Genomic DNA, 60,069 nt, shown 5'->3' on the forward strand with positions numbered 1-60,069 from the left:
CAGAGAGGTGCTTATAGAAGTTAAAAAAAAATCTCTGCAAGTGTTACCTTCTTGACGTTTTACCTGCCAATTTAGATGGGAGTTCCCAGTGTCCTTCAGATTTCTAGCCCCAAATCTCTTAGACTTGCACATTTGACTGCCTGTCCATCCTCTCTGCTTGGATGCCCCATAGGCATCTCAAACTGGATACCTCCAGGGCACCTGGGTGGCTCAATGGCTGAGCGTCTGCCTTTGGCTCAGGATGTGATCCTGGGGTTCCAGGATCAAGTCCCACATTGGGCTCCCCTCAGGAATCCTGCTTCTCCCTCTGCCTATGTCTCTACCTCTCTCTGTGTGTCTCTCATGAATGAATAAATAAATAAAATCTTTAAAAAAAACTGGACACATCCAAACCTGAATTCTTGATCTTTCCTCCTCAATCGGCTTCATCTCTACTCTTTCCCATTCCAGTAAATTCACATACGCTGTACCCATGTCGGAAACCTGTTGCAAACACTCTTCTCTTGCGCATACTCTCCTCACCTCCAGCCAATCTACCAGCATCAAGGCCTGTTGAGTCGACCATCCAAAATATATCACAATGCCATTGTTTTCTACCTCTCCTTGTCTCCCTCACCTAAACCACCACCATGAGCCAGAGCAGCACTCCTTGCTTCCTCTCAGTCCTCCCCAGTCTCTTTGTCACCTGTGGTTGTGGTCTTTTCCTGCTGGACTCATCATGGAGCTAATAATTATCCTTAAAATAAAAGACCTCCAAAGTCTTGCATGAAACCCCCTTGCCCACCTCCCTGATGTCATCTGACCCTGCTCTCCCCATTGTTTTCTCCACTCCAGTCACAGTGGTGTCCTTCAGTCCCCAGAACTTTCCAGCTCCTTCTAGACATTGTTTTCTCTGCTTAAAAGCTCTTCTTCCCACTCTCTCTGGCTGTCACTTTAGCTTCAGTGTCACTTTCCCACACAGAACCCGTTTGATTCCCTAATCTAAATGAGCTCTTCTCGTGGTATTCTCTCCTAGTTTCCTGTACTTTTCTAGCACAGCATCATAATTTTAAGATAAACAATACTTTTGCCACTACTTGTAATGCTTGCCTCTCTCATTAGAATGAAAGCTCCATATAAGCAGGAACCTTGGACTGTCTCAATGACTAGTGTATGCCCAGTAGCTAGGATGAATCTATCACAGAACTGGTTAAACAACACTTAAGTGAGTGAATTGTATTTGATACAACACAATTCTGGAAGAATTTGGCAAGTCACTAGAGTTTGTTCTAATTTAATCTAATTTGTATTTTTTAACTTGGCTCAGACAGGTACTAACTGTGCAATCAAATTATATGTGGCATCATTTAGAGCATATAATCCTGCTTTTGATTGTTTTATTCAAAACTATTTTGCACTGATCAAATTGTGTTCTCAGGTCTGGTTGCTGAAAGAATTGGAAAACAGTGCATGGAAAGATAGACTCTCAGAACCACTGATCAGATTAAAAATGATTTATTTTGGAATAAATAAGAGTTTTGCAAGGGTGACAGGATACAAGTTGAATAAAGATGAATCAAAAGCATTCCTATATCCTAACAATAGCCAGATAAAGAATGTAAAGAAAGAAAGGTATTGGTAATAGCAATAAAAGCTGTTAGGACAAGTAGGAATAAGTTTTATCTAAAGACGTGTAAAAACTTTATGGAGAAAATTGCAAGATATCACTAGGGATCAAAGGAAAAAGTGAGAAAAGTTTACAACCATTCATCTACATGAACGTGAGCGCTTAATATCATAAAGATAAATTAATCTATTACAAATTAATATATAACATTAAGTGCTGCTGCTATAAAACTCTAAAAGGTTTTTTCCCTCCCACTGAACTAGAAACACTTGTCCTAAAACTTTCATGAAAGCGCAGAGGAGCAAAGGACCAAGAAAGTCAAAACAATTCTGATTCAGAAACAATTCTGAAGAAAATGCGGGGAGACTCCCTCTGCCAGATATATTATTATTATTATTATTATTATTGTTATTACTACTACTACTACAAAACTTTAGTAATCAGTGTTCTATTTGTGCTACAGGAAACAAATATATCAATGGAACAGAACAGAGGGCCAGAAGCATATAGTGAAACTTAATATAGGGTTGAGGTTGAATTGCAATAGAGGATGAACTCTTCAAGGTTGGACAACCAGCTATCCCCATGGAAGAAAAAGAATTTAGGCATCAATTTCACACTATACACACAAAAAAATGTTTTAAGTGGATTCTAAAGACTTAAATGTAAGAAGCAAGGGTTTTAAACTTTCAGAAGAAAAAAGAATACCATCAAACCTTGGGATAGCATGTTTTCTTAAACAAGTTATAAAGGAATTTGGTACCCATAAATCCTATTTTGTTCAAATTAAAATGTAAAATTCACTTGAACAAGAGTGAAGACAGGCTCCAGCCTGGACAAGATATGTGCCCCAATTAAGTCTTAAGAAGGATTAATGTCCAGAATATATAAAGAGCTTCTACAAGTCAATAAGACAAAAGGCAAAAACTCAGTATGAACTGTCAGTTTTGAGGGATTTGAAAGGAAAATTAATATATGAAAAGATGTTCAGTTTCACCAGTAGTCACAGAAAAGTAAATTAAAACCACAATGAGATCCATTTCACACCTTTCATTAGGAGGGATGAAATTAGATTTGGAGGAGCCTGAAGCTTATGTAATTTGTAGAGCTCATTTTAAGAAAAAGAGTATGAGGGGTGCCTGGGTGTCTTAGTCAGTTAAGCATCCAACTCTTGATTTCGGCTCAGGTCACGATCTCAGGGTCATGGGATTGAGCACCTTGTTGGGCTCTGCGCCGTGCATGGAACTTGCTTAAGATTCTCTGTCTGGGATCCCTGGGTGGCGCAGTGCTTTGGCGCCTGCCTTTGGCCCAGGGCGCGATCCTGGAGACCCGGGATCGAATCCCACATCGGGCTCCCGGTGCATGGAGCCTGCTTCTCCCTCTGCCTATATCTCTGCCTCTCTCTCTCTCTGTGACTATCATAAATAAATAAAAAAAAAAAAAATTAAAAAAAAAAAAAAAAAAAAAGATTCTCTGTCTCCCTGTCCCCCTGCAACTCCCCAACAAAAAAAATTAAAAGAAAGAAAAAGAATATGAAATTACTATGGGGATTTGAAGGGTCCCAAACCAATGAAAGGGTTCTGAAATTTAAGCTTCATTTGTTTTGTGGTAAATCTCTTTTGCCTGAAGTGCCAAGGGCATAAGGAAGTGAGCAATTTTCTTAAATATATATCCTTAAGAAACGTTGACATGTGTTCAAAAATGTTCATAGCAGCAACGTTTGTAATGGTGGTGGTGGTGGTGGTGGGGATATCCTAAATGTCCATTTGCAAGAGGATGGATAAAGAAATTACTCTTAGTTCATAAAAGGGAATTCCATACAATGAAGAAAATGCATTAGAGCTGCACACAACATGAACTCATCTGATGATAAGCACAAAATCGAGCAAAAAAAAATGAAATAAGTATATTATGATTCTGTTTGTATAAAGTGTAAAAACATGCAAAATACATATGATTCATAGACAAAGAGCAAATGTAAAAAAAAACAAGCAATGGAGGGCCGTCTGGGTGGCTCAGTTGGTTAAGCGTCTGCCTTCGGCCCAGGTCATGATCTCAGGGTCCTGGATACGAGTCCCTCATTGGGCTTCCTGCTCGGTGGGGAGCCTGCTTCTCCCTCTCCCTCTGCTCCTCCCCCTGCTTGTGCTCTCTCTCTCTCCAATAAATAAATAAAATCTTTAAAAACAAAACAAACAAACAAAAACAAGCAATGGAACGATAAGAAATTAAGGGGCATGGTTACTTTTGTGGAAAGAGGGAGGGGGTTTACTGGGGAAGACTGTGAAGAGGCCTTCAACTACATCTGTAACATTTTTTTTTTATTCCTAAGGCAGATTTCTTTTGCTTTGAAAATTTGAGGCATGTATTAGTTTTCTAGGGCTATCATAAACTAAGAGGCTTAAAACCACAGACATTGATTCTCGCACAGTTTTGAGGCCGGAAATCCCAAAGCAAGGTGTCACAGGGCTCTGTCCTCTGGGAGACAGCGGTGGAATCCTTCCCTGCCTCTTCCTCCCTCCTGGTGGTGGCCGCTGACCTGGGTTCCTTGGCTTGCAGCCGCACCTCTCTGACCTCTGCCCCGGTGTCACTTGGCATGTCCACTGGGTGTCTTGCCCTCTTTTTATAAGCAGGCTAGGCATTTTGGATTAAGGGCCCATTGTCCTCCAGGATGACCTCATCTTCACTAATGACAATGACCCCATTGGCAAATAAGGTCATTCTGAAGTTGGATTTTCACATATCTTTGGGGGAGGCACCATTCAATCCACCGCAAGGGGTAATTTACATGCAGTGAAATATACAAATCTTAAAAATGTATATTTTGTGAGTTTTGACAAATGCATATTTGTGCCCATTTTCTATTGATCCCATAACAAATTACCACAAACTTAGTAGCTTCAAACAACATAAACGTATTATGTTACAGTTCTGTAGGTCGGAAGTCTGACGTGGGTCTCACTAGACTAAAATCAACGTATTGATGGGGCCATGTTCCTTTCTGGGCGCTCTAGAGGAGAACCTGTTCACTTGCTTTTTCTAGCTTCTAGAAACCACCCACATTTCCTTGGATCCTAACCCCTTCCTGCAGCTCCAAAGCCAGCAATGTTATATTTCTCTGCCCTTTCTTCTGTGGGCCATTCTCTTCTTTCTGACCACAGCCAGGAAAGGTTCTTTGCTCCTGTGGTTGGGTTGGGCCCACCCAGGTAGTGTCCCCGTCCCAAAGGCCCTTTGGCCACATCCCCAAAGTCTGTTTGGCCATTTAAGGTAGAGTGTTCACAGGCGTGGAGCATTAGGGCACGGATGTCTTTAGGGGATGTTATTCTTCTTGCCACTCATGTAACACCCACCTCATTAAGGTGTAGAGTATTTTCAGCTCCCTCCAAAGTTTCCTCTTGCCTCTTCTCAATCTTAGCCCCTCCCCCCCAGAGGGTGTTTATATATATATATATATATATATATATATATATATATATATATATATAAAAGATAATAGTCCCTGTCTGTACATTCTTTTGTTGATAAACATGTGGGTTGTTTCCAGTCTGGGGTGATCATAAACTTTCTTGTACAAGTCTTGTTTGGACACGTGTTTTATTTTCTATAGAATAAAAACTTAGAAGCATTGCTGGGTCATGGGATAGAAATATAGTAACTTTATAAGGAACTGCCAAATTGTCTTCCCGAAGTGATTTTACCAATTTAGCTTCCCACCATCAATGTATGAGAATTCTAGTTACTCCTCCTCTTTGCCGACATTTAGTATTATTGATCTTTGCAGTTTTAGCCATTAGATGAGTGTTTGTTTTATTCCTTTAAAACAAAACAAAAAAAAGAAGCAAAATGTTTTTCCTCAAACAACATAAATAGGAAATCTTCTTCAAAAGGTTGGCTTGTTTCATGGGAGGAATAAAGCTTTGGTGGAATATATTAGCTAATTATTTTTAATGCCATTGTATAATTATTATTATAATAATTATTTTAATGCCATTGTATAATTGTAACTTTGAAGCACTCTTTAAAAAATTAACAGCTCTTGAACTTTAATATAACAAGTGTATTGATTTACATATATGGCCTGGGAAACAAATCTTCTCCTCTCTTGTTAAATTTTATCCTCTTATTGGACATCATGCCTTGAATTAAATACTTCTCTTAGATTTCCAACATTCTCCCACTTCCTGCACATGGGCTGTGTTTTATTTATTTATCTTTCTGTCCCTGGCACAGTGCTGGAAATATGACCAGTGCTTAAAAAGGCTGTTGAGTGAATAATACAAATAAATAAGGGTATTGATTTAAAGCATGCATATGAAAGACTAGAGTTACTATCTATCTTTTAATAGAAAACAGAGATTCAAATTTGCACTAAAATCATAATTTGACATCAGCCACAAGTTTGGGGTGAGATACAGTTTTTTTTTATTCCATTTTTCATTGATGGTGGAAGAAATTTAATTTAAGAAGAAAATGAGGGACACCTGGGTGACTCAGTGGTTGAGTGTCTGCCTTTGGCCCAGGGTGTGATCCTGGGGTCCTGGGATTGAGTCCCATGTTGGGTTCCCTGCATGGAGCCTGCTTCTCCCTCTGCCTGTGTCTCTGCCTCTCTCTGTGTGTCTCTCATGAGTGAATAAATGTGTCTCTCATGAGTAAATAAATAAAATCTTTAAAATAAAATCTTTTAAAAAAGGAAGAAAATGAGCACTTATAAAAAAGGAAAATCAAAGACTTTTGATGTTCCTGTTCTAAACCACAAAGTTTCTATCCATAGGGCTGTTTCAGATGTGGTATCACATGACTCATGACACTTTTGAGACGGGTGTTTTTATTTTAGAAGTCTGGTATCACTCTATCCCACAACATGGCATGGCCTACCAACTGTGCTGGGTTCTGTTAGAAGAGGCTCTGGATTAAATTTCCACAAATCAGACCCAATTTGAATGTAACAGAAGTGCCTATCTGGGTACTTGCAGGGATCTGCGGTTAGAATTCAGAAACGCTGTGAAAGCTCTGTACAAACATGTGTGAGCGTGCAAGGGTGGATTTTTCAGGGTCGCGAGTTTTCATCAGATTCTCAAAAGCCAGGAAATGCGAACAGTTATAGAGCAGAGCGAACAGATTTAATATAGTGGCTACATTGACTTATTAGTTATGTCAGCTTGGGCAGAGCACGTAGTGGACTCATTTAAATAGCTAACCTGATTTTTCTTCTTCTGAGTTGACCATTCAAGTGTGTGGCTGAGCAGAGGAGAACAAATTTCCTGGCAAAATGCAGGTGCATCCCAGAGCCATTGACAAAATGGGCAGAAATTATACCAGGAGACAAACGTCTCGGTCAGGAAGAGAACAAGAAAACTTTGCCTCCCCTAGATTAACTGTTAGGTCATGACTTCAAATTGCACTGATTTTTCTTTTATTCCTCCCAAGATTTTATTTATTTAGGTCTTGACTTCAAATTGCACTGATTTTTCTTTTATTCCTCCCAAGATTTTATTTATCTATTTGACAGAGAGAGAGAACAAGAGAGAGCATGAATGTTGGGGGGAGGGCGATGAGCAAAGGGAGAGGGAGAAGCTTCACCCCAGGACCTTGAGATTGTGAACTGAGCATAAGGCAGACGCTTAACCGACTGAGCCACCCAGGTGCTCTTCACATTGATTTTTTAAAAATTTTTTTATTTATTCATGAGAGACACAGAAAGAAGCAGAGACACAGGCAGAGGGAGAAGCAGGCTCCATGCAGGGAGCCTGATGTGGGACTCGATCCCAGGACCCCAGGATCACGACCTGAGACAAAGGCAGATGTTCAACCACTGAGCCACCCAAGGCGTCCGTCACACTGACTCTTTAAATAGACCCCAGGCTGTCTTTTTACAGGTTTAACTTGCCCATACAGAGCATCTTCCTCTGCTTCCTTCAGGATTTAGGAAATAAGACAGTTATTCCTTTGTGTATTCATAAAGACTGACTCCCCCCTCCCACACACACACAAGGATTCCAATCCACCAAAGAAAACAGTTCCCAGTTTAATATGAATCTCTAGTAATCCCTCTTAGTGTTGAGACCAGACACTAGACGGAAACTCAAATTTCCAAATGGATAAAAAAAGATTCCCACAAACTGATAATCACCAATCAGAAGCAAATTAAACCTTCTGGTGAGTTTTATTCTGGTCCCACTGGAGACTTGACTCAGGAGGGCGCACACAGGGAAAAGAAGAAACCATCCTGTAGCACACACTCCGGTGGAAGCTCTTCCTTTGGAAGAGTTTGGATTAGAGAGACCCTCCTGGGGGCAAACCCATCCTCAGAGGAACAGGGAGGTGGGCGGGGCAGGAAGTACATTTTGTACAAACCTGAGGACAGTCACCTGTGGCTCACGACTCTCATTCCAGGCCTAAGTCACATTTCCTTTACTGTTTATTGTTATTTCAATTTGCTTTATTGTATGTGTCATGTGATAAGACTTCTTATAGCAATACTGGAAAGAAGGATTACATTTTATGTGATGAAGATAACATCATAACCTTTTGCCCTCAGCACTGCAGGCCTCCCTCCCAGCCCCATCCTCATTTTGCAGGTGGGACTCCCAGTAAAATAATGAGTGTGCCGAGTCCACTGGGATGAAAAGGCCAAACTGGTTATGTTAAACTCCCTTCCACTTCATTGCCAACATTTTTAAACACTCGGGAATTAAGCCAACTTCATCTTTGGAGGATTTTAAAGGGCTGGCTGGGTTTCATACCAGCTTCGTCATGGTAAAATTTTCTTGTAAACAGTCACGCTTTCTAACAAGACACCTTAAGAGTCCACAAGAGTCCCAACATCTGGACACTCCTAAGACTCAGTGAATCCATTTTTATTTCTCTTCCAAAACAAAAGGCTAATTTTTGGCCATTCTTTTAGTTCCTGATGCCACATGTTACACTTCTTACTTCGTTTCTGGAACTCTCCTCCTTTGCTGTCTATAATCTTGAGTTCTCTAGATTCTTCTGTGCCTTGTATCAATCTCCTTATAGCTTGCTCTTCTTTCTGCCATCACCTCTGGTCCCCAGGGCTTCATACTGTTCTTCTGCTTTCCTGACTCTACGTTTACTCTTCTAGAGAACTTTATTCTCTTTACAGTCATGATTCCAAAATCAGCATCTATCTTTCTCTCCACTCATTCAAGTGCAGATCCTATACTCCCAGTTGCCTATAAGAATGCTCCCGTTCAAGCTACACTGCAACTTCCCAGACTAAGAATGTCTAAAAGCAGACAGCAACTTAAAACCAAAACACATAGTCACATTATTCATGGGTCAGGCTGGCAAGACAAAAAAGTCAGAAATTATTCGTTCTAATGAGAATGTGGAATATTGGGGCCCTTTGTGTTCTGTGAGTATAGGTGTTTATTAGTAATACTATTTTTTGGGTAATATTTATCAACAGTTAAAGGACATTTATTAGAATTTTAAAAATACATATTATTTGACCTAACTCTTCCACTTCTAAGAATTGGTCTTAGAGATACATGTTCATAAATATGTAAAAAAAATCAAATATAAGAATTTGCATTGTGGCAATGTTTTGTAAGTTGCAAACAATGATAGCAGCGACAATACCCTACAAAAACAATTCTGCTAAATAGAGCCAAAGTACTAATCAGAGCAGACTGTTTAAATGTAGCAGTATTCTTTTCTTCCCCCTATTTTTTGAAATTGTTTTTATTTAGATATTTGAAAATATAAATACATTAACATGGTACAGAAATTTAAAAATCATGTAAGAAGGTTGATAGTGAAAACTCTCTCTCCCACCCTTGATCTTCTCTCTCTAGTTTTTTTCTGGATAACTTCTGGTATTTGTTTATTCCATATCCCTCTAGTTTCTTTATGCACATTTAAGCAAATAAAGATATATGTACATTTAAAAAAATTCTGGTATAGGGATGCCTCGGTGGCTCAGTGGTTAAATGTATGCTTTTGGCTCAGGGCGTGATCCTGGGGTCCTGGGATCGAGTCCCACATCAGGCTCTCTGCATGGAGCCTGCTTCTCCCTCTGCCTGTGTCTCTGCCTCTCTGTGTGTGTGTCTCTCATGAATAAATAAATAAAATCTTTAAAAAAATTCTGGTATAATTAATGTATGGTGTTACATTAGTTTCAGGTGTATAATATAGTGATTCACCAATTCCATACATTATTCAGTGTTCATTACCCTGAATGTACTCTTAATCCTTTTCATCTATTTCACTCATCCTCCCACCTGCCTCCCCTCTGGTAACCATCAGTTTGTTCTCTGTAATTAAGTATGTGTAGCAACATTCATACCCTGAAATATGATATAGCTTTTAAGAAAAATAAGGCATATCTGGAAAACTCTATCTTAAAAATATGCTACTAAAGGCCATGTAAATAAGAGCTGGTAGTGTTTGATCATATTTATGTACAATAAAATTTCAAGGACGAACACATAAGAAGCAGTTATTAGTCACTGTGTTTTGAGAGTAGGATTGGAAAGTGGAGGAAGAGGCCTGCTTTTCAATGTATACCATATTGTCTTGCCTGATTTCTGAAAATACAATTTTATTGATAATGTTGAAAAATGCTACTTCTTTCTTACAAATTCATCTTCTGGTTTCCCTAGCTTTGTCCACATCAGTCACTTAGCAGCCTGCCTTGGGGATTTGAAATCAGTCTCAATTCCTCTTTCATTTTTTTTTTCTTTCTTTATTAGGTTTGAGCTCAATGTGGGGCTTGAACTCATGACCTTGAGATCAAGCGTTGTATGTTCTATTGACTGAGCCAGCCAGCCAGCCCTCCCCATTCATTTTAACGTTCTCCTAGAGTTACCAAATCCCCTTCCCATCTTCAGTGTCTCTCAGCTACATCCTTTCCTTCCCAGAAAGCTAATTCTGCCCTGGTCCTGATTCTTCAAACCTATTTCCTTGAGAATCTGGTCAAGCCACTTAATCACTCTTTCTAAAAATGTGGAATGGGAATAATAGTTCCTATCTTGGAAGGAAGAGGATATTTTACAATTAAAATAGGTAAGAAATGTAAGTCCTTGGCATATAGTATGTGCTCAGTAAATGCCATTTTCCATGTTCTCTCTAGAGATTTTGCCTATTACTACTGTAGCCTCTGATTCATATTATATACAGCTGCCAAGTTAATTGTCTGAAAATAGTATTTTCAACACTTTATCCCTTTGTTAACTTTCTAGTATGCTATGACCTTACCCTGGAATCACAGATGGGTCAAGTAGTCAGCATTATTACAGCTAGTGACCATTGAGGCTTTTGGAGAATTTCTTCTGGAAGGAAAAGGGGTTGCTATTACTGTCAGCTATGGGTCTATACTTGCAGAATTGGGGGTAGTCCTGGAACAAACTGTTCCCACAGGCAAACTCCTTTCCTTCCCATCCCTGAGAACTTACTGTAAATTCTCATTGATCTAATTTGAGTAAAAACCAGTGGGTAAGTAGATGAAGCCCCAAATTCACCACCCAATACTCAAGATCTTGTATCGAGATCTCACATCAAGATCTCACTCTATCATATCTATTTCATTTTCTTTTCCACTTTCCCTTAATTTGGCTCAAATAAATCCATTTCTATTCTGTCCTTCCCATGTTCACTTTCTACTTTTTATAAGTTACACATGCTCGTTGTAAAAGAGAGAGTGTGTGTTACATTGTATGGAAATATACAGAATAAAAATTAAAGTTCCCTTCCACCATTCCAATAGTACTTGTCAACAAAGCTAATCAAGATATTTAAGATAGAATTTTGAGTTATATCAATAGATTTAGATAAAAAGAGAAATTATAATCATCTTTTACCTTTTGCATCTGTTTCAATAGCCCTGACCTATGAAGATTTTTACTTTTATTTATAATTATTATTTTTTAAAGATTTATTCTATTTATTTACTCATGAGAGACACAGAGAGAGGCAGAGACACAGGCAGAGGGAGAAACAGGCTCCCTGCAAGGAGCCTGATGTGGGACTTGATCTCAGAACTCTGGGATCACCCCCTGAGCCAAAGGTAGATGCTCAACCTCAGAGGCACCCAGGCGTCCCCTATGAAGATTTTTAAAGGGTTTGGTGGCAAAAATTCTATTTTTCCTCTGGATATGCTCATAGGACAGGCAGACAGTGCTACTTCTACTGTTGAACAGAGGAAATAAGCAAATAAGCAGCTAAAATAAGCAAAGCATATAAGCCTTGTAAAGGAGGTTCCCAGAACCAGCCAAAGCTTGGGTAGAAGGAGACACCGTCTGGTGTAACCAGGTGCTCATGTCCTCAGCTTCTCTCTTCTTTCCTCATCTTACTCCTACCCCCAGTCTCAGGTATGAGGTGAAGCAGTGGGCTTACCTCTCCTCACTTGGCGTAGATCATTTCCCAGGAACCACTCTGTCTCCTGATCTCTGCACACGATCACGTCTAGGAGTGTTCAACAGTGCCCTCGGAGCCTCACTGAGGGCTTGACATCTTGCCATCCATAGGCCCTCTCAAATAAATATAATCCTTGTACTTTGGTTTTTGGACTGCTTTGGCCACTCATTTATTACACGTTAAAAAGCGTATTATTGTATAGTACATGGGCATATCATTTAGAATGGGTTAGATGTGAATGCTGTGGTCATTTCTAAAAATATGTGTACAGACAGATAGCATCAGGCAATGGGTTACAAACATAACCCTGCTGTTGTAACATTGTTCCTATAAGAAAATCAGATTTGATTCACTATCTTTTGATTTATTATACCTTTTAAAGGAATGTAACCCATTGTAATTTTAAGAACTGCATGCCCTAGTATTATTACTATTCATAGTCATTGGATATTTGTTAAATTCATTATGAAGAGATTGAATAGGTGAGTAGTGCCAGCTTAAATGTATTCTTTACCTTATAATCAGAATTGTAGAAAGAGAGAGGGAAAGAACATATTAATCATGGGCACTTGGGTATGAAAGGGAAGAAAAATTGACTCCCTTTATTGAAAAGGGAGGAGTTTTCTTGACCAAATTAATTAATGTTAATTAATAATTGACTTTTATGGTGAGTGCTGCTTTGTTCTATCTTAAAAAAAAAAAAAACAAAAAGAGGAGTCCCAGTGGCTTTTCTCTTTTGTTCCAGTAAACATTAAAAAATATTTCACTGTAACACTTTTGTGATCACAGCTAACCCAGCAAAGGAAAGGCAGCCAAGATCGGAGGACAGGCTATTGTGAATTCTACATACCTTAGCAACATAATCATTAGCTCAAAAATTCATTACCTTATCTTTAATTTAAATGAGTTATCAACCCTCAAATGTTATCTTCTGCTTTAAACATTTATAGAGCCTTGAAAAATCTTCAAATAGTGTCTGGTCCCATTGGCTTGTCTTTGCACTCTCCAAACAATGTTGTCATAAATAAAGTTTTGACTATGCAGTTCTTCTTCTTAATATTAAGATATTAAGTGAGACCAGATTCAGCAATTAAGGCTAAGACTTCTTGGTTAACCCTTTCCTATCTGCAGATATTCGGTTCTCTCCTGTTAATTTGAGATAATTCATTTTCTTATATTCAATTTCTTAGACATTCCCCACCCCCCATGTCTATAAAGGGAAAAGTTTGACATCCAAGAGTGTGAATGGGACATTCCCATGTCTATTGTGAGTTGCAGGGGGTACGAATTACGAAATCCCTGGTTCATAATATAGATCAGCATCTCACTCCATCCATCCATCCATCCATCCATCCATCCATCCATCCATCCGATTGATGACCTAAAATGTGCCTTTACCTCAACATTCCCAAATCCTATTATTCATGTTTTGTTTTATTTTATAGCTTTGGGGGAAAAAACATTGTTTAAAATTCAAATTAAATTGTATAAATGATTGCCCTCCACCTCCTCCCCTCCTTTCTCTTCCTCTTCTTCCCCTTCTCCTCTTTCTTCTTCATCTCCTTCTCCTTTCCTCTGGGAAAATCTAAAGGGTTAGTGATAGATAAATTTCCTTAATGAAAATTCATGGCCCTTTCAGGGCTGGGGAATGATCTTGCTTTTATTTTTCTTGCTGAGGATACTTCAGATGTGGTGGTGAGTTATTTTAGAACATGTAGATACAGGCATCCACTCTAGGAAAGTAAAATAAGGTGGGAGGAGCCAAGGGTTCTGATACCATAAAGACTCTGTGCCAGCCCCCAGGAGATTGCCTTTGTGTTGAGTGATACCATCTTCTGTTACAGTCTTATAGCTTGTCTAGGTAAAGAAGTTAGATTCATGAATCCATAGTTCTCAAGGCTGCTCAGAAAAAGCTTTCTATTGTTAGATTTTCAGCTAACAAGGAGATTATGTCACAATTAGTGTTAAAACTAGTGGTTATTCCCCACTGACCCCCATTTTCTTTGCAACAGTTTCAATTTTAAATAATCTGTTTCACTGTCCCTTTAGTGCAACATAAACTTGTAAAACCCTATATTCTCACTTTTTAGTTGGGAAAATACCATATAGTCACTGAAATAGATAGCTTTTGGCTGCAGACAGCTGAAACCCCAAATCAAATAGATTTTAACGTAAAGAAAAAGTATTGGCTCATGCTACTGAAAAGCTCAGAGGTAGGCTGTAGGTAAGGTTTGGCCTAGTGTCATCTCTGAGAATTTCTTGGCTCTGCGGTCCTTGGTAATTTCTATCATCAGGTTGGATTTTCTTCATGAGAATGGATGTAGAGAATACCCAATTCCAGTGGAGTTTCTAGCTGGATCCATGATGGTCCAGCTATCTTTCCAAGCATCCTTGCAGCTAGTGTGGCCACATGACCAGATCTGGGTGACCAGGTAAGAGCAGAAGGGATGGAAACAGTTTTTGAACCTTGTTCCACCCCTTTTTCCTTCCCCTTGGACAGATTTTAGATGTGGCATTGAGTCATCTTGAATCGTACAGACGAAGGCAACACTTTTTATTTTTTAAGGCAACACTTTTGAAGACAAACCATCTTGAATCCTTACAGATTAAGGTGGAATAAGAAGAAAGGATTCTGAATCCTTCTTGACCCTGTGGAACCACCATGCCAGCCTTGAACTGCTTATGCCTCAATTGTAAAATGGGAAGAAAATACTCCTATTTTGTTTAAACCAGTATTACTTTGGATCTGTAGAGCAGCCAAGAAGGACCCTTGGGGTCCCGACATCCTTTTAGTGGATCCCTGAGGGCAAGTGTATTTTTATAATAATACTATTCTAAGCTGAGTAATGGTCCCCCAAAGTTGTCCACATTCTAATTCTTTAAACCAATGAATATGTTACTTTAAAAGCAAAAGGGGTTTTACAAATGTGAATAAGGATCTTGAGATGGGTGTTTACTTTGGGGTATGTGGGTGGCCCAGTGTCCTCACAGGGGCCTTATGAGGAGGAGACAGGGCAGCAGAATCAGAGAAGCAACCCCGGTGATTCCACATTGCTGGTTTTGACTATAGAGGAGCAGCTTTGAGCTAAGGAATGTAAGGAGGCTGGCAAGGCCAGGGAAATGGAATCTACTAGAGCCTCAAGAAGGAATCATCCCTGCAGACCCTTGATTTCAGCCCAGTGAGACCGATCTTGGACTTCTGATCTGAGAAGCATAAGGTAAAATTTGTGTTGTTCTAAGCCACTAAATTTGAGTTAATTTGTTACAGCAGCAATAGAAAGCTAATACAAACACCTGGACATTATTTGCCTTCTTCACTTCCATTCTGTCCTGAGCATACAGTGGAGTTTTCCAGAGGTTAGATGATGTGTTTTCACAACAGATCGAACACCTCAGACACGAGAATTCCTGCTGTCTTTTATTAAGCTGGATATTAAAGAGGTTTGCAAAAATATAAAAAACAACGCCACTTCTCTCACTGATTTTTGTTTTGTTTTGGGAAATTTGGTTATTTTTTTCATTAAAAAAACATTATTTATATTAACCTATAAGCGGCAGTATTATTTTAAATGAGTTAACAGTTTTTAAATTCTCACTTTTAATTTCTAATACAGTAAATATTGATAAATGTAATCCACATAAATGAAAGCTCTTTGTGGTTGCTCAATAATTTTTAAGGATGTAAAATGATCCTCACATCAGAAAATCTGAGAACATCCTAAAGAATGTAGTACCAAAATTGGCTGCTGCGATTTTAGATCCCAAGTTCACTCGCTGTACTATACAAAGGAGAGAGAGAGAGAGCTTTCCTCCCCAAACATCAAATAGAAATGCCAGCTTTCCTTCTGGTGGAACCAATTTAGAATCTCTGCCCACTGCTGTACCAACCACTGTGACAAGGGGAGGGATTCCTTTGATGGATTCAGTAATCAGGGCCCACGCCGGGAGCTGGGAATGGGCTCAATCCCATTTAAGCTGTGCGGCTGGTACTTCCTGGGAGAAAGGGACAGATGGATGCTGGGGAGTCAGCCAACAATAGTTACTGTAGAAAATAAAAACGATGATAAAATAAAAACACACAGCATTTCTAGTCGGGCTCATCCTAAATCTTCAGTTAATTCTCACAGCACTCAATAAGAAAGGTATTATTATTTATTATGATAGGCGATATACCCTCTGCCATCACTTCAGCTAAGAAAGATGCTTGGGGAATGTTCAAATGGTTCACTTTCCTAAGATTTTGATCGAAGCTTTACCGTTAGCATAATGCTAGCAGTGGAATGCAAGGGTTTACAGCATGGGCTTTGGGATGGGACAGATGTGCTCACACCATGCTCAGATTTTGACTGAGAAAAATAAAGTGATTTTTTTTTCTATAACCTCTATGATAGTCTTTACAACTCCCCCCCGCCCCAGCCATCGTATTTGTTAGTGAGGGAAGGTTATATTTAGTCTAATTAAATAGTGTAATTCAAACCAACAGTTTTTTTTTAAAAGATTTTATTTATTCATTCATGAAAGACACAGAGAGAGGCAGAGACACAGGCAGAGGGAGAAGCAGGTTCCATGCAGGGAGCCCGATGTGGGATTCGATCCTGGGACCCTGGGGTCATGACCTGAGCCGAAGGTAGATGCTCAACCACTGAGCCGCCCAGGCTCCCTCAAACCAACAATTTAAATAGTTTTTTTGGACTTAAAATATTCTGTTTCTTTGGGGACAATTGCTCAAGTTTGTCAGATTTCTGGCCCCCTCTACCAGAAGGTGATAAGTGTTTTGGAGAATGAGTGGGAGGAGTGTGATGGGAGCCTCTGTGGTAGAGGATTGTGAGATCCTCAGGCCACATCCTGGACTGGCTATGCCTGAGGGTGGCTGGACCAGCCCCCAGGGTTTCTGTGGGTGTCTGTGGCTGAAGTAGGAGGGTGGTCTTCTCTCTTGGTTCGGTTAAGTCACCCTTCTCTTCACTAACACCTCAACCCTGCCTTGGTATTCCCTGGGCCCGATGACACCATGGACATGTATGCTGTTGGCAAATCCCTCAACCAAACTCTGAGCTCATGTCCAGATCACACAGCCCTAGTCCTCCTACCCCACATATCCATGTGGCAGCAGATGTCCTCAGGGGGCCTGCAGTGAGGCCCTCCTCCTGCCTAATCATGTTGCATTCTGAGCTTCCTTCAACATGGCTGTCTCCATGCTGGTGCAAACGGTGGTTTCCACTTTGAGAGGTGGTTCCTTCCCAGTCTTCAGCAGAAAGGAGAGCAGAAACCCCTCAAATTTAGGTTTTCCCTCCGCCTTATCTACCACTACTCTTTTCTCAAGGACATTAGGACAGAGAAGAAGGATCATGACACATTTCTCTCCCTGCCTCTCTGACTCTGTCCTTCTCTCCATAGGCCATTGAAAGGAGAAAGAGCAGGCTTAGACCTCTCCTCCCTGAACGTCTGTGATCCAGTCCTCCAGACACATTCCTTGATGTGGTAAAGGAGGACAGAAGAGAATTCAGAAAAACCCTTTTCTTGGGACGCCTGGGTGGCTCTGTGGTTGAGCGTCTGCCTTCGGCCCAGGTCGTGATCCCGGGGTCCTGGGATCGAGTCCTGCATCAGGGTCCCTGCAGGGAGCCTGCTTCTCTCTCTGCCTGTGTCTCTGCCTCCCTTTGTGTGTCTCTTGTGAATAAATAAATAAATAAAATATATATTTTTTAAATAAAAAAAAATATTTTTTAAAAAGCAAGAAAGCACAAAAAACCCTTTTCTCTACTGACAAAGCCTGACTTTCAAGCCTGTTGTCTTGCTAAGGAATTGAAAATCTGATTTTGGATGTTGGAAGCCGAATACTCTCCCTCTCCTTCTGTGTTCCTGTTATATAATCCAGAACTCCTACTCTCACTGCTCCCTGAAATGCCTTAGGCACCCCGGGTGGAAGGTTGCACACATGCGAGAGAAAAGTATACAATATGAAAATATGTCATGGTGGGCGCCTGGGTGGCTCAGTGGGCGAAGCATCTGCCTTCAGCTCAGGTCGTGGTCTCAGGGTCCTTGGATCGAGTCCCGCATCGGGCTCTCTGCTCAGCGGGGAGCCTGCTTCTCCCTCTCCCTCTCCTTTGGTTCTCTCTTTCTCAAATAAATTAAATCTTAAAAAATATATATGTATGTGGGGAATACAAAGGCACTACCATATGCTTAATAATATACCCCACGACGTAGACAAACCCAATGTGGATCCTAGCTTGGCTCCCTACCCACCAGTTGTGTGCCCCTGGGCAGGTGAACACCTCTTAAGTCTGGGCTTTTTCATCTGTTATACAGAGAAAGCAGTAGTATCTGCCCTGTAGATTCCTTGCAAAGGTGAAATGAGGTAAAAGACATAAAGCACTTAGCAGAGTTCCTGCCGCATAGTAGGTGCTGCGTAGATGTTAAGTACGTGATGAGCACCTGTCTTCTCCGGGCCTGCCAATCCCGTTTACATACCCACCTGGCGCAGCAGCCGCCCTGTGAACGTGCATATTCGAGGATCCCTACGTATTGTCCTTGAATTAACTGTGTCGTCTGTGCTCAGGATTAAGTTGATGCAAGTTGATACTGTGAGAAAACATTACTCAGTGACTTGTTGAACCGCTTTCTTGGCACTTGGCGCAAACAGAGATCTCTGAATCTACAGGGACATCTTTACCAGGTGCAAGGGGTCACTGCCCTTTTTGAGCTGTGGGGAAGCTAGACTGGAAAGGAAGGAAGAAAGGAAGGAAGGAAGGAAGAAAGGAAGGAAGGAAGGAAGGAAGGAAGGAAGGAAGGAAGGAAGGAAGGAAGGAAGGAAGGAAGGAAGGAAGGAGAAAGGGAGGGAGGGACAGAAGGGGAGTAGAAACAAAGGAAGCAGAAGAGGGAGTCCCAAACAGCTCTCACCCTGATAATCTTCCATGCTTTACCTGACCAGTATAATAAAGGTGTCATCCTTAGGTAGAACCATCCTTCTACGCACAATTGGAGGGCAGTCTGGTCACTGTGGGAGTCTTTAATGGACAATTCGGATTTCTACATAATTTTTTCAATGAGCAGATTTCCTAAGCTTTTATAAAACAGGCATGAAATTCTGTGACTAATATAGACCTGTTTCGTAGCCCTAAGAAAATGTTCTAGATGCACAACGTATACCTATAAGGAGGCGATATAGGTAAGCACCTGAACCGGGGTTTGGCACACCTGTTCTGTAAAAAGATGGATGGTAAATATTTTCGGCTTTGTGGGCAATACTGTCTCTACTGCAAATGCTCAGCCCTGCTGTTGTAGCTGAAAGCAGCCGTAGATCATATGCAAACGAATGAGCATGGCTGTGTCCCCAGAAAACTATTTATGAATACCAACATTTGAATTTCATATGATTTTCACTTGTCATGAAATACGATTCTTCTCTGATTTTTTTTTTGTCAACTATTTAAAAATGTGGACTGAACAAAAAGGCAATGGGCCAGAATTTAGCCCCTAGGGCCATAGTTTGCTGACCTCTGAGCTATACCACGCCATTTCAGAAATACCAAGGGATCTATCTACTTGCTTCTGCCAAAAACCTATCATTCCACAGTGGATATTTGAGTCCTTTAGCTTTGGGTTTTTTTGGTTTTGTTTTTATTTTAAGTAGATACACATTCCCTTCGGGGAGGCAACACTTCCACTTTTCATCAGCCTTTACAGTATGTTTTAACAAGTTCTGCTTTTCTGTGGATTTGACAGGCAGAAAACAGGAAGACAGTAAATGTTCAGCTGAGGCTGAGAGGGAGGAGAGAAGCTCTAGGAGTGTGGATAAGAGAAAAAGTGGGTAAATGGAATACTTCTAGTGGCATGAAAGCTCCTCCTTTTCAAAATTTGGCCTAGTGTTATGGAGCTTGAAAATTTGGCCTAGTGTCATGGAGCTTGTACTGATTGAGTGTGGATGCTCTGAAGGTGATGTCAATAATGATCATTCAAAGAGAAAATCTAGGCTATAAGCATCACCTTCCTCAAGAGCTTTGAGGAAGTCAGTCTAAAGACATCAGAAACGCCTGCCAACGCTAACTTCCCACCTGACTTTCACTATGTGGGCATTGTATTTTGATACAAGAAAACTTCATTTAAGAAGCCACGGGTGTAAAAGGTAAGTGCTATCTTCTTCAGTGGGTCAGATGAAGGGCTTGCACCCAGACTCAGTTCTCTCAAGAGCTTACCCCCACGTCCAGCGCGGGACCTGCTAGCCACGGGAGCCTATTGGGTGCTTAACATGTGGCTTGTCTAAATGGGTAAGTGCTGTCAGGTAGAAAAGATACCCTGGATTTTAAAGACTGAATATAAAACATATGTGCAAGATCTCACTGATAATTGTAAAATATGAATTTTTGTGTTGAAATAATTCTAGATACGTTAGGTTGAATAAAACATGTGAAAATCAATTTCACACCTGTTTCTTTATACTTTCTAAAATATGGTGATTAGAAAATAAAAGATTGGGGATCCCTGGGTGGCTCAGTGGTTTGGCGCCTGCCTTTGGCCCAGGGCACGATCCTGGAGTCCCGGGATCGAGTCCCGCATCAGGCTCCCTCCATGGAGCCTGCTTCTCCCTCCTCCTGTGTCTCTGCCTCTCTCTCTATGTCTATCATAAATAAATAAATAAATCTTAAAAAAAAAAGAAAATAAATGATTACACATGTGGCTTGCATTGTGTTTCTGTTGGACAGTGCTGAAGCCGACTCTGAGCTGACAGGCAGTCGAGTGCCATGAAAAAGTCTTGGACGGACAGTTGGAGGCCTGGGTCTTACTTTCACCTCTGTTACTCATTCTAGGACTTAGGGTAAGTCATCTTTTTTAATCTTCAAAACCTGAGCATGAACTAGATGATCTCTAAGGCTTCATCCAGATGGAAAAACAAAAAATTCTTCAAGGCTAAGAGTATTCTTTTGTTTTTTTTTTTTCCCCTAAGTAGGTTCCACGCCCAACATTGGAGCCCAACCCGGGGCTTGAACTCACAACCCTGAGATCAAGAGTCAGACGCTCAACCAACTGAGCCACCCAGGGATCCCAAAGGCTACAGGTTGTCTTATTATTTCTTTATTATATATATTATTTGTATTATTTCAGATAGTGAGAAGCTAACATTCTTCCTATACTTATTTCCAATGCAGTTATAGAACGCATCACTTACCATTCCAAAGAAAAGGCAAGAATATGCTGTTTGATAATTAAGGTGTCAGTGTAACCATAATAAGTTCTCCTGAGGCTCTCTGGACCTTGCTCCGTCTCATCCTGTCATCTCTCCTGTCTGCTGGCTCCTCCAACAGGCAGAGAGCTGGCTGAGAGGTTAGTATCAGCTTCATTGCCCTAGCTTTATCCAGCAATAGCTTCTAGCAAGTTCCAGATCTCCCTTCTACCACTGGTTTGAAATCTTCTCTGCTTTTCTTTCACCTGTGGAAATCCCAACATTCTCTGGATGCAGTGGATCACACACCTGGTGTCAGAACTAGGAGTCTTTGAAGAACTAGAGGTAAAGAGGAGAGATCCTTCCCTAGGGTCAGAACCAGAAACAGTTCATGAAGAGATTCTTTGGGTCCTAAACTCCCAAACAGGTTTTCTTGTTACTCTGATTCAATGATCTCCTAAATAGGTCTCTAACTGTAACTCATTATTTTTGTCTATTATGTTAATATTCCTATTTATCCTTGTATTACATATTTTTCTACCTATTCATTTTTGTTGGAGGCATGGTAGCTATAACCCTATGGAAAGTGCGTCTGAATCCAAACTTTCTTTTGTTTCCTTGGAAAGAGTGGACTTCATATGTATTATTCAAAGTAAGTTTTTTAATTTTCTTTTTTCTTTTCATTTTTTTTTATTTTCAAGCGGTTTCAGATTTACAGAAAAATTGCAAAGGTAGTACAGAGAGTTCCCATATACCTGAACCTGGTTTCCCCTAAGATTAACGTCTTAAATTAGTATGATATGTTTCTTTCAGTTAATAACCAGTATTAGGCTATTATTAAAGTTTATACTCTGGGATCCCTGTGTGGCGCAGCGGTTTAGCGCCTGCCTTTGGCCCAGGGCGCGATCCTGGAGACCCAGGATCAAATCCCACGTCAGGCTCCCGGTGTATGGAGCCTGCTTCTCCCTCTGCCTGTGTCTCTGCCTCTCTCTCTCTCACTGTTTGCCTATCATAAATAAATAAAAAAAAAATTAAAAAAAAAAGTTTATACTCTCTTCAGATTTTTAAAACATTTTTTAAATTAAAAATAAATTTTATTTATTTATTCATGAGACACACACAGAGACCTAGGCAGAGGGAGAAGCAGTCTCCCTGCATGGAGCCCGATATAGGACTCGATCCCAGGACCCTGGGATCATGCCCTGAGCCAAAGGCAGATGCTCAACCACTGAACCACCCAGCTGTCCCTCTCTTCAGATTTCTTTAGTTTTACCTAAATTACCTCATGTCCTTCTTCTGTTCTAGCATGTCATCCAGGATGCCACATTACATTTAGTTCTCATGTCTCCTTAGGTTCTTCTCTTGGATGTGGTGATTTCTCAGGCTTTCCATTTATTTATTTGTTTACTTATTGAATCTTTGGTGTTCTCTCTCTTTTTATTTTATTTTTATTATTTAAAAAAATATTTTATTTTTAAGTTTTCTCTCTATCTCAACGTGGAGCTCAATCTCACAACCCTGAGATCTAGAGTTGCACACTTCACCAACTGACCCACCAACTGAGCCACCAACTGAACCCCTCTCTCTGTCTTTTTAAATTGAACTATAATTAACATACAATGTTATATTGGTGACTGTGTGAGTTAGGGTACTCTAGGCAAACTGACCAATAGACCATACATACTACACACACACACACACATAAATACATACATTTATTTTAAGGAATTGGCTGATGTGATCATGGAGGCCAGCGAGTCCAAAGTCCAAAATCTGTACAGCTGGCTGGCAAGCTAAATACTCAGACAGGAGTTGGTGGTGCAGTCTTGAGGTAGAATTTCTTCTTTTCCAGGAAATCTCGTAGGGCCCTCAACTGACTGGATGAAGCCCTGCTCACCTTATAATCTCTTTATTTAAGAAGGGTCAACTGATTATAGATGTTGATCACATCTAGATACAGCAACACCCATATTACCGTTTGATTAAATAACTGGGTACCATATTAGCCAAACCGACACATAACACTTAGCATCGCAATGACCTTAGCAGTTATGGGGTGTCAGATATTTTGTACAATGTTCCTCAGTTGGGATTTGATTGATGATTTTTCAAAACATGTATTGTTTTTATGTATGTTTGGGTGAACTAGATTTTATGGATCAATGGACTAAAGGGTAACTGTGACTGGATTGTTTGGAAATAGGTTTCTTAGGAATAGAATCTTGGCCCAGGCTCTGGAATATATAATGTATTCCTGCTGTGGCCTCCTGTTTGTATTCTGCTGGAATGTTCAATTTGATCTTCTGACTATTATTATTATTTAAACTTAGAAAACCCCCACTATTATTAGCATTAGAAAGAGTTACAAAAATAGTACAGGAATTCCTGTAGACCCTTTACCCAGCTTCCTCTACGTTAACATTGTACAGGCCATAGTACAACCATCCCAACTAAGAAACTGACATTTGTACCATACTATTAACTAAACCATAAACGTGATTCAGATTTTACCAGCTTTTCCACTATTGTCCTTTTACTGTTGCATGATCCAGTTAGGATGACACACCTTTCATTATCATATCTCCTCAATTTTATTTCATCTGTGGCAGCTTCTTGATCTTTCCTTGTCTTTCATGACCTTGAGACTTTGGAAGAGTACTGGTTGATTATTTTGTAGAATGTTCCTTAGTTTGGCTTATCTGATACTTCCTGATGTTTCTGGGATATTATCCTTAGACTGAGATCATGTGTTATTGGAAACAATAACCATGGAAGTGATGTTCATTCTTAGTGTATCCTATCAGGCTAAGGATACAGTTCTGTCTTATTAATGGCGATGCTCCCCTTAATCTCTTGGTTCAGATGGTGTCTGCTAGGTTTCTCCACTGCACAGTGACTGTGCCTTTTTCAGTCAATAATTTCTGTTGCTAGGGAGAAGGTAATTTGAGGGGATGCGAATATCTTGATTTTCTTTTTAATCTTTCACCCACTGATTTTAGCATCCACTGGTGGATCTTACCTACAACAGTTATTACTCCAATGTTCAAATGATGATTTTCTTTTCTCCCTCATTCCTTCTACATTACTAAGTAGAATATTCTATAAGGAAGAGTTGGTTTTTCTCCTTCATTTATTTATTTATCCACTTGTTTTTTTATATCAGCATAGATTCACATGATTCTTTGGGTTATATGCTGTTTTTTTTTTTTTTTTAAAAACCAACTCTGCTACAATTTTGAAATGGAGGATTTTAATAAATCTTCAAGTAAGAAAATACTTTGATCTCCCTCATATGTTATTACATACCTTAAATTTCTTGAAAGAAGCCAAGGTAAAATCTAAATCTCAGAAATGTTAAATAAGGAGTACACAGTCTAGTGAAGTGGTTTTAAGAGCAAGGCTTCTGGAATCACACTGGCCAGGTATGTACTCTCTCTGCTTTACCTTCCTCATTATAAAATAAGGATGCAAGCAATATCTACCTAAGAGGAGGTAAGACAAGATAATACGTAGAATGTTTAGTGTAGTACCCAGGTATATAGTAAATGCTCAGCAAATGTTAGTGTGTATTAAGAATAAATAGCTGAAGGCAAGATTAACCCCATTTGTCAAGACTGAACAGAAATAGTGAATTAAGAGATTACTGGAAATCATACCTTTGATTGGTCCCACATCTTACATTTTGTTTTCTTCCTTTACATACTCAGTAAATACCAAAGTCAGAATTTGTCCTAAGAATTATTCTTTAGGGACACCTGGGTGGCTCAGTCAGTTAAGCATCCAACTCTTGATTTCGGCTCAGGTGATGATCTCAGGGTTGTGGGACTGAGCCCTGTGGTTGACTCCGCACTCAGTGGGGAGTCTGCTTTGGATCCTTTCTCCCGCTCCTTCAGCCCCTCCCCTACCCACTCTCTAAATAAATAAATAAATGAAATCTTTAACCCCCCGCCTCCCCCGCCAAAGAATTATTCTTTAACTTTTCTGAAGCAGATCTGACTTTGAGCAATTGGTAAAATTATGGAATTAGAAACAAGCAAGGATCATCTTCCATGTCCAACCCCTCTCTATTGCAGATCCACCCATTCTTATGGCTCCTTCAACCCCTTAAGCAATACAACCTGGGTGTATTTGTTAACAGAGCCAGCCATACTGCCGTCTCCTGTCACTCCATCTCCTGGCAATTTGGAGTATTAGGGTCTCATGCCTCTGGCCAGTCAACAAGTATTTATATGCACCAGCCTCCAGATTCAATCCTTTTATTTTCTTCTAGGATCACTCACATGTCATTTTCTGCTGTCATTGGTTCTCCACATAACTGGAAATCTGGGGTCTACAAAACAAAACGTTTGAAGAAGGTCCTTCTGCTTACTGTAAAACCCAGCTCTGCCCTGTGGCCCCAGCCCCATCTTACACTCGAGTCTCTTGAACTTCTTTCTGTTCCTTGAACTCACCAAGCTTTCTGCTGCCTTAAGGCCTGTGCCTACATTGTCCCATCTGCCTGGAAGAACTGTCCCCACAACTCTTCACTTACCAGTTATTCATCCTTCCAATCTCAGCTCACAACGTTGCCTCCGTGAAAGGCTTTTGCACATCTCCACACCTTCATTCTTTCTCATGGATCTTTGTTCTTATCCTTCCTAACCCTTATAACACTGTGTCATTATATATTTATTTATATGTGCCCTTTTGTTATGCTTGACTCCTTCCCAGTATGTATACTCCATGAAGGCAGAGTCACATTTATTTCGTGTTGTTACTCTACTTTTTGTCTGTAGTGTGGCATGTGGTGCATAATGATCAACAAATGCTTTGTTGGGTAAATAAATAGCCAACATCTGCAAGATGAGAGCGTTCAATTCCATGTATTCTCCAACCTTTCATTAAACATTTGTTGAACGCCTATTAGTGCTAAGCGCTGGGAATAAGAAATGACTAGACCACATCCCCTGCCATTTTGGAGGTCCCAGTCTATTGGGACAGTGTAGTAGGCTAAATATTGGCTCCCTGAATATCACACCAAAGTCCCTGGAGCCTGTAAATATTACCATTTTTGGGAAAAGGGTCTTTGCAGGTATGACTAAGGATCTTGAGTTGGGGAGACTATCATGGATTATCCAGGAGGGCCCTAATTGCCATTACATGTATCCTTATAAGAGGGAGGCAGAGGGGGATTGTAGCGTACACAAGGAGGGGAAGGTGATGTGAAGGTGGGGGCAGAGATTGGAGTGATGCGGCTGCAAACCAAGATATGCCAGCAGCCACCAGAAGCTGGAAGATGCAAGGAACACATCCTCCCCTAGAACCTCTGGCAGGAGTGTGGTCCTGCTGACACCCTGAGTTTTTACCCAATGATACTGACTTTGGAGTTCTAGCCCCCAGAACTGGGAGATGACACATTTCTGTTGTTCTAACCAGGCTGCAGTAATTTGTTGCAGTGGCCACAGGACACTAATACAAACGATGATACAAATAAAACAAATCCTTGGGAAACATCACACATGGAGGTGAGAACCAAGGTGGTGTATGCTTGCAGAGGAAAGTGCTGTCTGGGAAGTGTCTGGGAAGGTGTTGCAGAGACAGAGATGTTGAGCTAGGGTTTAAAAGATAAGCAACTGTTTTCAAGGGAGTGCTAGAGCTGGTGCATGAGGAGGTCATATTGGTGGAAGCAGTGGTGTGTGTAAAGGCATGAGGCCACACGGAGCATGGCATATTCCGGGAACCAGAAGATCTGCATTGAGCTTGAGTGTCACATAGATAGAGAAGAATGGTGGGAATTGGCAAGAAAGAGAACCAAACTGTGATCAGATCAGACTTTGAACTGCCTTCCATGTCATGTTAACATGCTTAACCTTTATTCTGTAACTGACAGGAAACTAATGAAAATATGGAGATGACTGATTTGTGGCAAATGAGATTCCATGGCAACATGAACAGTGGACTACAGCAAGGTGAGACTAGCTCAGTCCTGCTGGCAACTCTATCTAAAGATGAATAAAACATAGTTCTTGCCCTCGAGCAGCTCAGGGTCTACAAGGGAAAACAAGCAGGTGAGTAAATACATCCTCTATCCCAGATACTCGTAAGGCTGTGGCAATATCCTGTGAGAGATGAGACACTAAGGCAGGAAAAATAGGGACAGAAAAATGGGGATATTTGGGAGATAGCTCCTTGGTTTCTAAGCTAACAGACCCCAGAGATACCACTGACTGTGAATGTAGGAGAGGGAGGAGTGTATGGGGGATTTTAACTTGTGCAGCAGAGAAACATCATTCACAGAATTGAATGGGGAAAAAGCTAGGAATTTAGGTCTGGTTGAATTGAAGATGCCTGAGGGACAGCCAAGTAAAGACTTCAAGGGGATGGTTAGAAACATAGGTTGAATCTAGACACAGATCTGGAGGTCATCAACAAGGGGTGGGACTTGAAGGCATGAAAGGGAATGAACAGGCAGAGACAAGGGAATAGGATCGAAGTCAGAGCCCTGTACAGTACTAGCACTTGAATGGGAGAAGAAATACAAATTGTGTGATATACGAGAAGGGTTGTAAACAAAAATGAATATTTTGGAGTTTTGGAGGTGTTGATGACTTCTATAAATGCCTTTTTTTGAAGGACTTTTGAGTGTCTTAGAAACTCCAGTTGTCCCCAGGCTAACAAACTGGGAACTTGATTGGTAGCCCATATGTCTATGCCTGCTGGCTTCCTAGGATCTAGCCTAGGGATAAGGCTGTGTAATTTGGTTAACCCGAACACCCATTACAATAACCAGACATTTAAAAAAAAGATTTTATTTATTTATTCATGAGAGACAGAGAGAGAGAGGCAGAGACACAGGCAGAGGGAGAAGCAGGCTCCATGCCGGGAGCCCGATGTGGGACTGGATCCTAGTACCCCAGGATCACGCCCCAAGCCAAAGGCAGACGCACCTAACTGCTGAGCCACCCAGGTGTCCCAATAACCAGACTTTTGACCAAATCATTAAACAATTAATCCAGTGAGCACTTAATGATCTGATCCTAATTGGTCAATAGGCTGACCATAATGAAAATCAAAATTCTGTCGCACAATTGGACCAATTCATCATGTAGACATTTCTTGAGATAAGCATTTAGTTTTTCAGTTATTAACAAACTTCCGGGCATATTGGCAATTGCTCTTAAGCTATATAAGTCATGTTTAAATTAATGAGGTCAGGGCTCAGTAACCTCTTGCACCTTCATTGCCTTTTCTGAGTGTTACTGGCAGACCTGAAGCATGAGCAAGGGAGGGTCAAAGAAGGAGGGAAAATGAGTCAAGGAAAGAGGCTGGAGAAAAAGAGAAAAGCAGAGAGGAAAGCAAGGAGAACAGAGAAACTATAAAGGAAGACATTTATCTGAATTTGCTCATAAAGTTTAGGATGAAACATTTCTTATTTTAAGATTTACTTACTTTATTTTTATTTATTTATTTTAAAAAAGGATTTTATTTATTTATTCATGAGAGACACACACAGAGAGGCAGAGACACAGGCAGAGGGAGAACCAAGATCCTTGCGAGGAGCCCGATGCAGGACTCGATCCCAGAACCCTAGGGTCATGCCCTGAGCCAAAGGCAGACACTCAACACCTGAGCCACCCAGGCTCCCCAACATTGACTTATTTGAAAGAGAAAAAGAGAGAAAGAGAGAGAATCTCAAGTTGACTCCCCACTGAGCATGGAGCCCAACAGGGGCTCGACCCCATGACCCTGAGATCATGACCCAAGCTGAAACCAAGAGACTTAACCAACAGAGTCACCCAGGTGCCCCTAGGGACCTAGGGAAGAACTATTTAGTTTTAGGAAATTCTAGGAAGAACTATTTCTAGTGATTACAGGACCAAGGCAGCAGTGAGGTGTAGCAGGAAGCACACAGTTTAATGCCAGACAAACCTGGGCTCTGAGCCCTGGCTCTGCCATCCGTGTTGTGTGACCTTGAGCCAGGTAACTTCTCTGAGCTTTGTTTCCTTCATCCTAAGAGGTGGTGTGGCACAGAGTGAAAAGCTGCATTTCTCGAGCTGGGTTTATTTATTTTTTTTATTTTTTAAAAGATTTTTTATTTGTTCATGAGAGACACACACACACACACAGAGAGAGAGAGAGAGAGAGAGAGAGAGAGAAGCAGAGACACAGGCAGAGGGAGAAGCAGGCTCCATGCCGGGAGCCCGATGTGGGACTGGATCCTAGTACCCCAGGATCCTGTGAGAGATGAGACACTAAGGCAGGAAAAGTAGGGACAGAAAAATGGGGATATTTGGGAGATAGCTCCTTGGTTTCTAAGCTAACAGACCCCAGAGAGGTCTGGGGTCTGAGGGAGAAGCAGGCTCCATGCAGGGAGCCCGATGTGGGCCTCGATCCCAGGACCCCAGGATCACACCCTGGGCTGAAGGCAGGCTCTCAACCGCTGAGCCACCCAGGCGTCCCTCGAGCCAGGTTTAACTCCTGATTCTGCACTGTACCAGCTGCATGACCTTAGGCAAGTTACCTAATCTCTTAATGACTCAGTGTCCTCATGTTCTAAAGTGAGGATAATAACAGAATCTGATTTATCTAGTTGTTGTGATGCTTAAATGAGTTAATACTTGTAAAGCACGCAGAATGCAGAAGAGTGTGCATGATAATGTTAGCCATTAGCTATAAAGTCGTATCAGTTAGATTGTGAAGTATTAGTAAAAGCTCTACGGAGGCACTCAGAAACCACAATCATCTTATCTTCTGTTTCAATTCCTCCGATGTCCCAGATGGGGGAAGAATGGTGGTGGCTCAAATTCTCTTTCTCCATCAGGGCACATCCACACCCACTCGGACCAGGTTCTTTGGATCCCCTGTCCATATAGCCTGGTCTCACTTGGCCCTGGACCAAACAGATGGAGCACTGGTGGAAGGAGGGCTTTAATGGGTCATTTTTTTCCCCAAAGCAATCCAAAGAGTAGTTACAAACGGTCTAATATCTTCATAGTTAACTTTGCAACAGCTTCTAAAGCTTGAGACGTTTGGAATTTAGAGGCGGTCTGTGCATGGTGTGCTGAAGGGAACAATCACCCAGGAGAGAGGTCTCAGAGGACAGGACTCCAAGTCAATCCTGGTAAAGCCCAATGCCTGGAAGGTCACTGCAGTGTTCACACTTTTGAGTGTTATTTGAGTGCAGAACATGAAGTGCAAAGATCAAAGCAAGTATTTTTGCCCCATTCCTCCTAACTAATGGGGGGTATACGACACACACACACACACACACACACACACACACACTCTTCCATTTCACACAATTCATTAGCTGCATGAAACCAAACTTCATGGTCAAAAAACCAAAAAAGCTGTCCTTTTAATTTTAGCACAACTCTTGCAACCCCAAAGTCAAACAGTGGGCAGGCGTGAATCCTGAGTGGGGGAAGCATCCGCGAATGAATGTGGAGTGCTCTGCTCGGTGATTTCGTTCCTGCAGTGACGTTCCTGCAAAAGACGCCCCTTCCACTTCTTGCAGTCCCTGGATCACCTGTACCTTCCTGTGATTTCCCTCTTGCCTCTCTTGCCCTGTTCCGGGGACTATAAGAAGCCAAGACCGAGCCCCTGTGGTTCCAGCCAACGTAGATGGGCTCTGTAGATAGGTAAGCAGGGGGATGAGCACTCAGAGCTGGCATCCAGCTACCTGGGGTGGCCACATTCACACTTAGCAGGGGTATAAGTTGCACAAACTTGGGCAGCCTGGGTGGCTCAGCGGTTTAAGTGCCTGTCTTCCACCCAGGGCGTGATCCTGGAGTCCCAGGATCGAGTCCCACGTCAGACTCCCTGCATGGAGCCTGCTCCTCCCTCTGTCTCTGCCTCTCTCTGTGTGTGTCTATCATGAATAAACAAATAAAATCTTAAAAAAAAAAGTTGCACAAACTTCGTACCTCCTCCTTGCCTCATTTTTCTTATCTCTAAAATATTGATGGTGATAGAACCCCTGCTGCACGGGGCTGCCGTGGGGATGAAAGGAGATGATTAAATGAGATCAAGTGGTTAGCCCAGGCTCTGACCCAAGCTCAGCAGTCAATACCTACATAGTTGCTATTGTTTTCAATAGCTCAAGGTTCAGGAGAAAATTTTTTGTTCACCCTGGAGTGGATGGACACTTTTTCCAATACACAGGAGAAATCAAACTTGTCATAAATGCAGCACTGCGTTAATCACATTGCCTTCATCGGAATATGGCTGTCTTTTTTTAAGTGTTTGCTGTGCTAGGTTATCCTTGAATTGCTGTCAAGGTCACATGTCAGTTGACTTGGAATTACTGATTAAACGTTATCACTAAATATCTACCTCTTCCACCTTATAGGTGGAAGCCAGAGCTGCCCAAAGGGGTGTGAAGGGGTGTGAAGGTTCCTGACGAACATTTTCCAGAGATAATCCAGAGAGGAGGACTGCTAACACTTGCCAAGTCCAAACTTGGGTGTGGAGGTGGTGGGGTGTTATGCAGTCACTCCTATATTTTTACCATCCAGCTGGTCTTGTGGAGACGTTAGCCAGGGGAGCGTCTCTCTTCTCTCTTAAAGTTGCCTCTGCTTCTCCCCCGGTGATATCTTGAGGTCACCCAAGGAAGGTGGGCCAGGGGAGGGTGGGCAAGGATTGTCTCGTCTTTAGGGTTTGACCTCAGCAGGGCACGCTGGCTTCTCGGTGTATGTACTCCTGATACCACATCAAGAGTTAAGACACAATCAGAGGGAAAATAAAAGAAAAAGATTTGCTGGAGGTGTGGGGGAAGCAGAGAGGGGAAATCCAGGTGCAGGTATAGTGGCACCGGGTATAGACCACTACTTACCTGAAGCCAGCAGTGCATTTTTGGTTTGAACGGGGTTACGTTGGAATTGAACTAAGGATTCGACATCAACACACCCCTTGCACATCTCCCATATGTCCGTACCCTGTACTCCTTTTTGTTCTCATCAACTTCATGAGTCAGCATGGAAGCTCATCGAAGGGATCGATGTTGCCTTAAAAATTGAAGGTGACGGACTGTCTCCTAAGGGCCCCTGGGAGGAAGCTGGTTGTGATGGAGACTTGGGAAGGGGATGCTTTGGGGAGGATCGCCTGCCCCTTCTCTGCCCCCTGCGGTCACAATCTGTCTACTTGCCTGCCCCCTACCCCCCTGCCTTCAGTCTCCCTTATTCACAGGGGCATAGAAAGACCTCAATTAATTTTTGTTGAATGAATGAAAGGACTTGGGTTTTGAGGCTCTCTATATTAAAATTAAATTGTGTGTGTGTGTGTGTGTGCACGCTAGCCAGAAAGCCTAGATAGAGTAAGACTTACCACTAAAAATATATGACACCCCCCTCTCCCGCCGTCCTCGTAAGTAAAGTCTTTGAGGATCAGAGAAGTAATGCATTTTTTTCTTTATTTCCTTTTTTTTTTTTTTTTAAGAGAGAGAGAGAGCACAAGCAGGAGGGGCAGAGGAAGGGGCAGAGAGAGGGAGAGAGAATCTCAAGTAGACTCTGTGCTAAGTGTGGAGGCCAATGCAGAGCTGGATCTCACGACCCTGAGATCTGACCTGAGCCAGAATCAAGAGTCAGACGCTTAACCAACTGAGCCACCCAGATGCCCTTGCACTTTTTAAATTTTCCTAAACCTTTCTCTCAGGGAAGTCTTGGGAGATTTGGCTCTAACTAACCTGCAGAGGATTAATAAAGGGCAAAGCTACATATCACAGCCTCACATCAGGTACATTCCTTGGGAAGCACAGACTGAACTGGCCAAGAATGCAGCAAGCCCCGCCCTGAGCCAACAGCACAGAGACTCTGAGATTGTAAGAGATAGGCAGCGAGGCAGTCTGTGATTTTAAGCGCCCCTCCACCACCAAGAGCCATCACCAGAGTCCTTCCAGCATAAATCAACCACCAGCCGAGACTCAACCTTAGGAGTGGAAGGAACACACGTCCAGAAGGAGAGGAGAATGCTGACATGATGCAAAGGACAGGGATGGAGAAGCTAGTAAATAAATGTTAACCACTGTACCTTCCAGCCTATGAGGACAGTAGGGCTGGAGGCAGCACACCTATTGATCTAGCGATGACAAGCAGCGTTTGTTGAGGGGGCAGCGGGGGGTTTCCTCTCGCTAGGTGTCCTGCGAGTTGCTACTGTGCAGCAGGAAAATCCTGAATTGCAAACCTGAGGACATGACCCATCAGCAGCATGTGTATATAGCTAAATCGTATACCTCGTGTGGGTGAGGCGCTCACGGAGTACCGGGTACACATGTCGCTCACATGTTCAGGACATGTTACCATATCACAGAAGCCAATAAAGAAGTCTCCACAGCCTACAGCTATTGCTCCCTGGATCATTTTGAAGTCCGATTTAGGGCATGCCAAAGGGAACGTTGGCCCCGAAGCCATTAACCACCACGCCCACGCCTCGCTGAAATGTTTCCTGTCTTGGTTTAATCTGAAATTGTTCTTCCTGATGGAGGCAAAGGGCTTTCTAAAGTTGTCATTAAAAAGGTTGTTTTTTTTTTTTTTACACTGTTAATACCCATTAGTTCTGGTTAGTTTATTATTTTTCTGCACCTGAGTAGGACCCAGAGGGTAAGGAGAAGTGGGGGCGGAGGGATGCACCCACACTGCAGCTCGATGAGGGAGGCAGGGCAGTGCTGTGTCCATTCAACAGTTGAGGTGGTTGAGGTTCAGGGAGTTGAGTGATTTGCCTGACACCATAGCCTGAGTGAGTCCTGGAGCCCAGGACAATGGTCCTTCCATCAAGTTGCCTCCACCTGAGACTTGCTGGATTGGTGGCTGAGAACTTCAGAGAAATTCCAGGTGGGTGGAAGTTCAGGAGCTGCAAGTACCTAAGAAATATTCATTCGTCCCCTCTCATACCATGCAGCTGGCTCCTGAGCCCCAACCTCTCGACCTGTCGCATGCTAGTGACACCAGCTGAGAAAACAAACATGTTCTGTGCAGATCGGAAACGGGAAGCGGTAAGTTACATCAAGCTCTCCAATACGCATCCAACATGAATTTATTGATGATCTACTATGTTCCAGGCACTGTTCTAGATCCTGGGGGAATAACAGTAAGTAAAAGAGTAAAAAAACACATCTCTACTCCCCTTGAGCTCAAATCCCAGGGAAGAGAGCCACGCCCTGAACGACACACAGAAGTCACATAGTCAGTACGGCAGGTGAAGGCAAGTGCCAAGGAGAGAAGGGGAACGCAGGGTCCAGGGGTGGGAGGATGATGCATGTGTGGCTAAGTTGGGTGGTCGGGGATGAACCCATTGATATGGTGAACTTTGAGCCCAGTGTCCAGGGAGTAGGACTCCAGCAGGAGTAGGCCGTGAGGCCACGGGCGAGGAGCATCCCAGGCAGAGAGGGAATAGCGGGGAGACACTGACTCACGTGGGTTCAGAAAACCCTGAGTGAGAAATATTGTTTAGTGGTTCCTGTAGACATGGTGTTTGATTAATGGGGATAAATATTTAGTTAATTAATATATAAGCCTACAATTTAAACATTTGGCCCGTAATTACCAGAGCAGAAATCAATATTTGAATCTTGGACTATGGTTTCAGTAGGAAATTACCTTTTAAAATCACCTCCTCATTAGGAAAAGCTTTAACTTATTAATTAATAATTTACTGATTGTGAGAAGGTCTTGCCTAACGTATTGATCAAATCTGATCCCATTGTATTGCAGAGGTGTCCGTGTTCACACTTCGGATTGCGCGGGGCGAAGATATTGGGGTACACACCAAGCACCACCGTGTTCTGGTCACAATAGACGTGACTGGATCCCACCCAGACTCCATGGAACCCACCCCAGAAGTCTTTCACACAGAGAAGAAATGTGCTTGCCAGGACCCTGATTCACACAGCTGTGGTTTCAGTGTAGTTCACCATGTGTCCTCGCATGGCCGAGGGGCCTGGGAGCCTTCTGAGGTCCCTTATTTTTTAATTTTTAAAAATATTTTATTTTATTTATTCATGAGAGACACAGAGGCAGAGACACAGGCAGAGGGAGACACTGGCTCCATGCAGGGAGCCCGATGTGGGACTCGATCCTGGAACTCCAGGATCACACCCTGGGCCGAAGGCAGATGCTCAACCACTGAGCCACCCAGGGATCCCTGAGGTCCCTTTTCTTAGAGACTTTCCACCCTTGTGATCTAATCACCCTGCAAAGGCCCCACTTCCAATTACCATCAGGCTGGGGTTGAGATTTTAACATAAGAACTTTAGGGGTGCTCACTCCGGCTAGGAACTGTGTGTTGGGGATACAACAGGAAACAACAAATGAAGCCGGCTTTCAGGCTTTCATGTGATTTCCACCTCCAGGGAAATATAGGTGATAGACAAGTCAATCAAGAAACAAAAATCAAACATGAAAGATCAATGAAGCAAACCAACAGGGCATGGTGACAGCGTGACAGCTGGTGCTCAGTCCGGCTCCGGAGAATCAAGGAGAGCCTCTCCGAGGAGGTGATGTTTAAGCAGAGATCTGTAGCATTGGAAGGAGCCACTCAGGGAAGCAGCTGGGAGAGATCATCCCCAGCCAGGGAAGTGTGCCCGCAGAGGGGCGGTGGTGGGAAGGCCGCAGGGTCCGGGGTCGTGCGGGGCCAGCACGTGCGGGGCAAGTCTCCCAGGAGCAACACAACTGGCCGCCAGTCAACTCTTTCATGGGACACCAGCTCTCTCTCTCTCTCTCTCTCTCTCCTCTCTCATGAATAAATAAATAAAATCTTAAATAATAATAATAATAAAAGAAGGCCAGGCTAATTGGGATGTAATTTACATGCAATAAAATTCGTGTTTTAATATTCATTTTTATGAGCTTTGACAAGCACCTCCAGTCGTGCAGCCACCACCGCACTCACAATACGGAATGGTCCCATCATCCAGAAAATTTCCCTTTGTAGTTGTTCCCTCCTCTACCTGCCAGTTCCTGGCAACCGCTGATTCTGTTTTCTGTCCCTACAGTTTTTGTCTAAATGAAATCACACATCACATAGTACTTTCTGAGTCTGGCTTCGACGGCTTCTGTACCTTACTAATATTCCTTAGCGTGGATGTACCCCAGTTTGTACCATTCTCGAACAGGTTGGGCTGTTTCTGCACTTTGCAGTGACAAACAAAGCCAGTATCGATATTTACATCCAGGTTTTTGCTTTTTTTTTTTTTTTTTTACTGTTTTTTCTCTAGGGTAAATAGGAGAAAAAGGAGTGGGATCTCTGGGTCATATGACAGTACTGGATTAGCTTTATAAGATAGTGTCAAGCCGTTTTCCAAAGTGGCTGTATCATTTCCATTCTCAAGACAGTGTCCAAAAGTTCCAGTTAGTACTGGTGCAAGTCCAGTTAGCACAGATCTTTCCCATTGGTTTGGTCTTAAAGGTAGTCAAGGCTCCCTCTCTTTTCTAGCTGTCTTACTGAATTTGTCGTGTTCACTTCTAGTTTGGATTCTATGTTGTTTGGATGTGACATTGGAGAATGTCACATGTTTTGTGAATGACAGTAGAAGAAATTGTAAGTGGATCACAAATTGAGAGCAAACGGTAGGAGCCGATGGTCTCCTGCTCCTGCCTTGGGTCATCCTCAAATCCTGGCCTGGTGCGTACGCAGGTGTGGGTGCCAGCCTGACAGGTGACACCCTAGGGTGCTCCACCAGCAGGACTCAGGGTCAGAACAACTCAGACTCACAGCACAGCCCGAGGAGACTGGAAGTGACAGCAGGGATCCCGAGAAATCCCTGAAATTGGGGAGCAGATCCGGGCAGCTTCAGAGCTCAACTGTGTTGTTCAGGAGTCTAGAATGACATCACACGTCTGGGATGCTGTGCATCGGAATGTCCCTCCCTAGGTCCTAAATTGTGTGTCTGGAGTTGCCATCCAGTTTGAGGCACCCTAAATATCAAGTGACCAAGATTATAGCCCAACTTACCTATATCACTTAGTGCTGCATAGAGCAGGTTGTTTGAGCCGCTAGAAATTTGATGGATGCGATAGATATCAAATCACCATAACTAAGGGACTAAGTGACATGGTGGTATCTGGGCCACGTTTCCTGAATAACGAATAAGGAAAGATGATTCTAGAAATGGTTTTAGGGGGCTCTTGTGTATTTTTCTTGTAATATTTACTATTTGAAGAAAAGTTGGAATTTGGGGGGATATTTTGGTAACTTTTGAGGACAGTGAAACAGAATATTTAAATATTTAACGGGACAGCCCTGGAAAATCCATGATGCAAGCTTGCCCTGCAGACCAGGGCTAGAGCCGCTTGTCCTGCTACCCTCATAACAAAGTCGGGGCTTCAGAGTTACAGTCGTGTTATTACAGACTTGGAATCAAAGGAGCTTGGGTCCCAATCTGGTTCTGTCTCCTCTAAAGGGGTTATATTAGGTACATTTCTTCACCTTTTAAAGCCTATGTTTCTTCATAGGGGTTGATGTGGTCATTAAGTGAGACAGTGTTTTAGTGCTTAGTGCAGTATGTGATACAAGTAAGACCTCAGTTAATGATAGTGATGATTATGATTTTCTTCCTTTTGTAGAAAGAGAATGCGAAATTTAAGACTGGCTGACTTCTAAAAACTATTTATTTATTTATTCATGAGAGACACAGAGAGAGGCAGAGACACAGGCAGAGGGAGGAGCAGGCTCTTTGCGGAGCCCGATGTGGGACTTGATCTCAGGACCCCGGGATCATGCCCTGAGCCAAAGGCAGATGCTCAACCACTGAGCCACCCAGGTGCCACAAGTCTGGCTGATTTTGAAACCAAAGGTGCAGAGGAATTATTATTTTTTTAAAGATTTTTTTTATTTATTCATGATAGACACAGAGAAAGAGAGAGAGAGAGAGAGAGAGAGAGAGGCAGAGACACAGGCAGAGGGAGAAGCAGGCTCCATGCAAGGAGCCCAACGTGGGACTCAGTCCCAGGTCTCCAGGGTCAGGCCCTGGGCTGAAGGCGGCGCTAAACCGCTGAGCCACCCAGGGATCACCTATTTTTTTTTAATTAAATTTAATTGTATTTCAATTCAATTAATTAACATATATATAGTGTGTTATCAGTTTCAGAGGGAGAGTTCAGTGATTCATCAGTTGTATATAACAAGCAGTGCTCATCACCTCATGTGCCCTCCTTAATGTCCATCCCCCAGTTACCCCAACCCTCCCCACCACCCCCAGCAACCCTCAATTTGTTTCCTAAGTCTCTTGTTGTTTGTCTCCCTCTCCGATTTCATCTTGCTTTATTCCCCCCTACTTCCCTATGCTCCTCTGTTTTGTTTATTAAATTCCATTCCACACATGAATGAAATATGATAATTATCTTTCTCTGATTGACTTATTTTGCTTAACATAATACCTTCTAGTTCCATCCACACTGGTGCAAATGGCAAGATTTCCTGTTTCTGATGGCTGAGTAAGAGTCCATTGTATATATACACCACACCTTTATCCATTCATCCGTCGATGGACATCTGGGCTCTTTCCATAGTTTGGCTATTATGAACATTGTGGTGCAGAGGAATTCTTTGTACTATGACAGCTTCCATATTTTCTATTTGTTTCCCTAATTCAACAGCTAAAGATGTCTGGAAATTGATAACTATATTACCTTTCTATTTTTGCTGTGCAAATTATCCCCAATTTGGTGGCTTAAAACAACATAAATTTATTATCTTACAGTTCTGTAGGTCAAAAGTGCTATTTGGGTCTCACTGGGGAGAAATCAAGGTGTTGACAGGGCTGTTTTTGTCAGGAGGTTTTTTTTTTTTTTTTTTTTTTTTCTTAAATGGGCTCCACATGGAGCCCAATGCAGCAGGGCTTGAACTCACGACTCTGAGATCAAGACCTGAGCTGAGATCCAATGAGATGCTTACCTGACTGAGTCACCCAGGTGCCCCCTTTTATGGGGTTCTAATTGAAAAACTGTTTTCTTGCCTTTTCTAGCTTCTCGGGCTGGCCACATTCCTTGACTCACAGCTCCCTGCCCCATCTTGAAAGCCAGCAATGGTGAGTTGAGTCCTTCTCTTGTCACGTCTCTCTGACCCACTTTTCTGCCTTCGTTGTCCACTTTTAAGGAGTCATGAAATTAAATTGGGCCCACTTGGGTAATCCAGGATCATCTCCTCTCAAGCTCCTTGACCTTAATCACATTGGTAAAGTCCCTCTGTCATGTAAGGTCACACATTTACAGGTTCTAGGAATTAAGATGTAAACATCTTTGGAGAGGGGTATTATTATGCCTACCATACCAGTAAATTCAAAATACATCCAGATGGGGACACCTGGGTGAATCAGTGGTTGAGCGTCTGCCTTTGGCTCAGGGCGTGATCCTGGAGTCCCGGGATCGAATCCCTATGGTGAGCCTGCTTCTCCCTCTGCCTGTGTCTCTGCCTCTCTGTGTGTCTCTCATGAATAAATAAATAAAATTTTAAAATAAGAAACCCCAAAATACATCCAGATGGAAAACTATATGAGACAAGAGGAGATATATATATATATATGATGTATCTATAGCCTATGTATTAACCCCCAAATCAGAATAATACCCAAGTACCCATAATTAACTGATTATTTTTAACTCAATAGCTCTTACTTGAATAACTTCCAACAAGAGTAATTTTGTTATATTTCCTATTCAAATAACCCAATCATTGAAATAATTAAAATGTATCCACTTGAATTAATGCTTCAAAGACACACTCATCGGCCACTCAAGTCAAACCATACCAGACTGGAAGATTTGTTGTCTTGTTTTCAATATGTCTCTCCCCAGAGGAAGGTGGAAACACTCGTCGTACAATATCCCAACATCATAGACATGTAGACATAACTACTCAGTTGTATAATTTCTGCACACATACATCCCCTCCACACATGCTTGTGTTTTTTTTTTTTCAAAGATGTTATTTATTTATTCATGAGAGACAGACAGAGAGAGAGAGAGAGAGAGAGAGGCAGAGACACAGGCAGAGGGAGAAGCAGGCTCCATGCAGGGAGTGCAGTGTAGGACTAGATCCCCGGACGTGGGATCATGCCCTGAACCAAAGGAAGACGCTCAACCACGGAGCCACCCAAGCGTCCCGCTTGTGTTATTTTTTAAAACCAAGAAAGGAGCAGTGAGCTATTCCCTTTGGCATTGCAGTTGAGTGCAATGCGCTGGACCACAGTTGGAGAACCTGACCCCCTCCACCCCCACTGACAGACACGGAGAAGACTCAGTTGGAGTAGCTGATGAGGTATGAGTAACACTTGCTTTTCTTTCCAGCATATTAGGTTGTTTTTCCTTTTTCAACTGCTTTAGCAAAACTTTGGAGAAGTTCCTACTTCTTTTGGCAGCAACCCAAATCACAGAAAAAACAAAGAGGAGGCAGGGAGATCTGGTGGCATTTATGAGAAGCCTCTGTGAGGAAACTCATTAATTAATAATTTCATATTTAAGGGCAAAATCATCTGGAAACACATATTATTTTCCTCATGTGGCATTCTTTACGACTGTAAGAGAAAGATATGGTGTTATGTCCCTTCCTTCCGCCGATATGTACTTTGTTTTTCCAAGAGTGATGTGTGTGAATTCATATTTTTCCCAATACTCCCTGTGACAAGGAACTTATATTTGCGGCATGGCCTGCGAGAGGCGGTTTGTGCCTGTGCCTAAAGAACTAAGGAAAGACCATAAGCACACTAAATAAGGGCGAGTAAAAGCCCTATTTTCGAAAAAGGTTTACTATGAGAAATAAATGTCTTTCCCCCCTCACTTTGCCTACCACCGATCACTGGTGGTGGATGAGATCTCTCTCTTTGACCTTGCCTAGGGTCCCTGGGGATTGTGATCACTTAGATTAATAGCTGTTGTGCATACAAGCAATTCTCTGCCAGTAAAACTCGAAGAGTTAAAGTGAGCTCACTTGACAAAAATATTTGCCAATAACACAGAGCTCTTTGAAGCTGTAGCCAGCCCCCAGCTCTCGGCCATGCTTGGTAATGCACTGCTCCAGAGACTCGAGAATGGCAGCGTCGAAGAGGGCATCACTGTGCGAGAACAGAAGATGGAACGGAGACCGGTTCCGGCGGCTCCCGGGCTCTCTTACCTAATGGCTTGGTAGGCCTGTCAGAGCTAGCAGAGAGCCTTGCACCAATGATGACAGTAATAAAATGTGGCCATGAGAGCAAGGCTTGCTGATCCTTCGTTTCACCTCAGAATCATGCCATAAGGACCCAAGTACCAGGATGTTTGATTTTGCCAACTTTCAAATCACTTGAAAAAAAAAAAAAAAAAAAAAAAAGAGCTGCTCCAAAGCTCCAGCCTCTCCAGTGTGGGCAGGGCAGCCTGGCGGGTGTGGACCAAATGGACTTTAACATGGGTGAGGTCCATGTCCAGAGGTTCGGTATTACTCACCTAAATGATATTAAACTGGAATTAGGGTTTGGAAAATGGAGAGGGGAGGATGGGAGAGGAGGGAAAGGAGAAGAATTCAGACTCCAGAAAACAGAGGCACAGCCCTGAGTCTGCACTTGACTTCAAGTGAGTCCTGTTTATAGGGAGCACACACTGATGCTTTAAGGGCCAGAGTCACCCGTTCAGTCACTCGACAAGTATTTATTGAGCACCAACTTAGAGACGGACTCTGAAAAAAAATAAATAAATAAATAGAGACGGACTCTGTTCTATGTACTAGAGAACAAAACTGATGGGATTTGGGAGGAAGCTTATATTCTAGTGAAGGGAGACAGATCACAAATAAGTAAATAAATAACAGGGTCAAGCGATAGACTGGAGAAGGAGAAATGGGCTGACATCTTAGTGTCGTTGGCAAGGAACCCATGATGCAAAATGCTGGTAAAGACCGCTCTGGGAAGAGAGAAGAGTGGGTACAAAGGCCCTGGATTAAGAAAAATCCAGATGGTATTGGGGCGCCCAGGTGGCTCAGTTGGTTGAGTGTCCAAGTCTTGATTTTGGCTCAGGTTGTCATCACAGGGTCATGAGATTGAGCCCCGAATCAGGCTCCATGCTCAGCACAGAGTCTGCTTGAGAGTCTCTCCCTCTGCCCCTGCCCCCGATATTTCCTCTCTCTCTCTCTCTCTCTCTCTGAAATAAATAAATAAAGTCTTAAAGAAAATAAAAGAAAAATCCAGCTGGCCATAAGCCACAGAAAAAGAGCCATTGGCTGGGAATCTTTTCTCCTGAGATTCAGTTTATTTTGTTTTATTTTTAAAAGTATGGTCAAATATATGTAACAAGATTTAGCACTTTAACCAATTTAAAAAAATATTTTGTTTATTTATATTTGAAGTAATCTCTGCACCCAACATGGGGCTCGAACTCACAATCCTGAGATGAAGCTACTGACTGAGCCAGACGCTCCCCCCTCTTTTAAGAGTACAGTTTAATGGCATCAGGTGCGTTCCCATCATTACATGGCCATCTTCACCCCCATCTCCAGCACTCTCTCATCACTCCAACTGGAAACTACCCATTAAACACTAACTCCCGGGGGCACCTGGGTGGCTCAGTGGTTGTCTCCTTTTGGCTCAGGGTGTGATCCTGGGGTCCTGGGATTGAGTCCAGCATCTGGCTCCTGGCAGGGAGTCTGCTTGTCTCTCTGCCTATGTCTCTGCCTCTCTGTGTCTCTCATGAATAAATAAAATCTTTTTAAATCTTCAAAAAAAATAACAGTAACTCCCATTCCCCTATCTTCCAGCCCCCTGTAACCACTGTTCTTCTCTCTGTCTCTATGGATTTAACTTCTCTAGGTACCTCACATAAGTGGAATTATACACATTTTCCCTTTTGTGTCTGTCCTATTTCGGTTGGCACAACATTTTCAGAGTTTATTCATATTGTAGTATGGGTCACCATTTCCTTTTTAAGGCTGTAGTATTGCAGACTAGTATTCCATACGTAGATATAACACATTTTGTCTGTCCATTCATCTACTGGTGGACATTTGGATTGCTTCCACCTTCTGGCTGTAGTGAATAATGCTGTGGATCCTGGTATTGAGACACAGCTTTTTATTTTTTTTTAAAGATTTTATTTATTTATTTGAGGGAGTGAGAGCATAAGCAGGGGAAGGGGCAGAGGCAGAGGGAGAAGCAGGCTCAATCCCAGGACCCCTGGGATCATGAACTGAGCTGAAGGCAGATGTGTAACCCACTGAGTCACCCAGGAACCCTAAGACTCAACTTTAAGGTGAAGCATCAATTGTCTAATTTAACTCTTGTGATGGGTGGATATGTGACTGAAACACATTTGAACCATGTTAAAAAAAAATCAAAGCAGCAAAGTATCTTAAATGATAGTATATGTTCCCCATCCCTAAGGTTTATATTTACATAGTTATTTTCCTTATTTTTATTTATTAACTGAGTGTTATACATTTCTAGATATTGACTGGGAGTAATTGTGAAGCGTAATTTGCAATTACAGAGGGCCTGCATTTTGAAATCATCGTATTTATTTTCTTTCCTGAAGTGTTCCATGTAAGATATATAATAAAACAAATTTTTTAAGTTACGTAATGCGAGAGAGCATGCAGAGATGGCTTGGTCTCCAAATTGCCCCCAAACTCAGCCAGAATGTTCCAGAAGAAAGGATGCTTCTTTTCTGATGGAACAACAACAAAAGGAGCAGCTGTGCATGTGGCTGCCTACCTCCAAAACTGTGAGGGAGTAAATATGCCCTCAGACACGTTTCCCTCAAGGTCACTGTAATGTTTTCAGATAGTGGCACTGAAATCCCCATAAGCCCCACTCTACCCACAATAATGGGGAACAGCGATTCTGATGCCTTTTTCCACTGCGCATTGATGGTGATTTTTTGAGGTGCTTCCCAACAAATAAATGTAAGTGCACATCTGACATTTATCTAGTCAATGTGGTTTAATAAGGAACCGAGTGATTCACTGCCTTCCTCCCCCAAAATACATTTTGAAATCTTAGCTGGATTCATTAATGAGCCAGATAATTCTGTTAGAGCTGAAGACACTCATCCAGGGAAACATCTCCTCACTATTTTAAAGTCTTGGTTTAGTTTTTTACACTTCCTTTAAAATTCATACACTCTCCATCATACAGAAAGTCGTAGCCATGTGGATACCCTAAGTATTTTCACTGAGCTTTTGAGGCTGCACAAATGAATCACAGTGTTTTCTTTCTTATTTCTTTTTTTTTTTAAAGATTTTATTTATCTATTCATGAGAGACACACAGAGAGGCAGAGACACAGGCAGAGGGAGAAACAGGGTTCCTGTGGGGAGCCCGACGTGGGACTCGATCCCAGGACCCCGGGATCATGAGCTGAGCCAGAGGTAGATGCTCAACCACTGAGCCACCTGGGTCCTAAAATCACAGGGTTTTCTAGATCCAAAATCACCGTACCCCTGATGTCCTTTGGTGTTTAGGACTGTGTTAGCATCACCCTCAGCAACTGTGATCCTATTCTCCACACTATCAAGAATTTCTAGACATTAACAAGTAGGGCTGTCCTCAATGGTGAAGGACCTGCTAGTGGGGCCAAAGGGGGGCGGGTGCTCACTACAAAGGTATCATCTTGCAAAGATTGCTGCCATTCGTTCTACAGCCAAGTTCAATGGAGAATGTAGGAAAGAGGTGGTGACCTGTAATGACAAGTGCACTAAGTTTGAATTACCGTTTCTTTCTTTGTTTTCCCCCATAAGATTGGAAATGGGTTTTTCCCTTCGCCTTGGCTCACTAGTGCTGCAGATACCGGTATTTGTGGCAGCAGTAACTCCTGGCGCCTCACCCAGAGCATTCCCTCCCCCGGACACTATTCCTTCTTGGGGTTTCTAAAATGCCAGCAGAACACCAACCAGCCCTGAATTAACCAGATTGTAAACCTCGGGTTTACGCTGGGAAATCTGTAGATGCGTATGGACAAGGAGATCTGAAGAATGTCTATTTTTAGTGATTTGCCTCCGTGGTGTTTATACCATTGGGAAAATGAGTTGCAATCGAGTTTAACTGTGTGGCATCTAAACTAATCAATTCCTTGCAACCCTGCTCAGTTTCTGCCTGCCTATCTATGTTTCCCTCAAATGTAGGAGGGAGGTACAGCCCGGGAACAGCCTCTGTGACAGTTGCCACCTGGGGCAGGTGCATCTCACCTGATGATACAGAATGGAAGGCTGTGTTTAGCACAATGACCACAAAAGCTCAGTGGGCAAAAAAAATAAAAAAATAAAATAAAAATAAAAATAAAAAAGCTCAGTAGGCATCGCTGACCCAACACTATAAAGAAGATGTTCTCTGCCAAGACTCTTTTTTAAAAAATATATTTTATTTAAATTCAATTTCTGGCAAGACTCTTGAGTACACAGCTGAGACTTCAAAAATCTCATCTTCCCCACCAGTCCCCTTCTCACCTCTATATCCCTGCCCTCCACCCCTGAACGTAAAACCTTATCATGGCCTCATTCGCAAAGACCCAGCTCCTTAGCAGGCATACAACATAGCAGGCTTTGCCTTGGTCTCGACTCTGTCTCCCTTCCCAGCTCCAGGGCTCGCTATCTCCCTCCCCGGCCCCATGCTCCAGGCAAGTTGAAATTCTTACTTCCCTGAAAGCAGCCCGCTGTCCCTCACCCCAGGTCAGGCTTCTGCACATGTTGGCTTCCGGGCCCCAGTGCCCTCTCCTCCCTGCTTCACCTGGTGTAGGAAACATTCAGCGTGTTTTGACTCACAGCCTCTGAACCTTCTTCTTGTGTGTGAGGCCATTCCTTACCTTATAAATCCTGTTGGGAAATAGCGCCCACCTTCTTCTATAGAATCTGGAAAGACCCAATGCTCAATGTGCGAACTACCCTGGCATGGAAGACGTGGGCAGGGAGCTGGGTCTTGGCTCATCCGCCGCCCCTATCTGGAATGTGGACTCTGGAAGTGATGCACCGAGAAGCAGGGCTGGGAAGGCTCCCTCCTGGCCGCGGTGGGGGCGGGGGCAGGCGTGCACTTTCCTGGGGCTGCCCGCCATGCCACACCACCGACAGCATCATATCACACAGGTACTGCTTCCCCAAGTGGTTCCGTAGCTTTCCCAGAAACTATGTGGCCGGCTGTCTCCATAGCTTCCTGCTAGGGCCTGTTTCTGCTACTTGCAATCAAGATCTGACTGGTCCACCTGACCAGCTTCTATTTGTCCTTTGAGACTCCTCTTGGTTACAACTTTGTCTAGAAATAGCCCCCATCCCTTCCCACCCCTGGCCAGGCTTCTCCACTGGGCTCCCATAGAAGTCCAGCCTACGGGGGCTCAGCATTGGTAACTGTGTCATGACCTGCCACTCACCCCTGTGCCCCCTATTCCAGGCAATCATTCCTTGAGGACAGAGAAGAGGTTTTGCTTCCCTCGGTCCCCAGCATGCAGCACTGTGTCTAATAGAACATGCAGTAGTAGCAGCTGTGCTATTGTTAAAAGTAACAGTAATAACAACAGGCATAACTAACATTTCTTGAGCATCTGCTATGTGCTAAGAGATACACACTCTTGTCAGGTCCAAGACAAAGATTTAAAAAAAAAATTTGGGATCCCTGGGTGGCGCAGCGGTTTGGCGCCTGCCTTTGGCCCAGGGCACGATCCTGGAGACCCGGGATCGAATCCCACATCGGGCTCCCGGTGCATGGAGTGCATGGAGCCTGCTTCTCCCTCTGCCTGTGTCTCTGCCTCTCTCTCTCTCTCTGTGACTATCATAAATAAATAAAAATTTAAAAAAAAATAAAAATAATAAAAAAATAAAAAAAAATTTTTTTTTCAAGACAAAGATTTTAATGCAAGAACATACACCAAGAGATGCCCACAAGGTATGTTCGAATAGTGTGGCTCAGCAACCCCAAGGAAACACTGGCTCTGTTCCCTCAGTGAGCACCCCCTCCTTGCTCTCTTCTCTCCTCCTCTGGATATATCTCCTGTGGTCCACTCTTGTCCTCAGCTAGATGTTATTTAATACCTAGAAAAGTAATTAGCTGTGGTTATGGTGCCAGTTGCAAGTGTCTTTGTCCTTTAGAGAAGCTTCTATTGTGAAAAGGTTTTAGGAGAAGCAGTCTTTATTTGCAATGCCTTATAGCAGATCGTACTTGTTTGCAGGGCGTGGGCATAGGAGCTGAGGAGGGAGAGAGAGAATACGAGAGAGAACACGTCCCTGTGTGAAGGGGTGGGAGGCGGGTGGCGGGGAGCTGCTCCCATCCTGGCAGGGAATTTCCATCTGCAATGGAACCAGAGGACAGAAAATGGGAAGGCTCACCCATGTGACCTCAGAAAAAAAACCTGAGGACTGAGAGACCGATTTTCTGTAGATGCCTGGTTTATAGGAAATTGAAAATATTGGAGCTTCTCTTAAATGATAGGGCGTTAGTCAGGGATCGCCTCACATTGACCTTGGAAAGATTTTGCTTATGGTATCCAGAGACGTGAACAAGAAATGACCCAGGCTGGGCTGGTCTCACAAAAAGGAGCTAAATTGAGTTTTGTTTGTATGACTGGACCGGTTCTATCTGCCCAGGGGAATTTCAAAGCTGGCGTCTATGTGTTTTGACTTTAACAGACTCTAACTGAATTCCCCTCTCTACATTTTCTGCCCATAAATAGAGCCCACATCGAACCCTCAGCAGACCTGCCTGCAGCTCCCTACGGTTTGTGTGTCCTGAGCTGCAATTCTTCTGCTATTCCTGAATGAATTCCTCTCTTTGAGCTTGCCTCAGTTTACCTCTTTATTTTAGGTTAACACTGCCCTCCATTTTTCCTCTTCTCAGGGAAGTCCCCTTCTGGAATCTTTATAAGCCCCGCAGAGATTTTGCCAGTGCCTTGACCACACCATCTCCCTTGGGGCAGGCTCACGCTGAGGAGGAGCAGAGGGACGTGTAGACAGGGCTGTTGGCTCTTCTGTTCCCATCCCCCACCTTCCCACCTCCTGGCTGAGTGAACATAGATTGACAAGTCATCCCGGAAAGTTCTGGACCTCTTCTCTGTCCAACACTCTTAGTATGTTTTACGTTAACAGAAAGTCAGGTGAGCAGAGGGCCCTCAGGTCAACCCCCTTCCCTGCAAAAAAAAACCAAACAAGCAAACAGAAAGCAGGACTCAGATGGGGCAGGCCAGTGACAGAGAGTCACCAGGGTTGACTGTTCCTCAGTGAACTTCCTGCCAGGCTGTCCTGTGAGGTTAGGAAGACGTGTGGTTGGAGGAGGCTGGTTACTTGTTGCAAAGCAAACAAGGTCTTCAAATCCTCTGAACAGCTAAAGGAGCAGAACACTCCATGAAGATGTGTTCTCTTCTGTCCTCTGAACTGAGATCCTCATTTACAAGGGAGGCTGGTGTTGGTGGGCAAAATGGTGCTCAGATATTGATCACTGCACCAAGTGTCTCCTGCGTGGGCCTTCATGTCCTGAGGCCACAGGGAAGCATGAATTTCTTTTTCTTTTTAATAATAAATTTATTTTTTATTGGTGTTCAATTTGCCAACATACAGAATAACACGCAGTGCTCATGAATTTCTTAAACGGTTTACTGTGGTGAGTGGCTCACTATGTTTCTGACTCCACTTTCTGTTCCCCGTCGTCTCTGAGCCAAAAGCTTCACAAGCGTGGCTGTGGTGAGACCTGACCAGGTACAGCCTCAGCAATGAGTCTCTGCCTACTCTTTACTTTGGGACCCAATCCACGTAGAGAGCCCTTTGAAGCGGGGGTCATGTGCGTGCACATAGATGATGGTGCACGCGAGCCCATTGCCTGCCATTCTCACATCACAAGCACAGTGGAGCACCAGGACCAACTGGCTCAATCCGGTCAGTGTCTGCAGTGAATCTAAATGAATCCCTCCAATCTAGGATAATTATTGAGACTAGTTTACCTGCACAGGAGAAATCAGTCATCGATCTATTTTATGTTATGGAGTGTTTTCAACTTGTGTTTCTCCAGATAGGCACCAAAGATTTTAAGGTCAAAGCCCTTAAAATAAACATTAAAATTTAAGAGCTTTGAGAATTGTTCTTTTTCTTTCCATGCCCCCAGGGTAGAAGAAGATTCCAGTACTTCTCACTATCTTCCCTGCTCCAATCCTGGTTCAAGTCACTGCCAGCTATTTCTAAAATACAGAGAAAGGCCACAGGTACAGCTTTCCACCTCTATTCTTACTTGGCGCCCCCGCCTGGCAGTGAGAGGTATGTTTAAAAAGTGTCAATCGTATCCTTCTCTGGTTTAAAACTCTCCCAACACTTCCCCTTACAACTGAAACTAAATCCACACTCCAGTGGGCCTGCAAGATCCATCTGATTGGGCTTCCACTTAGCTCTTCCGGCTAACCCCCAGCTCGCCCCCAGCTCCCCACTCTCCAGTCCCTGTGGCCTTCCTTCTGGCCCCCCTCCCCCAGCACACCAAGCTCCATCCCTCTCTGGGCCTTTGCACTCACTGCTCTTCCTTCATCCCCAGATCTTCACACGGCTGCCCCATCTCATCATGAGGACCTCAATTCACTTCTCTGAGAGACTTTAAAAGGCCACTCTAGATGAATCAGCACCCCCTGCCTGCTTTTGCCGCTCTATTCCGTGTCCTACTGCAGCAGTTACAGGTACTTGAGGTTAAATTATTTCAAAAGTACAGTTGACGTGTTTATTACTGATCTGCCTCCGTAGGCAATACTAGAGCGTCAGCTCACGGGAGGCAGGGACTCAGATTCCCTTAGTCATTGCTGTACTCTCAGCACCTGGAACAGCGCCTTGCCTAATCAATATTTATTAACTGTTCAACAACAAATTTAGCGTTTAATGAAATTTATCTGATAAGTGAACTAATGATCATGGAACAGCACTGATGACTCTCATATGCGTCACGCTGAGTGAAACAAGCCAGGCTCCAATGCCTACGTACTTTCAAATTCCACTTACATGGCATTCTGGAACAGGGGAAAATGATAGGGATTAAAAAAAATAAATAAAAAAGAAAAGATCAGCGCTTACTAGGGGTTGGGGTTGGGGTGGCAGGGGTTGGCTACAAAGGGACATGAGGGAGCTCTGTACCTTGATTTTGATGGCAGTTACACAGCTGCATGTTATTAAAATCACTAAATAGGATTAATTTTTGTGTATGTAAATTATACCTCAGTAAATTTGATTTCATGTAATTGCCCGGCAAAATTCTTCACTCACCTCAAATAAGCACCCTTTATTTTTAGTTTTTTATTACTTTTTTATTGAGCTATAATGGCTATATCACATTATATTAGTTTCAGGTATACAGCATGATTCTTCAATATCTGTATACGTTGCAAAGGGATCAGCACAGTAAGTGTAGTTAACATTGTCACCACACATAGGTACAAAAATTCTTTCTCTAGTGATGAGAACTTTAAAGATTTACTCTCTTAGCAGCTTTCAAATATGCAGCACAGTATGAATTACAGTCACCATGTTGTAATTACATACGTGTATACTACATGTACATGACTTATTTATCCTACAACTGTAAGCTTGTACCTTTCCCTTCCTTCATCCGTTTTGCTCACCACCACGCTCTGGCAACCACCAGTCATGCTCTGTGTCTTCTATTACCTTTGTTTTTCATTTTTGGATTCTGTATATAAATGAGATCATATGGTATTTGTCTTTTCTCTGTTTGACTTATTTCATTTCGCATAATGCCTTTGAGGTCCATCTATGTCATTGCAAATAGCAAGATTTCAGTCTTTTATGGCTGTATAATTCCAGTGTGTGTCTGTGTGTGTGTACACACTACATCTTCTTTATCCATTACTCCACTGATGGACACTTAGGTTGTTTCCATATCTTGGCTAGTGTTAATAATGCTGTAATGAACATGGAAGTACAGATATCTCTTCCAATTAGCATTTTCATTTTCTTTGGTTTCCAACAGTGGAATTCCTAGATCCTATGACAGTTCTATTCCAAATCTTAAAAAAAAAAAAGATTACCTATCTATTTATCATTTATCTATTTTTGTGGGGAGTAGAGAAGCAGATAGAGATAAGCCAACTCCACACTGAGCATAGCACCCCATGTAGGGCTTGGCCACAGAACCTTGAGATCATGACCAGAGCCGAAGTCAAGAGTCAGGAGCTTAAATGACTGAGCCACTCATGTACCTGTTTTTAATTTTTTGAGGCTTCTTCATATTGTTTTCCATAATTGCTGTGCCAGTTTGCATGGAATAAGCATTTAATGGTTTGCAGAAAGGCTCTCATATTGAATATATGGTGAACAACCTCACGTACATGCATCTTGCCTACAAAAAACCCTTGGGAGCAGGAGAGTGTAATAGAAAAGCATTAAATGGACATGAGCTATGCACTAGATGGGCTTCATTTTGAGTTTTGGCTTTGCCAAAACCACACAACAATTACTGTGTGTTTCGGTTAGGATTTCTTAGTTGCAAATAACCCAAACTGTCCACCGCTGACTACACCAACAGCCAGAAAGAGGAATGACATAGCTTCACAGCTCTTGTTGAGAGGCAGGTGCCTGGAATTGTGCTCCCACCAAGACTCCCTGCAGAGTGGGAGGGAGAGAGGGAGAGATGTGATTCCCCCAAGAGAACCAGGATGCTCTGAGCAGTCCAGGCAGCACAGAGGAATGTCCAGTATCTTGTGTCACTTTACTAAACCCCTCTGAACGTTTGTTTCCTATTTAATACTTACCTCTCAGAGTTACAAGAATTAAACAAAAGAGCTCATCTAACAAAATTTTAGAGTGCTCTACAACGTAAGTGTTGTTTTATAAATTTTCTTCTTCCTTTTGGCCTATATACCTGCAACTTGTAACTCTAGCATTCCTAACCTCAGTTAGAAAGTTTAATAATTTACCTAGGTCCCCAAGCTTGAAATCAGGGAGTCTGTTTTTCTGTTGGTTTCACCTTCTAAATACAGGCCATCCACTTCCTCCGGATTATTACACCAGCCTTATGGCTGGTCCACATGCCTCCCTCCCTTCTCTCCCTGAGACAGTCTAGCATGATGGTACCATACATGGACTCTGGAGCCAAACTGTCTGGGTCTAAATCTTGGCTTTGTTCCTTACTAGTCATACAGCCTCAATTGAGTTGTATAATCTTTGCGTGCCTGTTTCCTCATGTGTAAATTGGGGATGATAATAGTTCCTATCTCAAAAAGTTGTCATAGAAATTAAATCACTCTACATAAGTACTTAAAAAGTGCTGTGGTCATGGGGAGTGCTTTATAATACAGGGTTCTTTTTAATATATTTATTTATTAGAGAGAGAGAGAGAAAAAACAAGTAAGTGGGGGAGGGGCAGAGGGAGAGACTGAATCTTTTTTTTTTTTTTTTTTAAGATTTTACTTATTTATTCATGAGAGACATTGGGGGGGGGGGCGCGCAGAGACACAGGCAGAGGGAGAAGCAGGCTCCATGCGGGGAGCCCGACATGGGACCTGATCCCAAGACTCCAGGATCACGCCCTGGGCTGAAGGCGGCGCTAAACCGCTGAGCCACCCAAGGATCCTGAGAGACAGAATCCTGAAGCTGACTCAGAGCTGAGCATAGAGCCCAACTCGGGGCTCAGTACCAGGACTTCAAATGTCCATTCTTGCTACTCTGGTCCTGGCATGGTTATGACAAAGGCTCATAAAAAGTAGCAATTTTCTGTGATCAATGTCAGGATCATGCATTGGCACTTAATTCCTGCTTATGAAATAAAATATTGGTAAGAGATTGATACATACTAGAGGGTAAACAAAAATCTGAAATTACTCATATATTTTTCTCACATAAAACAAAGGACAGCGCCAATCAGCAATAGGATAATTCATACCCAGGGTGTTCGATGGATAACAAGAAACCTGAAGTTATTAATAACATTTTAAAAAGATAGCCAAACCCTCTAATAGTTATGTTATAACCTGTTGTAATTTGAAGTTGAGGTAAAAAGTTTTGCTTTTGGAAATGAGTTAGTGAACAGAGGAGAAGTGGTTTAGAAAAAAGATCACAATATTTGATGTTCAAAGGCCTCACTCATGCCCTGAATCCACAACTTACTGCTTACTTTGAATGTGTTTTTTCATTTATAAAATGTGATTAATACCACTACTGCTAGTGTGTCCTTTAGTAAGTTGTTATGTGATATGTATGTGAAGGTGCTCTGGAAACTGAAAAGTAGCACAACATTATTATAATTAATCATGAAGGAATAGTCTCTGATGAGTCGATTACTCTAGCTTCATCAAGAATTGCCCTCTACAATTCATAAGACAATATTTGTCAGTTAAAAAATAGTAACTACCGGATTTTGCTGAAAAAAAAAAAACAGTAATACATGGCAGATGGTATAAAAACGCCTTGAATAATATGAGAGTGTCTATTAAAATGTCGATCTGTCTTCCTTTACTTCTTTCAATTCCTGTCTTCTTCTCTAGAGGAAATTAACAGCATCCTAAGTATCCTGAAATTTTCTATACATATGTGTAGATAGACATATACTTTATTTTTTTGTTTTTTATATGTTTTTTTTAAGATTTTGTTTATTTATTCATGAGAGACACAGAGAGAGAGACAGAGACAGAGACAGAGAGAGGCAGAGACACAGGCAGAGGGAGAAGCAGGCTCCATGCAGGGAGCCCGATGTGGGTGGGACTCCATCCCAGGATTCCAGGTTCATGCCTTGGGCCGAAGGCGGCGCTAAACCACCCAGGCTGCCCAGACATATACTTTAAATTGTAGAACTAGGAACAAACCCTATTTCTATAGATATAAGAATATGGTTCTTCATCTTGCTGTTTTTAATTACTAGCAAGTCCTGGCAGCCTTCAAATCAGCAAAGGTCTTCAACAAAGATTTACCACATTGGCTTAGCATCTTGTGGTATGGATGCACCAGCCCCGGTTTAGACGTTCGGAGGGCTGCTATTATATTCAACACTGCAGAGAATAGCCTTGAACATTCATCTTTGTGCTTGTGGAAATACATTGAACTAGATACTTAAAGAGTTGAAACAGGTAAAGATATCCAGGGACCTCTTCAGCCTAAAGAGATCAATTACATGGGGGTGGGAGGAATGGGACATTATAACTTGCTCCTGCCTAGGGGGAGTTCCTAGGTCTACAAAACAAGGCAAACATCACAGGGCCAGAAGTTGAAAGAAGTAATTGTCACAGTTACCAAGAGAAATTTGTGCTTCCACTATTTGATTCGATACAGTGCTGTAGGTATCTGTGTTCTGGAATCAGCACCAGTTTTAGCTCTGCAGGAGAATAGTTTTACTGAGATCTTTGTTAAAAAAAAAAAAAAAGAAGAAGAAGAAAGAAAGAAAGAAAAGAAAGAAAGAAAGAAAGAAAGAAAGAAAGAAAGAAAGAAAGAAAGAAAGAAAGAAAGAAAGTTCTAGAATAGGTTACTTGCAGGGGCGCCTGAGTGGCTTAGTTGGTTAAGCATCCCACTCTTGGTTTTGGCTCAGGTCATGATTTCAGGGTCGTGAGATCAAGCCTGAGTCAGTCTCTGTGCTGGGCGTGGAGCCTGCTTAAGATTCTCTCTCTCCCTCTGCCCTTTTCTACCCCTTTAAGAGAGAGAGAGAGAGAGAGAGAGAGAGAGAGAGATAGAATAGGTTACTTGTAACAAATGTCCATGGAGCCTCCCATGAGTTTTGTTACTCTGCTAGTTTTGTGCAGCTCTGGGAATGCTTACAAGTAGCACCTATTAGTGCCTAGGAAAGACAAAGTCAATAGAAGCGTCTTCCTAGTGATACGTTGTGGCCTTCCACTTCCCCTTCCAATTTTCTAATACATTCTCCAGGGTCTTCAGTGCATATGCTTTCCATAATCTGCTACATTTCATTTTAACCCAACAAATATCTACTGGGTATTCCCCGTGTGCCAGACACAACCCTAAGCTCTAAGCAAAGAAGTGTTGATAACCAGATAGAATTGCCACCTTGGTAGATTTAACAACCTCCTGGGAAGGGAGGGTATGTAGAGAAGTAAATAAGCTTTCATTCATTCATTTATTTAAAATGTACTTAATAAGTGATTCCTATGGGCCAGGAACCATGCTACGGAGGTAGAGATAAGAAGATGAATAAGATGGTCAAGGTCCTAGACTCCTTGGAACTTATACTTCAGTGAGGTAAGACAGAAAACAAACCCCATAAACAAGAAATTGTGAATTGTCACAAATTCTATAAAGAAAACCAGGTATTAAGACAGAGGGCAACAGAGGGTCATATTTTATAAAAAGAGTGGATCAGAGAAGGCTCCTTTGAGAAAGTGTCATTTCAGCCAAGGCTTGAAGATGAAGAGCCAGCCCTGGGAATAGTGAAAGCAAAGAGAGTTCCTAGAAGAGGAACTGTAAAGGCCTATGCAAAGGCCCTGGGCAGGAATGAACCCGGCATGTTGAAGAAATAAATGAAAGGAAGCCAGAGTCAGGGAGTGGTGAGTGAATGGGAAAGAGGCTTGAATGAAGTTTGGGGAGTTTGTGGTGATGACATTCAGGGCCACAGTAAATGATGTAACCCTGATTTTATTCTAAGCACAATCGGAAGCCAGGGCAGGATTTTAGGTCAAGGAATAACCTGATGTAATTTGTGTTTCAAGAAAGTCACTTTTGGTACTGCTTTGTGAATAAATTGAAGAAGGGGCAAGAACAGAAGGAGAGAAAAACCGTTAAAAAGCCTTTACAGTATTCCAGGTAAGAGGCGAGGTGTCATGGCTTATGGTGGGGCTGGTTGGTGGGTGAATTAGAGTTAGACTTGAAGTTAGATTCATCAAGGCTTTCTGAAGGAATGAAAGTAGGAGGGGAAATAAGGGATCAAGATTATTTCCGGTGTGGGGCTCAAGAAATCAGAGGGCTGGTATTGCCATTCACTGAAACAGATGAGATTTAGAGGAGGAAAAGCAGAGCCGAGGTGAAGGTGAGGGTGGATAGGGAGTAGAAGTGGAAGTTCCTTATGACGTATTTTGGGGACATCCCACTGGATATGTTAAATGAGTAGGATATACTTTGAAGGGTCAATGGTAGATCATGCCTTGAGAACTGTTGGGCACTTTGGTCTCTTAATATGCTTGTGCAAGTAGAAATGTCCAGCAGATGTTAAAGGACCTGAATCTGGAGATTGGGAGAGAGGCCAGGGCAAGAATTCTAGATAATGGATGAGGTCAGACGTGAAGAATTCAAGAGGAGGGAACAAATGGTTTGTCAGCTGCACCTCTGCATAGTTCATGCTGACCACGGCCAACCACCTCATTTTTCTCCTCCTATCAAACTACACATACTACAGTGTACATATGATGAGATTTCTCCCCAATCTCCCCAAAAGTCTTCACTCTCAAAGTTAAAGCAGAGCATGGTATTAATGAAGGAAATGCCTTCAAATTAATTGGCAGGGAAGTGGCATGAAATCTTTGAGTGAAATATAGACCTTTTCTGAAAGTCTATTTCCCATTGTAAAATTTCCTTATGCACAAGTTTATTGATTATTAAGGATTCGTCACAATAATGAAACCCAGCCAAGTAGGTGTAACTACTGTGTATCCCTGCAAATATCTTGTGATTATGAGATTTAATTTCAATTTTGAGTTATCAGTTGCACTTAAATCGTAATGTTTTTATTACTCTGATAAGCATGAACAGGATTAACCTAAAGAATTACTTAAGTATATTATGAGATTTTCTTCCACTTAATATTTTTTACTCATCCGCAGTTTGATTTTTTTTCTTTAAGCCAAATATAACAAGGCTTAACCTCTTTCCTATACCTACTTTATTTGCTTCCAATATATGATAAACTATTTCATTAACTTGAAAATTCATACTACCATCTTGAGCAACTGTAAACTTAAAAAAAGCTTTATTTCCAACTTAAAAATGTTTTCTCTGGCAAAATATTTATCTTCAAAATATTTAACTATCAGTACTATGTGGGTCCTAACCAATCGGGAAGGTCACTGGGCATACGCAATGGATACAACCACGCCACTGTGTCCTGGCTGAATGTTGGCCTGACTTTATCATAGTGTTAAATAGAACCTGCTGATTTCTATTTTAAGGCAGGGATTTCATACTTGAGAACTTATAAGAACCAAGCAAATGATGGGTACATGGGAAAGGGGCTGACTGTAAGACAAAAACAAACTGATGAGCTCTGGTCAGACTTCAAAGCTCAACAGTCACCCCCCAGAGGACAGTAACTACTAGCTCCAGCCAATTGTTGCCATTAGGAATGCAGACTTGAAAAGAATCTCAAAATTTGGACTTGGGAATTATGGGCTGAATATGGACCAAGGGCTGCCGATTTGCTTGCTCATCTGTGTTCTACGCCCATTCTTATGCTCTCACTGGAACAAGTACAGAAGTTTCTCATTTGTTTTGAATACCCTTTGGCCAAGATTGACTCAGAAGAAAGAAAAGTTTAGGACTCTTGCTTCTTTGAAGAACGTCATTGTATTTTCTATAATAAGCCTTTGTGTATTTGGGTGTATATGAGGAGACTCATAGGAGAATTACACTGCTGGGTGAAATGTTTATTGATCCTATTTTAAGGAAACATGAACTTTATAGTAAACATAAAACTGCATTGTGTTACACTTTATGTAACTTATAATCTTCAGCCTTTTCCTGACTCTTGGCTTTTGTTCTCTTTTTTGCGGAACTGGATTTTTTCCCCTTATTAAGTAAAATCAAACATAAGTGTAAAGGTGTAGAAGTGATTCTGGATGTCACCTCTGTTTCCTCTTGCCTCCCAGTTGGAACCACTCCAAGTAGTCTGATTTAAATTTTTTTCTTGAAAGCAGAAGAGGAAGGCATGGGAGAAAGAAGGAAAATAAGTGGAGGCAGTGAAGGTATGAGGAGTCTACAACCTCATGAAAACTAAAAAGGCATTGTGAAAAGCTAAAGATGCAAGATATTTAGCTGTTGACTTTCATTGCTTACTTATTTGTTGAGTATCTATTCTATCAAGTATTTATCATATACCAGGCACTGTTCTAGGCTCTGGTGATAGAGCAGACAAGGTCTCTGCTCTCACAGCTTCCATCCTAGTGGAGTCGATAATGACAAAATAAAAATAAGTGACATGATCACAGAAAGTGATTAATGACTTGAAACAGGGGCGATGAGTCAAAGAGAAAGTGAGGAGGCCCTATGTCTTTGTCAGCTCAGGCTATCATAACAAAATACCATAGACTGGGTGGCTTAACAGAAATTTTTAAATTTCCTCACAGTCGTGGAGGCTGGAGGTCCAATATCAGGGTGCCAACATGGTTGGGTTCTGGCGAGAGCTCTCTTCCTGTCTTGAAGATGGCCACCTTCTCACTGTGTCCACACATGGTAGAAAGATAATGAGAGAGTACGCTCTAGAATCTCTTCTTCTAAGAGCACCAATCCCATCATGAGGGCTCCACCCTCATGACCTCACCCAAACCTAATTATCTCCCAAAGGCCCCATCTCCAAAAACCATCATATTGGGATTTAAGCTACAACATGTGATTATGGGGGAGGGGGTAGAGGTGGAGACACAATTCAATATACAGTATTCCACCTCTGACTTCCCAAAATTCGTGTCCTTCTCACATGCAAAATACATTCATTCCATCCACACAGGCCCTAGAGTCTTAACCTGTTCCAGTATTAATTTGAAAGTCTAAAGTTCAAAGTCTCATCTTAATAGCATCTAAATTAGGTATGGGTGAGACTCCAGGTACGATTCATCCTGAGGTAAAATTCCTCTCCGGCTGTGAACCTGTGAAACCAGACAAGTTATGTGCTTCTAAAATGCAATGGTAGGACAGGCCTAGGATAGACATTCCCATTCCCAAAAGGAGAAATAGGAAAGAAGGAAGGAGCAGTGGGTTCCAAACAAGTCCAGAACTGAACAGGGCAAATTCCTTAGATCTTAAGGCTCGAGAACAATACTCTTTGGTTCAATGCTTTGCCCTCTCCAGTCCCTCTGGGGTGGCACCATCACCCCCACAGCTCTGTAGGGCTGCCCTATCCTGGGCTCTATTCCAAGGCCTCACCCTTTGAAAGGAGGAAGCACCCTTATCCCTGGGCCCGTGGTGAGAGCAGCAGCTCAGATGATCTCTGAATCACCTTTGGTTTTATTCCTCCCTTTTCTTGAAAAATGACACAAGTTTCCAGCCCTCCTTTGCTCCAACCTGTTTTCTCTGTGTCCTTTAGTCTCACCCTGGGAGAGTTTCTGCTGGAACAATCCCACCTCTAATACTAGCTTCTGCCTAAAATGATAATTAGATTTATGGTTCACGTTCACGCTAATCTTCTTATCAAATGATTGTTCAGCCACACCCCTAGCATTTTTTTTAAGAACCAGCTTTGTCATTTTTTGCAACATGGATAGGCTGAGAATCTTCCAGACCTTCAAGTTCTGGTTCCTTTATGCTTAACAATTGCATTGTTCAGAATTTAGTTAAACTACCTTGTAATATTGCTCCTTGGCATCCATTCTGTGTGGCCAAGCCACCTGCAGAGCTTTTACTGACATGAGCCTCTCCCTGAAGCACATGTCCTAGATAACAGCCTGCAGAGTCACAAGACCTGTTATCTAGGACCTAGCTGTTTTTGGTATGAATGAATCAATCTGGTCTTAGTCCAGGAACTTCAAAGCACTCTACCTGAGGCCCCTAACAAAGGCATGTGTCCCAGGTCCTGCTGTGTTCTCTCTACCTGTACCCTTCTTTGATTTCCCCATGTGGATCCTCAAGATGTTCCATGTACCTCCTCCAGGACCTGTGAGCAAATTTCCATCTTTTGCTTTCCCTTGCAGTATTTAGTTGAATTGTGGCTCACCTTCTGACAGCCAAGGGCTCAACTTCACAAATGTTAATTAAACAAAGTCACAATATCCTTCTTCAATTCATCTTTCTCCTTTTGCATCTCACTATGAGCAATCAGGAGGAACCAAGTTGCTCCTTCAACACTTTGCTTTGAAATCTCCTCAGCTAACTACCCAATTTCATCACTCACAAATGTCACC

At 42.4% G+C, this 60,069-nt stretch overlaps 2 long non-coding RNA genes across 2 annotated transcripts; both read left to right on the forward strand.

Annotated features, from left to right (window-relative positions):
* The first annotated feature begins 19,726 nt into the window (after positions 1–19,726).
* On the forward strand, positions 19,727–21,290 carry LOC140613525 (uncharacterized). Its single transcript, XR_012014520.1, has 4 exons — positions 19,727–20,102; positions 20,680–20,792; positions 20,925–21,032; positions 21,124–21,290. It is a non-coding gene; the product is annotated as an uncharacterized lncRNA (long non-coding RNA).
* A 17,714-nt stretch (positions 21,291–39,004) lies between these two features.
* Positions 39,005–49,253, forward strand: LOC140613526 (uncharacterized). Its single transcript, XR_012014521.1, has 3 exons — positions 39,005–39,135; positions 40,271–40,364; positions 49,140–49,253. It is a non-coding gene; the product is annotated as an uncharacterized lncRNA (long non-coding RNA).
* Positions 49,254–60,069: the final 10,816 nt, after the last annotated feature.

The sequence above is a fragment of the Canis lupus genome, chromosome 21, assembly GCF_048164855.1.
Source record: "Canis lupus baileyi chromosome 21, mCanLup2.hap1, whole genome shotgun sequence".
NCBI classification, from domain to species: Eukaryota; Metazoa; Chordata; class Mammalia; order Carnivora; family Canidae; genus Canis; species Canis lupus.